General features: G+C 40.7%; 4 long non-coding RNA genes across 4 annotated transcripts; all 4 read left to right on the top strand.

Moving 5' to 3' along the window:
- Positions 1-25,757: 25,757 nt before the first annotated feature.
- Positions 25,758-28,402, top strand: LOC111875665. Its single transcript, XR_002844771.2, has 2 exons — positions 25,758-25,864; positions 28,070-28,402. It is a non-coding gene; the product is annotated as an uncharacterized LOC111875665 (long non-coding RNA).
- An 8,429-nt stretch (positions 28,403-36,831) lies between these two features.
- On the top strand, positions 36,832-40,611 carry LOC111875663. Its single transcript, XR_002844769.1, has 2 exons — positions 36,832-36,936; positions 40,183-40,611. It is a non-coding gene; the product is annotated as an uncharacterized LOC111875663 (long non-coding RNA).
- A 4,553-nt stretch (positions 40,612-45,164) lies between these two features.
- On the top strand, positions 45,165-48,285 carry LOC111875662. The gene is made up of 2 exons (XR_002844768.2): positions 45,165-46,057; positions 47,779-48,285. It is a non-coding gene; the product is annotated as an uncharacterized LOC111875662 (long non-coding RNA).
- An 11,180-nt stretch (positions 48,286-59,465) lies between these two features.
- On the top strand, positions 59,466-62,804 carry LOC111875664. Its single transcript, XR_002844770.2, has 2 exons — positions 59,466-59,573; positions 62,364-62,804. It is a non-coding gene; the product is annotated as an uncharacterized LOC111875664 (long non-coding RNA).
- Positions 62,805-68,247: the final 5,443 nt, after the last annotated feature.

Below are 68,247 nucleotides of genomic sequence, written 5' to 3'. Positions count from 1 at the left end.
AGATACGACAGACTGCCGTTTGCATCTGCTGGTATATTGCGTGGCTTACACTTCGACCCTGAAGAAGAAGGCGATATGTTGCGTTGAAATGCCAGTTGAGTGTCGTAGGTCTGCAAAGGTATTACAACCCAGAAAACGGCACTCTTCCTAGTCACCACGGTGAGACCCTCAAATCCACGAGAGAATTTTGCTGTAGAACAGGATGAACAGGATATACTTAATCTCTATGGAAGATTTTTGACAATATTGGGATACGTTCTTTTTCAAATATATGTCTGTTATAGACGTATTTTAAGGAGTTTAAGTAGGAGGCTTTTTCTAAATTCTTAAATCCTTATGCTCCAGTTTTGTTTGTATCTCTTCGCGATAAGAGGTACATTTGTCCCTGTGCTTAATTAATTAAGCAGTGTACCATGAAGACATTTCAAATTCTATCATCTCCTATCGCGAATATTTTTCATATCTTATTTTCACAGAGGTAGACAGGCTCCTTAGATAGGTGGTAATTCTATCGAAGAGCCCCTGTCGTCACGTGACCAAAGAGAAAAACCACAGGCATATATTCATGCCCCGATCAAGACTCGAACTTTCAACACCCGTGTGCAAACGGCCCAGAACCGAGCGGACATTAGGATGTGCTTACATTTATACTTATCATAGCAAACAGAAGGATAACACACATCCGGAACTAGATACAGACTGGAGGATGGTGCCCGAGCTCTCAGCGAGGTCCATATATCCTCTAAAATGTTTCACATTCAGAAATGCTCTGGGAGCAATAATGCCTAGTATCCAGTGGGTATAAGGGTCTATTTTTCCGAAGCTCAAGAGGACGGAGCGTGAAAGTTATAACACATTTTTATTGGGGTTAAAAATATGAACGAGTACATTTCTATCATATGCCTTCACGTCTGTGTTCTCTTAAGGAAAATACACGGACAAAGAAACTTGAAGCTAAAATTCAGCAAACTGCCTGAAAAGAATTTCCATTTTCTGAGACGTGACACTGCCGGTCACGGTAGCCGAGCGGTCTAAGGCATACACTGTCTTCGCTCGCTCGGAAGCCGGGATCGTGGGTTCGAATCCCACTCAGGGCATGGATGTTTGTGTGCGTTTTTCTGTGTCTGTCTACAGGTAGAGGCCTTGCGACGAGCTGATCACTCGCCCAAAGAGTCCTACCGTATGTGTAAGATCTAGAAAAACCGAAGTGAACGGAGTTCATGGAGGTAGGCCTAGGCCCACTGGGGCTGTAGTGCCAGGGGGGGGGGGAGACGTGACACTGCTTGTTTCAGCAGATCGGAACTCGTGTTTCAGAGGAACTTGCTGTTCCTCTTTTCTAACCTGAGGATGGAAACAGCTGGTACATCGGTATCAGTCTAACAGAGTGCATAGCATTGTCTCAGAAGAGAGTGATTAAAAATTTACCGCCACGAGAACCCAAGATCTTATATACGTAAATAAAACTTCGTGAATCTTCTCTCATTCCTAGCAACCTGATGTGTATATATGGCGTAGATAATTGAATTCCAACTTCTTTGCTTTTCTCATTATCACTCACATGTGCTTCGCTGGAAAACAGAAATCACAACACGCACTGTGCTGTGAACATACAGGAAACGTATTTCGGACAGATACGCGTTCGTGAGCCAGTGAGGAAGGCGCGTCAGGCGTGTTGAAAGAGACCGGTGACACGAGCTTCAGACTGGATGACCTTCCGAAGAAATAAACTCATCACCTAACCCGGTCACGTACCCGACTGGGAAGCACACGCATGTTTACCTGCTGAATGTCCACCTGAGCCTGAACACAACTAGGTTTTCAAGAGACATCCTACGGAGCACCGCCTTCTAGAATATCAGACCATAAGTGGCGGAGAGAGGACACAGCACTGTACGATCGGAATTCTGCAGGAAGTGATATGACAGCCACACGGTCGGCTGCCATACTGAATTGATATTTGTATTTCCGTAGGTTTCTCCAGTCACATGTAACACAAATCGTCCGTGTCTGCGAAAAATATAAAAGAGTATTTTGATGTAAGAGATAAAATATCATAAAATTCATTAATAATATTGCAAAACTTAAATTTGTGTAGGCCAGTTCTTCACCTAGCATTGTCAAAAGAACTCCGTGACCTGTAGTCCGCAAGCAAACTATACCGACCGAGCGACCGCCGCTTGTCGACGAAGTTAGTGCCAACTTTAGCGGATAGAGAATTTCGCGAGGTCAGCGCAACGGATCCCCCCGACCGTTAATCTCGATTTTCTAGACCGCAGCCGTTATTTTCTTGAAATAGCTCCTCGATTATCCTCACGAGGCTGAGTGGACCCCGTCCCAGGCCTACTACTTCTCAGAAAATCTAGTAGCGCTGGGAATCGAACCCTGACCTCTGGATCTGTAGTCAGGAACCCTAACCACTAGACTACAGAGGCGGTCCCTAACACTGTCAGGGCAATTAAGATAACGATGACCTGGCGTGGCATGTAGCATGCACGTGGGAACCACTCAGTGGTGTTACTGTGGTCTGAAACATGACACCTGCATTCTGACAAGTGGTTACCAATGGTATGCGCGAAAACTGATGCAGATTTTCCTCCGAGACTTTGGTAACCACCAGTCACAATAAGAACTGCTATAGCCCAGAAGAAAGCCATACGAATCTTCCTAGCCATTAAAACTTCATATTCCATTCATTTTTGTTTAATATCCTAACGAAATCAATGTTGGAATTACTAGTTAAGGCAAGGTGAAGTTGTCCCTATGCTTAGTTATTTAATCACCAAGCCATGAAGATATGTGGGAGTAGATGTGTATAGCTCCAACATTCTTGACCACGACACTAGATGAAGGTGAGTGGCCAGCTTCATGCCGCAGCTTTTTAACCCTAGAACCCATTGGATAGGAGGCTGGGTGGGCCTCAGAGCTGGTCTGGACGCCGTGGAGTAGAGGAACATTTCTTGTCCTTCCCGGGAATTAAACCCGGACCGCCCAACCTGTACCTCATCTCTACACCGACTGCGCTATCCCGGCTCCTAGTTGTGGCAAATGAGGGAATACATAAATTCGTGTAGTTCGATTTATTTCTACTAAACCAAGTACCATTGTTTTGCCTGACATGGATACTCTTGTATTATCGTTAGGCACGGGCAATATTCCCTGAGACACAGTTATGACTGGACAAAAAGTTGCACTTAAGATCCGGGCACTGAAATAAATCGAAAAACTCCCCGTCACCATTTAGTTTCTGTGAAGGCAAAGAAAGGCAAATTTATTTCAATCTACGGTCAGCACATGCGAGTTCTTCGGTGGGAAACATGGCATTGGGACAGGTTTCCTCCAAGTAGTACTTCGGTTTCCCCTGCCAATTCTCATTCCTTCAAATACTTCATTTTCTAATATCTATCATCCGGGGCTGATAAAATGGGCCTTTTACAACTTCAGTACCATGGTACTCAGGCTCACCCCCACCTTACGAAAAATAAAGAAGTTTATTCATGTGCTTAATTAGTTAAGCGCCACGTTATGAGTACACATGGGAAAGTGAAACCATAGCCGCACTCATATTTAAACTTAGCATTCGGTGAAGATGTATAGGAGGCTGGCTGAGCCCTAGAGCCGGTCTAAATGCTGTGGAAAGGACACAAATCTCTTAGCAGTGCCAGGAATCGAACTCGGAGTCCTCGGTCTTTCAGTCCACTGCCTAGTCACTGTGTTGGTTGAGCTAGCTCGGCGGTATAAAAATTGATGTGGGAGAGAGCGAATCTTAATATCACGCGAAACATGAGTTATTTCGGTCCCGAGTTTCGAATCAGGGACCTGCCGAATATGAAGTTCAGTAATGTTCAGTGACCTATCCAAGTCATAATGTCGGCAGTTGCTTGGAGATTGATCAAAATCACAAAAAGCTCAGAAAACCCGGCAATTTGATCGAGATTCGCATAGCGTACCCCGTGAATAGAAATTTTGAGTATGGGTCTACCTGACCCATAAAGAAACTGACAACATTTTCGTAACTAAATCTAACCGTCGGAAAGCTGTTGATGTCCAGGCCAAACGATAACAGAACACCAGAGTTAATCGGGAGAATAAACAGGCAAAATCTTAAGACGTAGGATCTACACCTGCATTTCCAAAGTCGACTTTCAAAACTGTCTAATTGCATTATAAATAATTAAATTAAACACACACAAGAAACTTGGGGGAATCACAGGCTCTGAGTATGTGTACTTGTTCTTGCGTCACAAATTATGGCGCGTAAGAGCGACTCAAGGACGCACGGAGGAGCAGTGTACTAATGTTTCGGCCGTGTAAACAACAGAACACACGACCTTCGCTGCGGAGGATCACGAATTACACGGAACCCTACAGTGGCCATTGCCCGAAGACTTTCATCTGAGTCACTCGACGTCTGTGCCGGATATGACTGTTAAGCACACCACTCGCCATCGGACTGTATTACTGCTGAGCAATGACTTCTTTCCTAAAACGAGGTATGGCACACGGCTCTGTATTAGAACGTCTACTTATTTACACGTATTTATAATTATTTAAAGGGTACCGATCACAGTGGCCGCGCGATCTAAGGCATGAACTGTCTTCTCCCGCTCGAACACTGGGATGGCGGGTTCGAATCCCACTCAAGACATGTATGTCTGAGTGCGTTTATGCTACGTTTGTTTCTGTGTGTAGGTAGCGGCCTTGCCACGGGCTGATCCTCCATCCATGAAGTCCTACCGACTGTGTATGAATTAAGAAACTGAAAAATCGGCCCAGGCCTAACAAAAGTCTGTAGAGCCATAGATTGATGGATGCAATTATGCGATGTTGTCATTAATCTACATGACATAGCGTCGATACATAGGCTGATTAGCGAAAAAGAATTTTGGAAATATAAGGAAAGAAGAAGTGTTGGCGTAATTCAGGATATGACTTTGTCATGTGTAGACTTCCTTACTTATTCTGGATATCTCCCTGTGGAATTTCGGGTTGGTTTTAATAGCATAGTCACCGAAATTTTATCTTTGTTAAAATCTGGGCTTGCTGCTCCCACACCTAATTTTCACCTTTTTACGAGCACAAACATCGCAGTCAAAAAATAATATAAATGCTTACAATATTGACTGTCCTTCGAAAGGATCTGCTCGCAACGATCGAAATATACCACTTAGTGTCATGTCCGTGAAATACGATGAAATAAAGGAACCAAGAAACAAAACAGAGGAATCGGGTTACTTGGATTTGAAATCATTCGAGTCAGACTGTCAGTTGTTAACGCGAAACGAAAATCAAGCAGTGAATGTAGGTAGGAGTTTTGTACTGAAGAAAGCTGCACTCTCAGATTCAAAGCGTAGTCATAGTTAATATTTACGTGTCAGGATTCAGCGGTCTCTATTCCTTGGGAAAGAGTTGTGGATATCGTGTATACCTAGATAAAGTGAAAGAGAGAATTCTCTACGTGTATGTGTAACAGAGTTTTCAATAACTGAGCTGATTTTGTGAAGTGCATGAAATGTTTATGGAAGATGTAATGATGCAATATGACTTTTGATGTTACTGGGGCTAGCACCTTACTTGAAACTATAGCAAAGACGTATTAACATCATTAAAGAAAGAAATTTTAAAACTGCTACTCGCAAAATTTAGTGTCTTAACTAGACAAATATTTCCAATTTACAAAAATATTGTTTCTTCAAGAAATTAACCTCCTCCCAAGTAGACGGCAGTAGAAAGAAAGGAAGACCAAAATTAAGGTGGCTGGATGATGCATGCAAGATCTTAAAATTTTTCAAGTGACAGCTAGGAGGAAGAAAGCACAAGAGATAGTTGGAAGGCTGTTATCAAGATGGCCAAGGCTATGGCTGTAGAGCCAGAGATAGATATTAGTATTTAAACAGTTTACTGTGTGTTGTGTTACAAACTTTTACTGATTTATAAAAAAATTATATACTATAGCAGACATTAAAATATTGAAAATTTGTCTGAGTCCTGAGCTCCAGGATCATAACCCTGAACGACCAATGAGGAGTTCTATCTTGTGAAAATAAAGCCGCGTAATCCGTTTGAAAATCAACCGAAGTTTCGGAGGAACGTATCGCCTCCACCTTCAAGGTCGAAGTGTAAGCAGAGCAAGAAATTAGCTTGAAAGCAGTTGGTAAGCAGAGCTTCAGCTGCCAATAAAATCCGAAATTTCGGCAAGCCGATAGCTCTACACTCAGTCTACTTTCATTCCGGTTTCTTACGTGGCTTATCCTTCGAGCATGAAGATAGGGGCACCTTGTTCCTTCGAAACGTCGGTCGACTTTCAACGAAATACACGGTATTATGACCCAGACGACAGAAATATTCATAATCACCGCTGTGAGAACCTCAGATCCTGAATGTTCGAGCTTACAATCACATCAACTTACGAATTTTCGACTTAGCGCCTCTTTTCGGGAAAGCATTAATTCGTAAGCTCGATGTAGATCTGTACTTCACACGAAAATTCAGGCTAATTTTATGTGTAACTCCCTAAATATTTTCCGTACAGAATAATGCTTGGAATATAACCTGCATGAAGAACCTGAATAAGCAATTTATTTCCGAAACACGTTTTCTGCAAGTCTTACTGCTTTCGACATACCCATATAAAAAGAGGCAAACTGTCCGGAATTACGTTACTTAATTAAAAGGCGCAGCCTGGAGACTAGTTTTCTCAAGGTTAATGTATGAGGGCAAGAGCCCAGACGTCTGAACAGCCCAAGGAAAGAAGATTTTAACAAATCAGGGTACTGCATAAGTGCGAGAGAACACGCAATGACCAGACCAAAACCATTTGGCTTGCTGCCTTTGTTAATTCTCGCAAGGACACTGGAAACAAAGTGTACCACTCTTTTCATGCATAATAATTCGGCATGTGATTCGCACAGGTTCTCTATCGACTTCATTTGTTTCCCATACATAGCCTTTAGTTTCAAGATCTTCCGCATGAGTAAAGGCTGCAGAAGAAGCCGGTGGGAAATGACGAGTAACGATTTCTCTCAGAACTTCTGGGCATAGAATTTCTTGTATTTCTGCTAGACGCACATACAGAATTCTAAATGCGGTCCTTCTGTATCAGTCTCTTTCACTGGTATTCCGATATTCCAAAGACTAAACGCAGCTCAGGTATATTATGCAGATCGGCCAATAACTAAGCGCCCTACAACGCCTACCGATCTCCCGAAGACAAGTTGCTGTTTCAATGTCATCAGAAAGTTCCAAGCAATGATCTCAGTCTCTTGTGTACCTCTGAACTTACCTACATAGCGGACGCTAGATGTCAGAATACGCATACATGGGATGCAGTACTGCATCTGGTAGTTTTCATAACTGGTCACCAGATGTCGCATATTTACAGTTGGTAATATAAGGACGGTCTAAGGCATGCACTGTCTTCGCTCGCTCGGAAGCCGGGATCTTGGGTTCGAATCTCACTCAGGGCATGGATGTTTGTGTGCGTTTTTCTGTTTGTGTACAGGTAGAGGCCTTGCGACGAGCTGATCACCTGCCCAAGGAGTCCTACCGTATGTCTAAGATCTAGAAAAACCGAAGTGAACGGAGAAGTTCATGGAGGTAGGCCTAGGCCCACTGGGGCTGTAGTACCAAGGGGAAAAAACTACAATATAATAATTGTATAATTCAACTTCCTCCCAATGTGAGATTTGAACTTTAAGCAGCGATCTGTAATAACGTTACGGCCTTCATGACACCGTATAGTGTACTAGATAAGTACCAACATTTCGGAAGAACCTGCTGTCTCCATCCTCAATTTAAATTACTGATTGCGGGGGCAGCCTGTTCCTATGAAATGCTGGCATTTATCTACCAAATTACATGACGTCACATCCAACATCACAATATGCTTATGCCGTGTAGTCCTTCTACGATATAAAATTGACTGAGGTTAGCAGATTTCTTATATTTAATTCGCGTGTAACAAATAAAAATGACTAACATTTCTTCCTCGAAAATGCACTAACGATTAAATATGGCGCACAAGCTCGCGAGCCACAGTTTGGCCACGTCTGATGTATAAAGATCCTTGCTTTTAAAGTATATTCGATACCCTATAAAATTGAATTGTTCTGTTACAGACATACATTACCATGTGTTTCGTTACTGAAATTCTTACTGTAATTTCTTGGTGGTTAGTATAGCAAATATGTTGCTTTCTCTAAACCACGCTCTGAGTTGCCATTTCACAATATCGTTTGCAACATAACTGTCAATTGAAAGTCAAAAATAACTGCAGCTTTCTCGGACAGTAAGAACAACGAACTGAATGACTGGGATTCAAGTCCCGGTAGGGGTGTTTCTTCTGTTAACTACCATGTCTGCCCTATAGGTCATACCTTCGGAGATTCTCAACCCTGGAATGTATGCAGCTGTATCCACACACCTCTTTATAAGCTTTCATGGCACAGAGTGCTTAGGTACAAGTCTAATTTGATGTTTATAGTACTTTTTTTATTTTCTTTTATTGCTAGTGAGGTGGGACTAAGTCCCTTGTACTGCGGCCACTTCTGGCCTATTGTACCAGCCCCAGATGATAGGTGAGGGTGATTGTGGAGCAATTGGTGGAATGAAGATTGGCAGGGGAAACCGAAGTACTCGGAGAAAACCTGCCCCAGCGACACTTTGTCCACCACAAATCCTATTTGACCAGACCCGGGATGGAACCCGGGCCGCCGCGAAGGGAACCTAGCGACTAACCGCTTGAGCTATGGCGCGGCCCGATGTTTATAGTTTTATGTCATGTAATGAAGCGTAATCGCATTGAATGCTAAGCGGGAGATGCCATTTGAGTATCAATCGGTTGTGGGTAATCACGAATTCAAACCAGCAACAAGGGCTAGGATATGAGTGGTGGGGACAGTGCCATTATGTAAAACCAACACGAAATATTACACAATTAAAATTAATGAGAAGTTGTGATGAAATATATCTGTATGATTGGGATACGCTGGCATAAAATCGACCTCTAAGTGGTCAATAAATCTATTCACCAGTCTACAAGTATAATCACTCCTACATGTGACAATAATATGCACCTTTCGGCATGGCCGAATTATAAATACATTATTCTTTGACATGGAGAACAAAGATTTGTATGGTTAATTTCTATGCTTTATGTAACGACACTATCTGTAGCTCAGATTACGCCGTATAGCTTCGAGCGATAGGTGAATAATGGATTTGATAGGATGTAGAAAGAAGCATCCACGATATAGATCGAGGTACTACAACATTTGCTCGGAGAGACTGAAGAAATCCACCATTAGTCGAAGCATCCGGTCTCGGGGCAATGTCGGAAACTGATACCTATAGAACAGGAAGCAGGAATGTTGCCCACTCAACGGGGACGTTCAGTAAAAATAAACTCTATATCCCTAGTCTGTCACCTACAGACCGATCATATTAGTTTATTGATCAGCAATTAGATCCTCTGGAAGGGACATGGTAAGGTTAATTATGCAAGTCGCAGCCGATACCCGGCAGGTTACCGGAAGTGGATAAGGCAGAACTTTGCTTGGAGGAACTGGTTTCAAAACAATGATGTCCTGACCACACCATAAACCTCTTCCAAAGGGATTCCAACATCCTGTAAATTTTATATGTCAGAGCTTGAAATACATGGTGAAATTTCGGGGAAGGGGAGCTCGGGAGTAGATTGCGAGTTTGAGCCCTCCTACGTAATTCAGACTTCCTGATCGCACTTAAAGCCAAACTTAATCGCACTAAAGCACCAACGCGTCCATTATAAATAATTTAAAAACATTTGTTATGTATCAGAAACTCGACTACTTGTTAACAAACAGATGTTTCATAAACATTATTAGGAAAATGACAATAAAAATCGACAGATATGGAATAGAACTAGAAACTATACCAAAAAAGTTATAACACGGCAGTAAAATCCGAGTTGAATTTAGGCAGAAAGCGGGTTCCTGAAATCCGGGGCCAAAGCGCGGCCGCTTGCCCTGCGCCGGAGTAGGCTTCATCAAGTTTAGTAGCCGTGACTAACTCCTTGTTCAAGGAATTCACAGCTGTTATAGAACGTGAAATGTAAATCACTGTACTCAAATAAAGATCCACCATTAATCCCTGTCTTCGGTCGATCCAGTTCACTTAAAATCTGCACATTTCAGTAGGTATTATTTCTTTGGAAAACATTCACTTTGAAGACCGAAAGAGAGACGAGACAGTAATATTGAGATATATCTTAGAGAATAAAATGTTGTGTTATAAGGTGGGTGGAAATGGCTGAAAATCGTGTCCAAATGCAGGCTTCAGTTTCAGTTGTGCTAAACCTTTGCGTTTTCGCTGCCAGAAAATTAACACTATACGAAATTATGCTAAAAATGACCAGAGGTGAAGTGACTCAGCCTCGTGTCCACGTCATACCCAGTATGTCCGGGTACAAGGACTAACAGTGACATTTCTTTTAGGTGCGGTCCGCTGCTATTACGCTAAACCTTTTTCATTTGGGTCTACCTGAAATTTCCTCTCTGCCGGGTCTAATTCTATGTAATGAAATGATTACCACCAAATGCTTTAGCATTCAACAAATGAATAGTTTGCCTATGGAATGCTTTTTTGTGATTCTCAGAATAAAGAGGAACGAATTTTCTGAACAGCATTAAATTGCTGATGCGTTTAATGGACAACAGCATGTGTCCGTTCATGCAGAAATATAATTTTTAAACATTATTTTTTAAACTTTGCCCTATAGAGGTCAAACTTACATTACAATCAAAGGACAGCATGCGCAGAACAACAGAGGGTTCAAATTGTTGATTTGTATTCTACCAAAATCAAAGCGTTGCTTTGAAAATTGTCGGAAAGAAAAAAGGTGGATTGTGTAAGAAACAAGGCTACTAGGGAACAATGTGGAACTCAGTGAACTGGAGACTGGGTGAACAAACGTAAGGAAAAATGGAACAACAATATTTCGAGAATGACAGGAAATATAATTGTTCGGGTCAACAGAGATAATCTCCCAAAAGGAAGACGGAGCCAAGGAAGACCTTGTAAGCGCTTCAATGATGCTCTTTCTCCTTGCATAAATAGGCGGCTAGCCTAATTACAAGAAGAATAAGAATAAAAATAAGCTCTAAAATAAAAAGTGTATAAAGCGGCGGTAACGACCTGTTCGTTAAATGCGAGACAGGTGCTGGGAAAATAACACAGTATATCAGGATAAGGAGGAAGCGGCTATGCATCATTTTTTAATCAGTAGCGATGACTCATGCTCTGAGAAGAGGCATAAGATTAACTACATACAGCCATCAAGTCACGGAGGATGAGGTGGACAGGGAATGTAGCACGGGTAGGAGAGACGAGGAATGCATATAGGATATTGGTGGGAAAGCCAGAAGGAAAGAGACCACTAGGAAGACCACGGTGTAGGGGGGTGGACAATATTAAAATGGATTTTAGAAAGATACGATGGATTGGATTGATCTGGTTCAGGATAGGGACCAGTGGAGGGCTTTAGCGAACATGGCAATGAGCCTTCGGGTTCCATAAAATGCAGGGAATAGACAGAATTTTAGAATATGGAAATAAATATTGGTAACATGCTGACGGAGTAGAATCCTATCCAGAGAATAATTTCAAATTTAAAACCAAAAAAGAGTGTACATGTTGGAAAGGCGAAGATGGGAAGAGTAAATGACATTTTAGCAACTAGAACACTGGCCGTCTGGTTTAACTCTTGGAGTTCATTCATTGATTGGCACATATGAGTGTATCCAGAACTGAAGTCAGGTACATTACCACTGAGATAAGTTTTCCACTTGGGAAGTATTATAACGAAGTGTGAAAGAAAAGGAGAGAAGAAAGGGAGCCCTGGACTCCTTGTCTTCTCCTGGGAGTGCTTAAAGGCACTGACAAGTAACTGACTTACGTCAAAGCATAACTTATGGGGGTAGAACAGCAGAATGATGAGGCGTGACAAATTTTTATAACTATGAAAGAATCGCTTATGTATTATATTATGCCGGAAACTGTTTGTAGGGCCTGAAGAAGGAGGAAGGAGGAGGAAGAGAAGAAGAAAATCCCTGGACCGAGCTTTGAACCCAGGAGTCTCCGAATATGAAGTATGAATGATACAGCTCGGTGAGAGAATCTCATTCAGCACAAAGAAATCTGACATTCTCTTTACCGTTTATGTCTAAAATAGCGAGATATTTGTCGTTATTTTCAAATTTCTGTTCATGAGATGGGTACATTTGTGAGATGAACAACAAATATTACCTACATTTATAATTCATTAAACGAACTCAGTGAAGAAGGACATCCCTTCATGAAAGTAGCTAGATCAGTTACTGAAGATGTTCTCTGTTTCCCAGATGACCTGAATATTCATTACCGAGTTAACAACAGCCCGTCAATGACGATTATACTGAACCAGACGAAGCCCTGACATCCTATTTACTTAAGATGCAAAATAATGTTAGAGCCCTACCTACGTCCAGTTCGTCAAAGGAGTGTCCAACTTTTTGGGGTTCGAACCTGACGTCTGTACGCTTTTCTTTGCGTTATTAACCCGGTTATATTGAAATAATATTTGTGTATCCAAGATATTCAGAAGGAAGCAGCCCTCTTTCTCGTCTGAAGATTATTTTATACGCTGTCCATTGGTAATGGGATATTTGATATACACGTTTCGGAAACTGGGCCCGTCTCCATCATCAGGTGAGAAAGGATTCTATTCAGTTGGCACTGTTAGCAAAAGAGGTCTTCATCATGTGCAGTACCCAAAGAGTTATATATTTCAAATATACCAGAAGCCATGAGGAATGTACAATGTAATAAACATACAAGGAATCTGCCATTGCCACAGAAATGTGGAAGATCAACGATTGTCCCTCAGAAACTTCGAATTCTCGTGAAAATTTCTCGGCTCCTTCAAACAATATTGAAAATAGCGCACGGTTTTACTATTTCCTCATAACATATTATTTTAATTCACAATTTAAGGACTCCACCCAGTCTCGGCCACGTAATGACTGATTCGCAAATTAAAACTAAAAGGTTACCTTACTGTGACTGGAACTAGACACGCCCTATCAAGCTTGGTGTTTGGTCCTGATTAGTTCAAGGTCAACAAGACTGGAAACAAGGCCAAGGTTATGCACATGTCTGATAGAAATTTTCAAATGCGTAATAATATTAACGCACGCCGCTTGCGAGTTAATACTGTGTATATATTATTGGTTAATATTCTGTCTCGTCATCAAAGCAGTTTCGTGAAGGACAGTGATGTGTAGGAAAAACCTGCAGATTCTTGGGCCGTATCAAAGGCTTATTGGATGCAACATATTCGGGTCCCGTATCAGAGAATCCGATAGCTAGTAGGTTTTCAACCCGTTTAGAGGTCTACTTCGATTATGATTCTGAAAATAAGAGATCTCTCATTTTCGAAACTCTCCAAAAAAGGCCACTGATTCTCGGGAAGCTGTAGCATGGTTATATTTCAAACAACAAACTCCGTAGTCTGTAGTACGCAAGCGAACTATGCCGACCGAGCGACCGCTGCTTGTCTGCGAAGTTAGTGCCAAATTTTGAGGATAGAGAGTGCCACATGGTCAGCGCAACGGATCCACACGGACGTTAATCTCGGTTTTCTATACCGGAGCCACTATTTCCTTGAAATAGCACCTCAGTTTTCCTCACGAGGCTGAGTGGACCCAATTCAAAACTTGTCAGAAAAACTGGTAGCGCCGGGAATAGAACCCGGGACCTCTGAATCTGTAGCCAGAAACTCTTGACAACTAGACCACAGAGGCGGTCGATGGTTCTATTATGTTGCGGAATTATCTTAAATATTTTACGCAGTGCATAAATGAATACGTCAAGGTGAGATCCTATCTGTCCGTCTGTATAACTCTACGTGTCATAGATAGATAGTAAAAAAAGGTAAAGCTATCCCTGTAACAGGCCGTGAAGGTCTATAGGGTTGTGAGACGTCGAGGCTCCTGCATTTTCTCTAGACAATGGGCTCATAGATGGCAATAAGGTTGTCAGCCTTATGCGCCTGCCGCCCTGCCCCCCTCCCAAGAAGATTACTAGTACTCGTTTCTGTTAGAGGCTGAGTCGACCTCAAGGCCATAGTGCGGCTGGAAGGATTAGTTCAATTGAAAAAATCAACATCATCGGGACTCGAACCGGCGACCTTCCAGCTTGTAGCATAGCGCTTCAACCTACTACGCTGCCGCGTGCTCCCCCACTCCCCAACTCTATGCGTCATTACTAGAAATATTCAATGAATTTGGACGACATTTTAATTCTGCGTTTAAATAAAGACCATGTCATAACGAATTATGAGGAGTGGAGGTGTAGCTCCACACACTCTTTATCTCGGCAGTGGCTGGCGGTGAGTTGTGAGTTGTGAGCTTTACTCTCAGTTTTGTTATACCGAGGGAAAATACTTACGGTGTTATTTAGATAGGAGGCTGAATAGACCCAGAGCTGAAATGGACGCGACTGTGAACATTTCCTGCATCTGTCGGGAATCAAATCCCAGCCCTCCAGTTCTTAACCTACTCACTATACTGACTGAGCTATCCTAACTCCATTTGGTATCATGATTATTCCACATGTCAAGTGAAAAAATGTTATACCATATCGGTTCAATACAAACACCAATTCAGAGGACCTCGAACTGGCTTCAACAAATTTAATTTTTCCTATGTTTTTTCAAGCAGAATCCGAAATGAAGTTATGGATGCCGTCACTACCGATTTCTCCGCCATTTTTACAGGTTCACCATTCACAAACATTCATTACATACTCATGTGTTGTTACAGGATCTTAAAACAACAGAATAACGAACTGCCTTAACACAGGCAACTCGTTATGACGAGTGTAAATGTAGTTTATGCTAATTACAAATGTGCCTATAGATGAAACCTGCATATAAACGATTTAACACGTCAGTATTAATGAAACGGAACAATTTTTCTGTCCGGTTCTTATTCGCATGGGAATAATAAACGCAAATTCTACCACAGGAAGGAGACAGAGTCCAGTCACAGAAATGCTGTATTTTATATAGAAACAGGACGATGGCTAATGTCCACAAACAAATATTTGCAATAGTAAGTGTGGTCCAACAGCATACAGATATTTGGTAAAAGAAAGGGTTGAGAATAAAAATCAAGGAAGCGGAAGAAACACACGAGGACAGAAAATGTCATGAGGCGCTTCATAAGGTTTCATCTTCGCCATATATATTTGCTGTGATTTAATGAGACAGGAGCAAGATGATATGGCATGTAGCGTGCATGGGATATGAAAATGGATAAGTATTTTAGCGGAAAATCCCAAGGGAAGAGACTATTTGGAAAACATAAGCAAATATTGCCTCTGTGGTCTAGTGGTCAGAGTTCCTGGCTACAGATCCAGAGGTCCCGGGTTCAATTCCCCGCGCTACCAGACTTTCTGAGAAGTAGTGGGTCTGGAACGATGTCCACTCAGGTTCATGAGGAAAACTGATGAGCTATTTCAAGGAAATAGCGGCTCCGGTCTAGAAAACCGAAATTAACGGCCGTGGAGGGTTATTGCGCTGACCACGCAACACCCTCTATCCGCTAAAGTTGGCACTAACTTCGACGACAAGCGGCGGTCGCTCGGTTGGTATAGTTCGCTTGCGGAATAAAGCCACGAAGTTTAGCTTAGTATATTAAAAAAAATAGCTTAGAGAAATGCTATGTGAGAAGAATTCTTCCGAATTGTTCCAGGGTACCACTCTATGGCGGTTTTGTGTGAGCACAAGAGGAGAAATTCTTGACCTGTTGAGCAACCTGGTTCGACCCTTCACCATGAACTACAACCAGCATGACTCGCGGAAGCAGGGTGCTCTCCGGAACATTAATTTAGCGCACTCAGCCTAACTACCCAAAGTGAATGTATAATGGCGCCTCGGGCAGAATGACGTCATAAAACGCAAATGACATCATCATGATCACAGGGATTGATTTCGGGTGTGTTCAGAGCCATATTAAGATTCAGGGGCGGAAATTCCGGGTGCGTAATAAATTATATAACGATGACCACCATATGTGTTATTCTAAACGAACTAAATAATATGTCTGCAACAGCGGCAGAAAGCAGAAAGCAAGACTCTTCAACCTCGAAGTTGGAGGCAGCCAATTCTTCCGAAACGTAAGAAAATTTACTACTGGGCTATATGTCGCCACAACCAAGAAGACGGAAATTTTCATTTTCCTAATATTTATCGCTGTGACGCCGTATGTGATAACTTCACGAATTAAATGGTTAGCAAGCAACGAAGTAATGAACGTGGATCACTTTTGCACTATAAAAGAAATGACGATCCCCAACAAATAGACCAAGGACGGAGCGAAAGGGCGGAGAAATGGAAAACGTTGTACGGAAGGACTTTACGTAGGCAGGAGATTCGTGATAAGATAAACGTTGATATAAAATTTCGGCGATACAAGCCATATACAGGTATATGTAACAAAAATTAGGATGGTTTTACTTGGTTCTTCCACCACGTGAATTGTAATGCAAATTGACTGCGACAAACCTGCAAGCAGCGGCCTTCATCATGTATTGGCATGTCGAGCGGTTTTGTCTCACAGCCAATGGGATTTCCCCGTGTACAGTTCAAATTCTTTTTAATAATGCGCAAATAACCAGCACCCTACACTGAAAGCAATACAGATCATTTTGGCTGCTGATGTTTACAAACACTGATTTGCGGGGTTGGGATTTATCTTAAGCAGTGCATGGTACGTAGCTCCCCTGTTGTTATGCAAAAAGAACGTTCATTCTCTTTGTCGCAAACGCCACCAATTTTACTACTTCCGGTTCAGTTTATCTTTTACCTACGCAATCTATTTCTATAATAACTGTTTTAGTAGCCGCCTATCTATCTATCTATCTATCTATCTATCTATCTATCTATCTATCTATCTATCTATCTATCTATCTATGGCTGTGCAGCCGTTGTGAACCTTGGCCGCTTTTGCAGTTTCTTAATCCATACACAGTGTGTAGGATTCCCTGGACGGGGGATCAGGTCGTCGCAAGGCCGCTACCCACACCCAGAACAATACAAACGCAGAATAACCGGACACAGGCCTCCATACCTTGAGTGGGATTCGAACCAACAATCCTAGTGTTCGAGCGGACGAAGACCGTTCATGGCCTAGACCTCACGGCCATTGCGATCAGCAATAGCTGCCTATACCTAGGACTAAGTTTTTGGTGTTTCTCAATCAAAATTACGTATTTGCTTCATGTTAGGTCAGGTATGACAATTATATATCCAGCACTATCCTTCGTTCTTGACAAAGCTGCACTGAAAGACTATGGGAGAAGTACAGATTATGAGGGAGAGTCAGCAAATAGGTCACAAGTAGGTAGAAAATGTGAAATATGTGATATTAGAACCTGGATAAAACATTTATTTCTCGACCTATCCTCCACAAACATTCATACAATTGCACCATCGCTTTACCAGTGCGCCGAAACCCTCAGCACAGAAACTTTTTGACCGTTGTCTCAGTCACTTCCGAACATCCGTTTCAACCCCTCGTCATCAGCGAAACATTTGCCACCATGGTGTCAGTTTCTTGACGCAGCTGTCAAACGCTTTGCGCGACAAACACTTCCCACCGTAGATAGAGACCATTTTTGTATGAATACTCTTTGCGTTTTTGAACACACAAAAAAAAACGCACAAGAGTACACTGCTCTTCAGCAATACACGCCTCAAGCACGATCGCCATTTCTGACTACTGAAACCAACCTCTGAACATGCGCATGTGCGTCTGCTGCCTGGACTGTCATTAAGCTGAACTGTGCTGATACCTAGTGATACACATAGAAAACATATTATGTAAATTACAACTGTTTTACTTTCATTTCTGACTTATTTCCTGACTCTTCCTCGTATGTACTTTTTCGTTATTTTATTTTCTCAAGTAATCTGTTACTCTTACAGGTTTAACTATTCTCATTAACACGTACTTTCGTTATTTAGCCCTGAACTTTTCAAAATTAAAACAATATGAATTAGCACCTGTCCCGAACATGTTGTGAAGATGAATTCTCATCTCTATTAACTCAAAATTAACACTATCGGTATTGTGATTATGTGAACTCCTGAGCTGGAAACAACACCAGCTTTACTTACGAATGATTTAAGACTTTTACATTTTTGTGTCGAAATAGAACTCTAAAACATGTATAACTTTCTTAAGGTACTATGCGTCCTCTTCAGGAGAAATAATGAGTACGAGCGTCTGACACCTAACGACTAATGATCATGTTTCGTTTAAATCCGATATAAATTCTCTATCATTCTCTCGGCAGTGCAAGGTTCTTCTCTTCTCCACAGCGTCCAGACCGGCTCTGGGACACACCCAGCTTCCTCTCCTATGGGTATCGGGGTTCCTTCTCCTGGGAATAAAGCGTAAAGTTGACCACTCATTTCCATCTAGCGTGGAGGTCAAGAATGACGGAGCTGTACCTCCAATCTCTCATAGACCTTCATGGTATAGTGCTTAACCAATTATGTACAGGGACAACTTTCTTATAACTTATCAAGTAAGAAATAGCAATACGATGATGTGACGTGCCTTCCTTTTTTTGTAATTCGTAGAATAACTTAAATTTAGTGGAAACGGCATCATGCTGCAGGTATAATAGAAGATTATTACTTTGCTTCACCATGAAATTAATAAAATGCTTACACTTGTCTGTAGCTGCCATGTTAAATCGTTTATTGTTTCAAGAATAAAGAACATCCGTTTGCTTTCGATACATAAACCGAGCTAGTATTAACAAAAAGTATATCCTTCCTCCAAGCTTTTTACGTCTGTTTGATTAGAGGACACCATCATTTCAATTTAATAATTTAAATTATAAAAGCAAAAAAGGTAAAGCTATTCTGTAACAGGCTGTGGAGGCCTATATGGTTCTGAGACATCCAGGCTCCCACATTTTCTAGGCAATCGGCTTACAGATGGTAATGAGTTTATCAGCCTTAGGCACTGGGCGCCCTTTACCCCCAGGAAGATTTGTGATACTCATTTCAGTTACAGGCTAAGTCAACCCCAGGGCCATAGTGCGGCTGAAAGGATTAGGCCAATTGAAAAATCCAGTGACCTCATCGGAAATCGAGATCGCGACCTTCCGGCTTGTAGAATAGTGCCTCAACCAACTATGTTACCGCGTGAAGAGTTCCCTCTTCCAGGATATTTTTTTTTTCCTTGGCACTACAGCCCCAGTGGGCCTAGACCTACCTCCATGAACTTCACCGTCCACTTCGGTTTCTCTAAATCTTCCACATTCGGTAGGACTTCTTGGGCGGGTGATCAGCTCGTCACAAAGCCTCTACCCGTACACAAACACAGAAAAACGCACACAAACATCCATGCCTGAGTGGGATTCGAACCCACGATCCCGGCTGCCGAGCGAGCGAAGACAGTTCATGCCTTAGACCGCTCGGCTACCGTGACCGGCCTTCCAGGATATACCACCATGTAATTAATAGAAAATCAACCGATTCTATAGCGTTATAAACCAAAAGACAGAAATCATCACAACTACCACTGTGGGAACCTGAAATGTTATAAGTAGATATCCACCAAAATATTAATTCAATAGAAGAAAAATTAGTATAAATAGGAATATTACGATGGTCTTCTCAGAAACCCGAAATTAACGGCGATGGGGATTCGTTGCGCTGACCACGCGACACCCTCTATCCGCAAAAAGTTGGCACTAACTTCGCCGACAAGCGGCGGTCGCTCAGTCGGTATATTTCGCTTGCGGACTAAAATCACTGAGTTTTTAAAGATGGGCTTCTCAGATGTGATACCATATAGTTTAGTAACTAGGTACACACGTTTCTGAGGGTAAACCTCCCCCTTTGTTTGCGAGTGGAGTTTCGAACTGGGGCTCTCCCGTATACAAAGCAGTAATGACTGCCACATATCAACGGCGTTTGATCCCTATTCACTTTCATTAGAGGCGGTCATGACACTTCAACATGTTTGAAATTGCTAGCATTGTGAAGTTTTTTTTTCCCAATTCCTTTCTCACGAAGGCCATCACAAAAAATCCTCAGATAATCGCGTTCAAGAGATGGACAATACAGAGGAGCTGGACTGCACGAAGCACGAGTTAGGGGCGCTGCGGATAACTTGCATGGGCAGAGTTACAGAGATGCCCTACTAGTGATTTCCAGTATCAAGGTCTCGGAAACTGGGTACATCTAAAGCGCTTGGGGAAAAATGATTAGCAAGACTTCCTCTGGAAAAAAAAAAGACTAGCAAACCTACTGACTAATTCAAGGTTAACGGTTTTACATAAGAAACTTCACCTTATACAATGGCCACGATGCCGAGCGGGGGGAGGAATCCGTCCGTAGTCAGCCTATAGAGGTTCAAGACCACACCCATGGACTTGAAAAGTGAAACCAAGGCCATTATGTTCTGCACTGCATTACAGTGGTCAGTGCAAAACTGATCTACATTCACATCCTGGAAAGGAGTTCAGAACCGAGAAGTTCTTTTATTGTCTTATGACCCTTAGGACTTTCAACTCATAAGAGAAGGGATCCGTTTTACATTTAAAACTGAAATGCTCTTCTTAGATAGGAGTGCAATTTTTGTTAGGAAGGGTACACATCACGAAACAATTCCGTCTCGTACGCTCACTTTTGCTTAACTAACGTCGAAAGCCGTAAGGTTTAAGGTATAAGTCTATACGATATAAGATACACATTTAATTTTCACTGTTGACTGTTAGCATAGCAACGAACATCAGCAGAATTTCATTGGTTCGTGGAAGTGGAATATCAATTTTGATGTTTGTAGTACAAATATCGCAATTTGGGATTATATCGCGAATTAAAATGGCTTTGGTATGTAATTATCAATTTACAATTCCGCTAGCCTCTTCGGAGATGTAATAGCAATAACTATCGAAAACAAAAGGTGTTTCGCAAGGCACTTGGTTATTTCGTGTGGTATCTGAATTTGTTTATTTGTTACGCTGGACCAGCTTCCAATATTTGGATTAAGCTATGAATACGGTAGATGCAGAAATTATTCATATATCAGTAAATCTATTAAAAAGATAAAATTATTCTTGTAACAGGCCGTGAAGGTCCTAGGTTGTGAGAGGTTCAGGTTCCCGCATCTTCTAGACAATCGGTTCACAGAAGGCGGTAAGGTTGTCAGCCTTAGGCGCCGGCCGCCTTTTATCCCACAGGAATATTCCTATACTCATTTATGTTAGAAGCTGAGTCGACCCCAAGGTCATAGTGCGGCTCGAAGGATTAGGTCAATTGAAAAAAGAAATTCCACCTCATCGGGACTCGAATCCACGACCTTCCGCCTTGTAGCAAAATGCCTCAACCAACTACGCTGCCACCTGCCCCATCAGTAAATCTATTAGTCGAATAAATATCTGATAACCTACACACATTTTGTTCAATCGTCTGTTTTTTTCTGAAGAAAAAACCACGAAAGAAAAATGTATCCCCTCTCAAAGCATCAAGCCAAATTATGCTATACAAAAATCTGACTGACAGCTTCCTTGTCTATACTGTAAATATGTAACATTTTAAATATTTTGTGAACAAGGCTGTAGAGTGCGTAGGATATTAACGAGGACACAAACACAATTTTATACAGTTCATCTCAGTATAAGGAGCAAAACGTTGCGACAAGGAGCTTAAATTGAGTCGTGACAGCATTTTAAGGGGTGTTTTCGGGAAGTTTCTCCGATGCTGGAGGATGAGCCGTACACCCGTGATATTTCATACGAGTTAAGGAAAGGGAAGGGAGAGTTCCTCTTCATGAGAGCTCCCTTGACGTCGCTCAGGGTCTTCTGTCTCTCTCGGATGTGAAGATGGACCAAAAAATCCAGACCAAAAAGCAGTAAGATAGGAAACGTTGCACAGAGGAACTCTAAGTGACGGAAATTATTGGGTAGAATAGGCGGTTCCGAGCCGGTCACGGTAGCTGAGCGGTCTAAGGCATGTTACTGTCTTCGCTCGCTTGAAAACCCGGGGTCTTGGGTTCGAATCCCACTCAGGGCATGGATGTTTAGTTTGTGTGTGTGCGTTTTTCTGTGTTTGTGTCCAGGTAGAGGCCTTGCGACGAGCTGATCACCCGCCCAAGGAGTCCTACCGTATGTGTAAGATCTAGAAAAACAGAAGTGAAGGGAGAAGTTCATGGAGGTAGGCCTAGGCCCACTGGGGCTGTAGTGCCAAGGGAAAAAAAAACAGGCGGTTCGGAACAAACGGTAATGGAAATAGCCAACTGTAAGTTTTTTTTGTTACTTCCATGTACAAAGAGACGATAAACAGAAGTGATGATAAATTTTCTGGCATTCCGAAATTTGAGAGACGTTAACAAGAAGCAATCAAGTTCAAGGAAGCGACGTCTGTGAGAGCGCAGGCGCAGCTGAAGATCTTGGGCCCATCTTACATGGTACCTCACCCCTCAATCCACACGACGCCAACTTAAATACACAAGAGCCGCTCACAATTCCGGTATAAGAAATTTAAACTGGAAAAATTCAAAAGCTACAATTATATCGCAATACAAAGCGGTTTGATTAATATTATTGGGTACATTGTTTTATTGCAGGGAGAGACGGCAGGTATGTAGATATTGCTATTACAAATTTGTACAGCTATACTGACCTAATCTTTCCAGCCGCTCTATGGCCCTGGGGTCGACTCAGCCTCTAACAGAAATGAGTACCAGGAATCTTCCTGAAGGGAAAGGAAGACCGGTGTGTAAGGCTGACAACCTCACAGCCATCTGTGAGTCGATTGTCTAGAAAACGTGGGAGCCTTGACGTCTCACAACACTATGGGTCTCAACGGCCTGTCACAGGGAAGCTTTATTTTTATCATCATCATCATCATCATCATCATCATCAGTAATCTGTCAAGACGACAGGTCCACAGTCTCTTCCAAAACAGTTCCTCCACTTGATGCGATCTAGAGTTTCTCCTTCAAATGAAAATATCCTCTTCTGTCCCCAAGGTCATCCAGCATCTTCTTACGTCTTCTTCCTCATCTTCTTGTCACTTCTATCCGCACCTCTATCTTTCCTTCAATAACTTCTTTTAGAAGGCAGGTTCTGCGTAAAACATTTGGTCATTTATTTTTATATGAAATAGAAAAAAAAGTCTCACCATTAACAATATATGCAATAAAATTTGTCTTTTTCCTGAAGGCAAAATGGATAGGGGCTCAACAGACACGACACAGGCATTCTTACTGCGCCACTCTGTCTCAGTTTCTCACAGCAGGCCCGGCTAAACATGGAACGCAGCTGCTTATGTCATGTTAAAGCAATTCTAACATTATGTAAATATACTTCGTCGTGAGATTCGAGGTTCTCGGGAAAGCGATGATAAAGAGTTATTATATTCAGGAAAGTGGCGCCATGTAGTCTGGTAGAAGCCCACTGGCTATTCGGAAGAACGTAATACCTCCATCTTCAGGGTCGAAGACTAAGCCTCTAAGACTCTACTTGCTGTTCACTTGCTTCTATTATTTGGAGATTTTGTAGATCACTGACTTCTGAGATGTGCCGACGTGTAGTTTGGTAGACGGTTACCAACGTTTGGAGCAACGAGCTGCTTCTAAATGAAGACAGCCTCAATTGTTAGATATTGCATTTATCTGTCACAGATCAGGGCATTCTAAAATATTACCGCCATCTTTGAGCCGATTGTCTAGATAATGTGGTACCCTCAACGTCTCACAACCCTATGGGCCTCCACGGCCTGTTATAGGGATAGCTTTACTTTACTTCACTTTCTTGTGTAACGATCTGGGCCTTCCTGATTTGAAAAGAAGGCCTAAAATGATAGAAATAGTGTGAATTCAGGTAATATCGCAGGGTATTTAAAACCATTCTTCCAATCTAACAGAATGACACAGGATCTTTCTTAAAAATGTAATAGTTTTGTGCCCTGGTCAGGAAATCTCTCGCGTTTATGGAACCGGAAGTACATTACTGTTCTTACACGATCCCGTCATAAGCTCACATTTAGGGTCAATATTACCTAGTTTTTATCTTCACAACTTACTTGTTTAAGTCCGTCTTAATATTATTCTCTCATCTACGACTATGTATCCAAAGTGGTATCGTCCTTTCTGAATTTTTGGTTCAATTTTATAAATGCATTTCTAATTTCCCTTTCATATCCTATTATCTGCCGGTCACGGTAGCCGAGCGGTCTAAGGCATGCACTGTCTTCGCTCGCTCGGAAGCCGGGATCATGGGTTCGGATCTGTTTCCTGTGAGGTACGAACTGAATTCTTATATATTATTCTTATACACTGCCGGTCACGGTAGCCGAGCGGTTTAAGGCATGCACTGTCTTCGCTCGCTCGGAAACCGAGATCATGAGTTCGAATCCCACTCAGGGCATGGATGTTTGTGTGCGTTTTTCTGTGTTTGTCTACAGGTAGAGGCCTTGCGACGAGCTGATCACTCGCCCAAGGAGTCCTACCGAATGTGTAAGATCTAGTAAACCGAAGTGAAACGGAGAGTTTCATGGAGGTAGGCCTAGGCCCAAACTGGGGCTGTAGTGCCAAGGGGGAAAAAAAAATATATCTATCCAATCCGTCACATCTTTCTTGATTTAACCACCCGAAAAAATATTACGTAAAATAAAAATTATGAAGCTCCTGGTCGTGTAATTTTCGCTATAATCCTAGTACTTCCATCTTATTAGGTCCAAATATTCCCTCAGTATGGAAAGTATTCATTGCATTGATAAAGAGATTGCCTATTTTATCTCAATATTTGCACTTATATCCATTTCTACTAATGTTCTGCTAATACTGCTGGCCCAGTAAGGATATTTACTCTATAGTTAGAGCAACAAATAAGACATTATTTATCTTAAATATTTCCTTACAACTTATATATAACCATAAAATCTGCAAAGACTGCCACTTAAAGACATAAGCCCAAGCAACATAAAATGAAACTAACTCAACATAAATACTGTCACGTGATAGAGTGTGACTACAGAAGGGTTTGAATTGATAATCGGATTTACTGAGCATTTATAACACGTAAACTACCACAGTCTCACTGAGTTACACACTCCAAAGATCAATGTAACCACAGCATACGTAAAGTGTTCTCAGTTTTCCTTATCCGTTGCTCGGTGGCGGCTTCCAATGGCAGACGTTTCCCTTTCTCTGGGTTCCGGAACTCTCCTCGGCCTCGGCTACCAGCTTCTAACTACAATAGCTCACAGCGACTGAACTGCAGCAATCCTCAAACTTTTTGCTGATTGACTCACACAACTCAACTAACTCTCTCTGTCCTGCTTATAACATCACGTCACGGACCGCATATAAAACAACGTTCCTCATTGTTGTTCAACTGTTGCCGTGGAAACACGCTTGTTTGCGAAGCCGTTAGTTAGTAACAGTTGTATATTTGCTTATCTTGCTGTCGTTGCCCAGCAACGGGTTTATATGCCACAAAATGTCCAGATTTAACTCGCTGTTTATAGACAATCCCAAACATATAAGATTGAAACGTAAATAAAACATTATATTGTCCTGAAAATATATTTAAAAAAACGTGACAGATATTACACTCTTGCTCTGAAAGGGGCCTTGGGCATGGACATAGATGTAGGAGATCAGGTGAACTAACCTGTCCACATCCTCTTTGCAAAGGGCACTAACATCCCTGTCTATGTTTAACTATAAATACTGGGCCCGAACAATACAGTTCAAACAATAACACTTGCGCACTAGAACCTGCAACATCAGTCAACACACACTTCAAAATGAAGTTCTTCGTAAGTATTTGAACAAATTCATGAGACTTCCGGCTTGCATGGCGATGAGTGTTTACTGCTGAGTGCAATATATTATTTTGAGTCATTAATCCAGGAAATAAGTAATAAACTGACCAATATTTATTCATATGAGAATTATAATGAAAATTACCTACGAAAAATTTAAATGGGCGGTTAGAAACTGGGTTTTTGTGTTAAACACCGGATACCTCATACTCGGTTTGTGGGGGACGAAACTGCAATGGATCCGGATTTTTTCTGAGTTTCTCCTATTATTTTCTGCAAATTGTGTATCCATCATTGCTCCAGACTCGTCTATCACCAAACCCTGAGCGATAGGCCTCACCAGGTGTCATATCATCACAGCTCGGTCTTTAAGTTGGGAACTCTTACTCTGACCCGGTACTTGACTGGTTAGAGGCTAAGAACTTTTTATCTTACTGTATCAACATAACAATTCTGTCATGTATTAATTCTAAAAAATATCAATATGTTATAAAATTAAATCAGAAAGCTAACCGTGACTAAGGGTAAAACAAATTTAAACCATATTTCGCTATAATTCTCAACAAAAAAGGTAAAGTTGTCCTTATGCTTAACTAATTAAGCACTACGTCATGAAGGATTATGGGGGAGTGGATGTGTAGAGCCACATTTTCTCGACTTCGGTACCAGTTGGAGGTGAGTAGATAGCTTCAAGCCCTGGCCGACTTACTCCCGGGGAAAGAACTCCAGGTACTCACTGGATAAAAGACTGAGTGGGTCCCAGATTCGGTCTGGACGATGTGGACTCGAACTCCGACGCCTACATCGCTCAGGACCTAGCCAGTCGCTATACCGACTACGCTATTCTATTAAAAACTGTCAAACTCTATAAAACTATCGGAAGATTTCAAATAATTTCTCCTGCATCACACCAACTATGACTGAATTGTTCCACCGATACATAATGCCCATTAACAATTATCGTAACCACACTTATTCATGACCATCAAGGAGTAAATCTGATTCAGATAACGCATGATTCTCCCATCTCTGTCTATCACGTTCTGAAATAGTCTACCCCTTGTCTTATATCGACAGAACAGTACTTGAATTGAAATTTCAGGCGTTACTCTAAATGCTCCAACACTTATTTCGACACCTCACACTTATTATTTTATTAACATACGTTATTCTCACTTATTCTCTAACATCTTCATTATATTTGTAAACTATCATTTTGTATCTGGAGACCACTGTGTGGAAAAAAACATTTCTGCTTACACCACTCTCCATCATTCCTGCGTTAACATCCAACATACGGATCCATCAGATATACTGATACCGTTTTTACTAAACATCATTAATAATATCTGAAAACGCAGACTGATAACAAGACAACTACACAGGCAGTGTGAAGAACCTACAGTCAGAGGGGCATACTTAACGAAACTGATAACAATACATCAACATCCTTGAGAACTACACAATAACACGCATAAGACTCAGTCCAAGGGGAATGCTGCGCAAAAAATACTCGTACAATATATGAGACCTCAAACAAATATCGTTCAAAAGACTGGACGAAGACCACAAGGATAACATGGGATATTAATTAATTTGAATGAAGATAAATTAGTTTTAATCAAGAAATATCGCGTTCACATGAGATGTGATACTTTGACAACAATTTTATCGAGATAAAAGACACCTGATGATGGTTGCATATGGCCGAAACATGTTGTGTGGAAGAAGGTTGATTAATAATAAGTTGTACTGGAGAAGGAAAATATTATATGAAATAAATTACATTAAGGTAACAGAATGCTTAAATACAATATTATAAATATAACTAAACTTCGCGTTTTTATTTCCTTATTCTTTTAAACGCCAACGTCTAGTTATAATAGATGAATGTTCTTTTTTATTGCTAGTGGGGGTGGGACTAAGTCCCTTGTACTGCGGCCACGCCTGGCCTATTGTACCAGCCCCAGATGATAGGTGAGGGTGATTGTGGAGCAATTGGTGGAATGAAAATTGGCAGGGGAAACCCAGCGCCACTTTGTCCACCACAAATCCCACTTGACCACACCCGGGAAGGAACCCGGGCCGTCGTGGTGGGAAGCCAGCGACTAACCGCTTGAGCTATGGCGCGGTCTGACAATACGAGTAGATGAAAATATACTGCTACAAGCCAGCTTTATTGTGCTTCTTCTTTTCCAGGGTATTGCTCTGATTGTCCTCTTCGCCATCGTGGCTTGCTATGCCGCTGAGGCTCCCAAGGAAGCCCTGAAGGGCTCCGAGGCTGTTTACTTGGCATCCCCCTACGCCTACGCCGCCCCCGCTGCTGTTTACCCCTATGGATACTACTACCGCTAAATTAGTTCCCTGCCCGACAGCATTTACTATGACAACCTCACGGGCTACAGACAACAGCTTCAATCTTTGTGGAACTTCGACTGCAAATCTGACTACATGCAAGTCTCTTTGACTTACATTCTTTCTATGATGTTTTGGCACATGTACACTCTCAAGTATACTATTAAAATATGAAAATATAAAAAGGTTTATTCTAATTTCCTTCACGTTTCCATCTACTTGCTACTTTTTCGTCTGTGGACTAGGTTTGGATCCAAATTCAAACTCTTTTTATCTAGTGTAAACTATAAGAGATCTGAGAATTTATATCTCAGTCTTCCAGTTTATGACATCGTGTGGTCTGGTAGGATCCGAAGGGATATACTGCCTCTATTTTATGTCCGAAAGTGAACGTAATATTGTTACGTGTTGGGGTGTGACTCCAGTCCACCCATTTCTGACACCAGTTGTCACGTTGACACTCATACACACGACTCGGAACTAAAAACAATTACAGCTCCAGAGCTGATCTCCACAATTCACAAATCATCATTAACACCCACTAAGTCTGTTGTCTTTACCAGCCAATCCCTGAGAGTTTCTAACAGTGGAAGTTCTTCAGCTTCACGCGCTCAGGTTCTCTCTTCACAGCCTTCCTTGCAGAACTGAAAACTCCACCAACTCTGCCCTTACTTATAACATCTCGACACGGACCACATAGAAAACACAGCTCTTCTACTGTTACGTCTAAGTGTTGCATTATTAACAATCTGCTGCCTAGCAACGGGAACGTGTTTACCGAGCTGTTGCCAATAAACGGTCGCTGTTTACAGAGTCACTGCTTAGCAATGGGTCTGTGCGCCCCCGTAGGTTATTCTGAAAGACTGGTAACCATACAGCACATTTCCTGTGGTTCATTTACTGACGCTGTCAGCATACTGACTACACAGCATCAAATGGTAGGATTATTGATGAATGATAAATTGGGAAGGATCTGGCAGGACGAGGCGTTGGAGTGATTGAGATACTGCTTTGCTGTATAACCGGAAGGACCGATGAAATACAAACTGAACCTCAGCCTTAATAACCGGTATCCTGGCCCAGTTTTGAACCAGGCACCTCCTAGTATAAGTCTAAAGGCTTAGAATTACTCCAACTTGTTCAATTATTTAATTCTGTGTGTCATTTCGACTAATATATTTCCAATGTGTCAAATCTGTTGAATATAAATAGGAAATCTGGAATCGTCATGATGTCTAATTTATAACAAGAACTAGGTTTCACATGGGACTTGGCATTTGCTTGTTTATTTAAGGATGCTGTCAGTAGTTCAGACTACAGACCATACAATGCTGAATAGCAAGATTAGTGAGTAGCGAATCGGAAAGAATGTCGAACTAAGCGTCCGTTGCTAATTTAACGTAAAATTCCTGAATTTCCCTGCATCGGCTACGGAAAACGAAGAAAAAAGTCAGTCAGGATAGTCACTGCCCGGGCCGGTATGGGGCGCGAGTACCAGACGCGTTACCACTTGCTCGGTATACACAGATACAGAAGACTGGAACGTCGGTATTACGAAACGTGAATATGGACTCTCATTCAGACAGTGTCTGACAGACCTTACGTGTCTGTATCCTCCGCTCGTCAGATATTCAAGTCGACAAGTCTCTGGTAGCCATGACGAAGCATAGGATTGCAGAAAGAATTTCCTGTCGTCCCAGTACTAGAAGTTTAGACTACTGATTATGTTACTTCAGCACAAGGTCGGCACAATTTGTTACAAAAAGTACGAGTAAATTCACTTCGCTGAATTTCTGTCTCATTTATTGTTCCCTCTTACACATAGATTTAAACCGTTCAGCAAGAACATACATTTGCCTCAGCTGATGTACTCACAGATTCTAAAGGGTTCTGACGATGGTGGATGATATACAGAATTACTGGGTTTTTAACTTTTTGCATCGTCCGGAATTCTAGGTAATAGAGGACACTACGTTTCGGAATCTGGATCTGTTTCTGTCTTCAGGTGAGAAAGGAAGACACATACTCAGTTGGACCCCTTAGAAAGAGCTGAGTAGGTGTCTTCCTTTCTCACCTGAAGACGGAAACAGATCCAGTTTCCGAAACGTCGTGTCCTCTATTACCTAGAGTGTCCTCTATTACATACAATTCCGGACGATGAAAAAAGTCCAAAAAAAAAACCAGCATATCTGTGATGTACTATGTTATAATAACAGACTAAGTCGAAATCTGATAATGAAGCTGCCTGCTGAAATTCATGTCTTATGTTTCTTAACAAATAATAACAATAATAATATTTTTATGTCCTTATGAAAAGATCAATTTATCATGGATATTTTTGCCTACATCTTTATGTGTGGGACACAGGAACTAAGCAAAATATGTACTGACCTACTAACCGTTTCCTTTCCTGCACCCCCGAAGCGTTTTACATTTTAAATGACGAAAACGTAACGTCAAAAAATGGTGGTACATAGCGTACTGCAAGAGACAACTGCCCTACAGGAAGAATATCTGGAACACCTCAAATGAAATGGAGAGAGAACAGACCCATGACTTGAAAAGATGAGAATAAAAAAAGAAAGGCATAAAATAGCTTCTTTAGAGGAAAAGGAATAAGAAAAACTACATTTTAAAAGATCTCAACCATAAATTCCTATTTTATATTGGTAGGAAGAATTATCTACCCTCAATGGGTAATTAATTTCATTATATCTCCCATCGTAACACTCACAAAGCGTACCCCTTGTATAAGGGGTTTAGAGAACGTATCGTACTGGTACGGACCCGATGTCGTAAAGAATTGTTCAGTTTGATGAAATTCTCAAAGTTCTTAAAATCTGAATTTCAGCAACGAAAGTACATTTCGACTTGATATCATCACATCCCCAAAATACACATTTCAGTTGAAATATAATAAACGCTTTCGGTAACAGAAATGAGAGGACAGACAGACTCCATCTTTGTGCCAAGAGTCACGAAAATGTAGGAACCTTCCTGATGTCACATTAATAAACTTAATTACTGAAATCAGGGACACGTTCCGCGTTGTAGTAGCGCTGCCGACGAACCAAAATAAGCTGCGGTAAGTTGTAGTCTTCTGAGAATAGACTAAGTCCATGTCTCAAATTTCCGGAAAATTAAAATGTTAACAGCACATTATTTCCCAAGTACCGGTTTCGAAGCCTCGTTTCCTTTATTTCTATACGTAATCACCTCCACACCCAAGACTTGTTATATTTGCTTCATCATAATGTTAATTCCAGTAGTTTATATTCATGGTAGAAATCAATAAATATTCCAAAGAAAAACTGGTCTTGCTGGTAACTACAAGGACGCTCTTAAAATATAAATTTAACCTTATTATTTAAAGAGTTTCTCATAAAAATTGGCCAATAACAAATACACTGATTATTCTAGTAGATTTGTCTTTATAACACGCCTTGTTATTCGCAATAATAATTTATTAAACTGATTTATTATTTCATATGGGAAGTTAAGTTTATAGTTCACGATAATCCTGCGCGTCAGGCAGAAGTTAACTCCTTCCGGTTTTATGAAGAATGAAAAAGGACCACAACGAAAGAAATGTTATATTTTCTTTTGCATTTTACTTTTTATTTCTTCCTCGCCTATTTCGCTAAATTTCATTCCCTGAGTATAAAACAGGCTTATGAGATCTCTATGCAGTCTGTGTCTCCATCTTCAACTTTTGAACCAGAAAACGATTTTCAGGAAAGTTGGTATAATTACTGTGCCCTCACAGGTCATCACCACGTCATAGTTTTCAATCTCTTACAACTACTAACAAAAGTATGGACGTGAGAAAGTTTGAGATGTGAAAGAAATTAGCACCATATAATTCTGATCTGGTTCTTAAATGATGTAGTCCTATGATAACAGATCTTCGAAAATGCGCAAATTACGTCACGGTGACATTTCTGTAGGATGTAAAATAATAGCATGGTGGCCAGATCATGTATGAAATATTGTTTGTAAGTCAACGTTACAAACACTGCGACTGTGTGAGTCTAAGATATTAAATCCTACAAAAGAAAGGCAGGGATATCTAGTATGTGGGTAATATGTTCATCACAAAGATAAAATAAAATAAAATAGTCATGACAGATCCTCAGAACTAGGAATCTAGGCAAGACGAAAGTAGGCTTTACAGGTTCTGCTCGGAATGCCTTGTTCTTTATATCTCTCTTTTATAGTTCCCTGTTCCAATGTTTAATTCATTTATCAGCTCTTTTTTTTTTCATCCTATATCCCTCTTCCCTTTCGATGTTTTATCTCTGTATCATTCATTTTGCTTTATTCCTTTCTCTTTTATTTTCCTCTCTACTTTTTCTCATTTTTGTTTGCTTTCCTTCCTGTAACATTCTTAAATTTCTTTATTTCATCTTCCTTACTTCCATTCGTACGGGAAGTTCTACACAAGAATACTATTATCTTCCGAGAATATGGCTCCGTGTAGTCCGGTAGAATTTGACAGACGTTTCGGAGGAACATACTGCCTCCTCAGGGTCAAAGTATAAGTCACGCTTCTTGCTACTTACTTGCTTGACTTGCTCTTCGGCCCTGAATATGAAGGTGCATGCGCCTCCAAAACGTCGTTAAGCTTCTACCGGACTACACCACGCTCTACACTTCATATTCAGCGCTGAGGGAACCTGAAATCCAGCATGCTCAGAGTTTAACCTTGTAGAATATTCATATCTTCTGTCCACGGTCACAGTTCGTCATGAACGCATTTAAAGCAAAATAATAAACCATTATGAAATGACAGTCTTTCGTTACAGGGTTGGGCCCATTAGTCAGCAACATCCCACCGATAACAAGATCTAATTAGAACAATTTCAACTGTAGTTGTCTTATTACGCTATTCAGCAATAGTAATGGAGCTATTTAAATATATTACGTGTTGTAGGGTCGATCCGACACTGGTAATAATTCTTGTGCTTTGTGACAAGGTTAACCACTTGTTATTCATGACAGGAGAATACTTCCGTGCTTCGACAACCGACGCAAGTTCACGGCTGGCGATACATCCCTTCTCTCTCTGTATTTCCTAGAATTACACATCCAATAAGCACACAGCGAAGTGCCTAAGGCATCTGCCTTCATTCCTTTGTACTCCAGCGTCTTCTCCATGTACTCGTATATGTATGATAAACGTTGAAGTTGTCCCTGTGCTTATCTAATTACGCACCGCGCCATGAAGACGTATGGGGGAGCGGATGTATAGATCCACATTTTCTTGACCTCGGCACTAGTTGGAGGTGAGTGGTCAGCTTCACGCCCCTACCGCTTTACCCCCGGTACCCATTGGATTGGAGGTTGGATGGACCCCAGAGCTGCTCTGGATGACATGGAGAAGAGAAAATTCTGATCCTACCAGAACTCGAACTCCGACACCTCGGTCGTCCAGCCCGCAGCCAGTCGTTTTACCGACTGCGCTACCCCGGCTCACCTGCGTTTGTATGGATGGCTTAAAATTTGGGCTCACAAACACAGGGTTCTGGAATATGACATATTAATACGATTCAATCGTATAAACCTTTAAGAGGACGATACCTTGTTAGGTATACCGGCTTTGGGGGGGGGGTATATTTCTACGCAAATTAATTCAAAATCGTATTTTAAAACACGATGACAAAACAGGAAATGAGGTACCATTTACTCTTCGTAATATGCACCTAACTCCAAACAGCAGAACCTTCTCAATAAGCTAGCATGAAAATCCATGCCTTTTGTGGAATCCAAAATTTACTATATGTTCACAACAGGCGAAAGCGGAAATGCTGAAGCGCAGTGGAACAATATAAAAGAATGCCTGTTATATACTATCAGTGATTTGGTTGGTAAACTTGAGACGATAGCAAGAAAACCATGGGTTACACAGGAGATGATGAGTAAAATGGAGGAGCGAAGGAAATGGAAGAATGTCAACAATGAAGAAGCAGGAGGAAATACAGGAGCCTGAGGAATGAATTGAAAAGAGCCACGGACAGGGCCAAAAAGGAATATCTTGAGAAGATATGTAATGAGATTATAGAATTTCAAAGAACAGGACGTTATGATTTGATGTACATGAAGACAAAAGAACTAGGATGGAAAGAGAATCATGGGATTCAAAATGTTGGCATCGAAGACTCCCAGGGGAATAGAATAGTAGATCAGAGAAAAGTGCTGAAAATTTGGGAAAATTATATTACAGAACTATATGATCGACCTAATCGGCCAGAAACCTTAGAAGTTGAACCGGAAGAAGAAGTAGATACAGAAGCGAAAGGACCATATATTTTACAAAGTGAGGTGGAAAAAGCTATCAAGGAAATGAGGAAGGGAAAGGCTACAGGAGATGATGATGTACCTGGAGATGTGCTCAAGTTACTGGGAGAAGGTGGTTTGAAAACACTGACAAAACTAATGAACACCATATATGAAAGTGGAGAGTGGCCCAAGGACTTTACAGAAGTTACAATGATTGCCTTAAAGAAAAAGACAAAAGCTACAAAATGCAGCGACCATCGCACAATAAGTCTTATTGCACATACAGCAAAGATAATAGCAAAGATACTTAAAAGAAGAATTGAAAGGAAAATAGAGGATGTACTTGGAGAAGATCAGTTTGGATTTAGAAGAGGAAAAGGAACCAGGGATGCAATTGGGATGATGAGAATTATAGCGGAACGAACTTTGGAGATAGATGAAGAACTGTGTGTTTGCTTCATAGACTGGCAGAAGGCATTTGACCGGGTAAACTGGACCAAATTAATGCAGATCCTGAAAGAAACAGGTATCGATTGGCATGAAAGAAGATTGATTAGCAAATTGTACATGGATCAGAAAGTTAGAGTACGACTGGACAGGGGGGAGACAGGAAGTGTGCAGATTGGAAGAGGAGTTCGACAAGGATGCTGTTTATCACCAATTCTGTTCAACTTGTACAGCGAATGCCTTACCAAGGAAGCTCTGGATGGGCTCGGTGACTTCAAAGTAGGAGGGCAAATTATTCAAACTGTGAAATATGCAGATGACCTTGTGTTAATGGCTAAGGAAGAAACTGTGCTACAGGGCATGATTGATAGACTAATTGAAATTGGAAGGTGCTATGGCATGGAAATGAATGTGGAGAAAACAAAAGTAATGAAAATTTCGAGACAACCAACCCCAGTCACAATAAAGATAGACCAAAAACAAGTGGAGAATGTGAAATGTTTTAAATATTTGGGTAGCTTGTTAACAGATGATGGAAGGTGTACTTGTGAAATTAAATCCAGGATTGCCATGGCAAAAGCTGCATTTAGCAAGAAGAAGAATCTTTTTACCAGCAAATTGGACTTAAATTTGAGGAAGAAACTAGTGAAATGCTACATTTGGAGCATAGCTCTGTATGGGGCTGAAACATGGACACTTAGGGCAGTAGATCAGAAACATCTGGAAAGTTTCGAAATGTGGTGTTGGAGAAGAATGGAGAAGATCAGTTGGACCGATTATGTGAGAAATGAAGAAGTGTTAATTAGAGTCAGTGAGCAGAGGAATATCCTACATGAAATAAGAAAACGGAAGGCTAATTGGATTGGTCATGTTTTACGCAGAAACTGCCTTCTAAAAGAAGCTATCGAAGGAAAGATAGATGGGCGGATAGAAGTGACAAGAAGACGAGGAAGAAGACGTAAGAAGATGCTGGATGACCTTGGGGACAGAAGAGGATACTGTCATTTGAAGGAGAAAGCTCTAGATCGCATTAAGTGGAGGAATTGTTTTGAAAGAGACTGTGGACCTGTCGTCTTGACAGATTAATGATGATGATGATGATGATGATGATGTTCACAACAGCATTCAGAAGACAAAAAAAAAGCACATAAATATTTCGATACTTAAGTCCAATGTGTGCGACGTGGGGGCACGCGGTAGTGTAGTTGGTTAAGGCACTATGCTACAAGNGTCGCGGGTCCGAGTACAGATTAGGTGGATTTTTTTTTTCCCAATTTACCTAATCCTTCTGGCCGTACTATGGCCCTGGGGTCGACTCAGCCTCTAACAGAAATGAGTACCAGGAATATTCTTGGGGGTAAAGGGCGGCCGGCGCGTAAGGCTGACAATCTCACCGCCATCTTTGAGCCGATTGTCTAGATAATGTGAGACCCTCAACGTCTCACAACCCTATAGGCTTTCACGGCCTGGTACAGGGATAGCTTTACTTTACTTACTGCATGTTACATACCTAAAATTCATTCTAGTTGCCTACCGATATCTTCGTCTTTATCTAAAATCTGTCTATAAACCTATAAAATGCAATTTAAATGCAAACCGCGTGGCCTGCTGGAACTGTCATCTTAAGAGCCAGCGTCAATAAAAAGAGAGAAGGAATGAGAGGTAGAGACAGAGATAATTTCCCCAATCACTTATTGCAATGCAAAAACGAAAGCTTCGCCTGGAAAAACAGTGTTAAAAATGTATTCACAGTGAAGGACAACGTTGTTAAGTAAATCGTGCACGGAAATGTAAGATTACGTATATCGACAGGAACATTTGCAATGAAATGTCTGTGTTCGTAGTAGCCGGGGTGGGGGGAGGTGGTGTTGGCGAATGCCGGTATAAATGTGAGGATGATTCCTCTTGTCAGCTACTGATCATCGGCAGAGTTCTGGAATCCACCGAGCTATCAACCAGCAACTGCCATCACTATGAAGTTCGTTGTAAGTACAAGAATGTTTACTAACTGTACAGGCACAAACACGGGGTAGGCACAGAATTTGCTTTAACTCTGTACAATTTTATCACAGGTACAAATACGGACATGCGTATAACGAGAATTTAGCCTTATGCCAGTAGCGAATAAATAAATAACATCTACAATTTTGTGACGATTGTATATTAATACAATTAATGACATTTTTGGACATTATCCATCCTCCTATTTTTAAATAAACAACAGGACACTGGATAATGTCCATAAAGTCAACAATTGTAAAGAAGAGATAAGCAGAACATGTAGCATGCATATGTAGAGGGAAAGAAATATATTTTAAATTTTCGTTTTAAACCATAAAGAAAGAAACTCCTTGACAATTCTGTCTACATGGAAGCAACCTACCTACCGATAAATAATGTTTGAAGAGAGAACTGGACTTGACTATTTCAGGATAGGGACCAATAGCGAGCTTTTGTTAAAATGGCCATAAACCTATGGTTTCCATATAACAAGACTACTTCTTGACAGAAGCATAAAAATAAGATGTTTGATAAAAAATATTTCTGAGTTTGGTTTAATTCCGACAGATTCCCTAAATAGCGATAACCGATTCGTTTTCGTTATGGCGAATAAGCCTGTTTCATGCGAAGCAGAACCAGAATTTCAAGTATCAGCGAGTTAAGGTGAATTCTCAAAGACAACACTTTGATTTTATTTCACTACACTTATCATCCGTATCATCATCATCGTGTCAAATTGGTTTTTGGGAAGAGAAGAAACGGGCTTGTAAGGGGGGAAATTTCCGAGACAAAAATTATCTTGGAAAGGGTTTTCCTACTATGTTTATTTATGTAATGCTTATTTAGGGACGATTTCAGTATCCCAGGCTACACGGCGTCAGTATGAAGGCTCTGAAGTTCTCACAGCTGTCGCTGCGAAGAGTATCTTGTGGGACATAACGCCGTGTAGTCCGTTGGAAGTCAACCGGCTGCACTGTGTTGTATCCTAGGAGACAGAACTATTTATACAGCGTCGAATTTTAGTGTGGTTGGTGAAAAATGACGTGAAAAATTCTGCAAAATAAGCGGTAGAAATCTAATTCCAGGCACTATCCCTGCTTCTGGCCGCGCCATAGCTCAAGAGGTTAGTCGCTGGCTTCCCACCGCGGCGGCCCGGGTTCGATCCTGGGTCTGGTCAAGTGGGATTTGTGGTGGACAAAGTGGCGCTGGAGCAGGTTTTCTCCGAGTACTTCGGTTTCCCCTGCCAAACTTCACTTTACCAATTACTCCACAATCAACCTCACCTATCATCTGGGGCTGGTACAATAGGACAGAAGTGGCCGCAGTAAAAGGGACTTAGTCCCACCCCACTAGCAATAAAAATATTCCTGCTTTAAATTGTAAGGGCTGAGGAAATCCATGAAAATCTTGCTACTAGACCTTGGTTTCCGGACTGAAATTTCAACACGGGAAATGTCAAGCACAAAGCCGGTGTACTGCCTATTACATGGCGACGTTATGTAGGCTCAGCTAATAACTGAATGATACCTGAATTATTTAACAATGCTCTTCCAGCTACACATGATATTAAGTGTAGAATGATATGACAATTATATGTATAATTAATAACTGAAGTTACGAAAAAAGCAAGCATTGCCCGCTGTCTGATACTACTTCAGCATTTATTAGGAGTGACTGAAGAAACCCCTTCCATAATTCAGGCCTAAACAGAACCGCCGAACGTCTAGATGGAGTGGTTGCTCCTGAACTTCGTATTAGGAAGATTCTGGGCTAAAATTCAGTTGTGTTTCAGCCCCAAGAAAAATGTGATGCAGTATCTCTGATTAAGTCACAACTGCTTTTCCCACATTCTCCCCAAATTAGTTGCTCACTAAATATCGCACACAGTCTCAGTTACTGACACTGCCTTTAAATAAAAAAGGTAAAGCTATCCCCGTAACAGGCCGTGAAGGCCCATAGGGTTGTGAGAGGTCGAGGACCCCACATTTTCTATCGGCTCACAGATAGCGGTGAGGTTGTCAGCCTTATGCGCCGGCCGCCCTTTATCCCCAGGAAGATTCCTGGTACTAATTTCTGTTAGAGGCTGCGTCGACCTCAGAGCCATAGTGCGGCTGGAAGTATTAGATCAATTGAAAAACCCAAGACCTCATCAGAAATCGAACCCGTGACCTTCCAGGTTGTAGCATAGTGCCTCAAGCAACTACGCTACAGGCATATAAATAAATAAATCTAAAGCCGAAATCGAAGCAGAACTGCTATCTATGTGAGAGTTCTGCTCAGTCGAGCTAGCGATTTTTCATTTTGAAAGGAAGGGGCTCGTGAAATCACTACCTTACGCGAACAGCATGCAGATAGAGCCATTAGAATAAGGGCTAGTATGCCGCTACAAGTTCCTTCTCAGAGTATCATGGGTTCGTTTCTGTGATCTTCCCCCGACATACTTAATACTTGATTCAACGGTCATCAAGGAACCTTGGACTCTTCATTCCTACCTGCTGCATTTTGCATCCATCTTATCACATTCGTCAGTCGTAGATCATTCTCTTCATCTTCCAGTCATTTCAATCAGATTTTTCCCACTTTTTCCTTGCCTTCTACCTTACTTTCTTAGTTCCACAGCCATCTGCTTTGACCCATTCCAGTTACATGCTCCAGTCGCCCAAAATTTCTCCTTTAATAAGTCTGTCCCCCAGTGTTTATATACGTATAAAAGAGTAAAAAGTAAATAAAGTTATCCCTGTAACAGGCGGTGAAGGTCCTTGGGGTTGTGAGATGTTGAGGTTCCCACATTTTCTAGACAATCGGCTCATAGATGGCGGCAAGGCTGTCAGCCTTACGCGCCGGCCGCCCTTTACCCCCAAGAATATTCCTGGTACTCACTTCTGTTAGAGGCTGAGTGGACCCCAGGGCCATAGTGCTGCTGAAAGGATTAGGTTAATTGAAAAAATCCAATGATCTCATCGGGACTTGAACCTGGGACCTTCCGGCTTGTAGCATAGTATAATTAATTAAGCAATTCAGTGGTACGCCATGAAGACGTGTGGGGGAGTGGAGGTATAATTCTAGCTTTCTTGACTTCGGCACTAGATGCTAGTGAGCGGGCAGCTTCACGTCCCAACATCTTTACTCCAAGGAAAAAACACCCGGATAGGAGGCTGGGTGGGCCCCAGAGTCGGTCATCATTATTTATATATAAACACAGGTACTGATTTTTGAATGTTTCTTTGCAGGTAGCATTTGCTCTGCTGGCCATTCTCGTTGCCATGGCAACCGGAGCGGCATTCCCTGGCCCCCGCCCCTTTCCCGCGAATGGTGTCCATAAGGAAAGCCTAGCTGGTTCCGAAACTGTGTACTACCCCTACGCCTACTACCCAGCTTACTATCCCATCGCATACCTGGGATGAAGGCACTAAATCACTGTCAAGAAGTAACATTATGAAGACTTTCTGCTAGATTATGGACAACATTCGTCTTTGTTCTCGTCTGGAACAGCCCAGCATCAACTTGATCTTCTGTGGCTGGCATAAGCCAAACAAAATACTGTGTTCAGTACATAATAATGCAAACTTTTTATGCATTTATTGACAAGTTTTATTATTTCAAAATGTACGCAACTTGAAACATTTATTTTGCAATAAAAATAACATAACACTAACTAACTTAGCTACTCAAGAATTTAGAAACACTTTATGGAAACAGAAGGTTTATTACTGTGATTATAAGAGCCCTTCATTGGACCCCGTCCTGATCCAGATAACGCCGTGTAGACCGACGTTTAGGAGGAACACGTCGCCTCCATTTTTAGGTTCAAAGAATAAGTCAAGTCCAAGAATCCCGGGTGAAGGAGGTGGCAAAGCAGGCTTTCAACGGAATACAAGGAGTTACATGCCAGAAGATTTAACTTTTCATAAACACCACCGCAAAAACCTCAAATCCCACATGCCCTACGTATGTGTCTACGCTCGTGTTACAAAACCACATATGATAATACCCGATGTGATCGTGTGTGGGCAGGACATCTTGTGGCCGGCAGATCCGTCACGCCTCTACAGGACAGCAACAAGACAGGGGAGTATAGCAGTCACGGTCACGGATCACGTTCGGATGCAGGTGGAGCTCGGGTTAGGGCCGAGGCCGGAACCACAATCCCGCCTTACTTCATGGGTTTTCAGCTTGTGGGTGGCGAACCTCAGGCAGTCGCTGCTTACTCTATGAGGGGTTGCCGAGTTCTCAAAGTTTATTAAAAGATATCTATATCACAGCATAGTTTTGGCAAGCCACTAAGTCTGTAAGATATAATGTAGGTGCCCAGGGAAATTTTGCTGCAGTGATCGAAATATTTCGCGAAATTTTTCGTGATTATATAGGAATATTTCATAGCGTACTCTAGTTTACAGAGGACTAAAACTATTTAAGTTCCTGCTGCCACCGTACTCATGGAGCTGAGCCCTTCTTGAGAAGCTGTCAATTGTGCAGCTACTCAGAACGTCCCAGGATTTTACGGAACCCGAAACTGACTCATCCAACCAAAAATTTGTAGACGTCAGTAAAATAAGTGTAAAGTTGCCCCTGCACTATGCCATGAAGGCATATGGGGGAGTGGATGCATAAATCCACGTATTCTTGACTTCGACACTAATTGGAGGTGAGTGGTCAGTTTCATGCCCCTGACTCTTTACCCCAGGGGAAAGAGCCCTCGTTACCTATTGGATGGGTTGCCTTGTGGACCCCAGAACCAGTCTGGACCATGTGGAGAGAGGAAAATTTGTGTCCTTACTGGGACTCGAACTCTGATCACTCGGCTGCCCAGCCCGTAGCCAGTCGCTATACCGACGGTGCTATTCCGGCTCCCAGGATAAAACCGTAGGGCCTAACCTAAATTACTGCTTTAAGGGATACAGAAGGGAACGAGATACAGGCATGAAAGGGGTACTCTGAACAAAGAAAGAAAGAAAATGAAGGGTACAGATTCAAATGAATTGCTTCCTCTTTGAATTGCAAGTGGCTTTACTACTACTGTGTTAGAAACTTTTAATGAAATTACAAGGAGAATTTTATAATTCCAAATAATTTTCCTAATGGTTTACATTCGCAGCAACAACGAATGGGGGCACTTTAATTGAAGGTTCACGCGTTTAACTAAACTAATATGATATATAATTATAATAATATATATTGCAATATCGTATCTTATTAATTTTGCAAAATTTGTATTCGCGGGGATAATAAATTTCATATGCAAGAGTCCATGCAATTTTATGTACAATTTGTACCAGCTTCTCTTTATCCGGCGTAAAACGGCCAGGAGTGAAGCTGACTACTCAACTTCATCTAGTGCCGAGGTTATGAATGCATGGAGGTGTATCTCCACTACCCTATAGGTTCTGACGGACTTAAGCTTAATTAAGCACAGGGATTCGTTTTCATGATGTGGCAGTTAATTAAGCAGAGATAACTTTACTTTTATCACTATTATGACACACCACTTGCTTACTTATTTACAATGAAAATATAAACAGTTGAAAATTAGTCCATTTCTACGCACTTTTATTAATAAAACGGATCTTAACAAAAAAAAATAATGAGGGTCTGGAGTGAACTCATCTGTTTTAGCATATGGTCCAGTTGTGGACTCGAGTGAATCCTTGTGCACAATAAACCGTACTACCTTTTGGCGTATGACGCCGCATAGCCTGGTGAATGTTACTGACTTTGAGGAGGAACATACTGCTTGGCTTATTCTTCGTCCCTGAAAGCGGAAGCAGTATATTCCTTCGAAACGTAGATAAACTTCCACCAGACTACACGGCCCAGAAAACTGTACTTTTCATGGACTTCACAGTAAGAACCTGAAATCTCACTGTATTGGATTTGAGGTTCTGACAAAGGTGACTATGAAGAGTTCTATCTGCTGGGATACAACTCCGTGTATTCCAATAAAAATCAGCCAACATTCGGAGAATGAATCGCTTCTATTTATGGGATAGAAGAGTAAGGCAAGTGAGATACGTTCCTCCAAAACGTCGGTAGACTTCCACCGGACTAAACGGTGTTATACCCTAGTAGACAGAACTCCTCAATTATCACTATTTCCATAACTCTCTCATGTGAAATGTAACATATACTTTGTCATAATCTGATTAAGCCTATCCAACGACTAATCTTTCTGAACCATGAAAAGCTCTTCATCGAATGAGAGTGCTTCTGAGACACCTTAACTTCGTGTTCCCGGATATGGATGAGCTGTTATTCTCCAGTGCCAAATACCAACAACAGGCAACACGTGCCACTAGGTAACATCATAAAACTTGTTGCCGCACACTGCCACCATTTTGTAACCAGAATCCATTATAATCATGCAAATTGCGTTGGAACAAGTTCTCTGTCCATATTATGCACAATAAATCTGTGCCCCATTGGAGCCTCCAGAAATTTTATCACTTCAAGACCTCCTGTGATTCATACTCTGCGATTTTTCCGTCTTTTGCTCAGAATCCAAAAGTGACCTAAGTGGGTAATAACAAATTCCAACGTAGATGGGAAGGAATAAAACAAAACAAACGTCTTGACTTTAGTCCGCAAGCGAACTATACCTACCGAGCGACCGCCGCTTTTCGGCGAAGTTAGTGCCAGCTTTAACAGATAGAGGGTGTCGCGTGGTCAGCGCAACGAATCCCCACAGTCATTAATTTCGGTTTCTAGACCGGAGCCGCTACTTCTCCATTCAAGTTGCTCCACAATTATCTTCACGAGGCTCAGTGGACCACGTTCCAGACCCACTACTTCTCAGAAAATATGGTAGCGCCGGGAACCGAACCCGGTACCTCTGGATCTGTAGCCAGGAACTATGACCACAGAGGGGGTCTGATAGGAGGAAATACTGAATTTATTATCGTAGGATAATAAATTACAGTTAATCGACCTTTATAATTGTCTTATAATAACCGTCAAATACGATTTATAATCTTGATGCTCTAAAATCTTGATTTATACACCCCTGCACGTTTCCTCCGATCTTACAAGTATATTCACATATTGAAACCTGGGATCCAGTATCTCCTGATTATATTTTCAAAAGTTTCTACAAACACTACAGCCTTAATCAGAACCACGTGTTATGAAAACAGCCGATGTGGGCTGTTCACTTTTCAATTTTATCAAATTGTCTCTCTTGTTCTTCTGTCCTGTCTATCCTTCGTAGAGCTTCATCCAGTCTTCCTGCTGCCTATTATCTCTCATCATCATTGCAATTATTTAGCACTCTTCAGTTGTTACTGTATTTCTCGTATTTGTCTTTTCATTCAAGCAGGAACACGGATGCACGAGATGTGACTCCGTGTCTTCTGGAAGATTGGTATTGACGTTTCGGAAGAACCTACTAGGTCCATCTTTAGGGTCGACCATACCATGAAGATAATAAGCTGCCACCTACTTACCTCATTACACACGTCCTAGATACAGTATTTTAAAAAGTCGCGACCACTAGAACCTCAGATCTTACGTAGCAGCGAAATGCTCCGAATGATGGATATGTAGGAAACCCGTATAATCTGTTTCTATGTGATTACATAGATAACTAGGGGTTACGCTGGTGGAACTGCGTATATAATATCACATAAAATGCTATTCATTTATAATAATCAACAATAATGACAACTATCTTCGTAGTGGTATCTAGTAATTAAATTAAGACGGACGGGCTGCAGCAGGATCGTCATGCAAATATCTCGTGATATTTAGTTCGAAATCTTCAAAGGCAGAGACCAGTTGGGTGACCTAAACCTAGGCGTGGGTCTGTTGTGAACACGACTAAATTTTCTCAATGGAGGGTTGCTTTACGATTTCCGATATCATTCTAATGAACATTCGAGTTCCATAGAAACAGTTCTGTGGGGAAATGAGCAATTTCTGAATATTAAAGCAGGTGGAATATAATTTAAAAAGGCAAACCTATCCCTATAACACGCCATGGAGATCCATATGATTGTGAGACGTCGAGGCTCCCACATTTTCTAAATAATCGGCTCACAGATATCGGTGAGGTTGCCAGTCTTAAGGGCTGGCCGCCCTTTACTCCCCAGGAAGATTCCTGGTACTCATTTCTATTAGAAACTGAGTCGATCCCAGGGCAACAGTGCGGCTGGAAAGATTAGGTCAATTTAAAAATCCAATGACCACATCGGGAATCGAACCCGCCACCTTCAGGCTTGTATCTCAGTGCCTCAACCCACTACGCTACCGCGTGTCCTCCAGAATATAATTATCACTGAGTTTTAAAGCATATTTTTCTAATATTTCCCAACTTCGCAAGAAATATTAATGCAGTATTATTATTTGTGTGGTTGTAACTGAAAATGAAAAAGTATTTAAACATCTACACTTGCGATGGTCAGGAAGTACACTATTGGCATCTCTTTACAGTCTTCAAATTTGCAATTGGCGCTGCACAAAGCGGCACAATCTTAAATTAAATTGCGTTTTCAAAAGAACATTCGGTTTTCTAGATATGGGATGCCATGTATTCCTACAGAACACTGCGACCTTTCTCCTTAGGCATTACGTCACTTCAAACGTGATGTAATAAATACAAAACGAGAAAATGATACCTAGACGCAATGAATACACGGAACGACTTCCATCACGAGATGGTCGTTTGAGAGACCACACCCAGGATTCCAGCTGCTTCAATTTAAATCAAATTAAGAAAATATAATTATTTAGAGGAGATTCTGATGCCCGCCCATACGAACACAACCCCCTTAAATGCCTCAACTGAGAGAGATTGAGCCCCACCTACTAAAACCGACAATAGAAGCATCTTATTCACACCTTTCTTCACCTGGTTTGCCAAGCCATCTTACAAAGGATACCACACACAAATTTAGAAAAGGAAAAACACACATACTTGCTTTTCAAGGTCAAGGGCAATCTGAGAATTGATTTATTTTTTGTTGTTATATCGACACCACCTTCGTTCTACTTAACCCACTATAGTATAAATATGGGACAGTGGTGAGTCTGGGCACAGTACAAGCAATCCTGCAGAATACTCAGAGGCTTGAAGCTCAACCAAACAAATCTTCAATCAACATGAACAAGCTGCTCGTAAGTAAAAGGGGTGACATTGGCCTCTATACCACCATTTTATTGTAAATCATTTAATTATTTTATCCTGAAAAGAACCGCTTGCGACACCTAATTATAAACGGGAGCTTAACACTGAAATTCCTCTTGAATAAATAGAGTGTGATATTGTAGACTATTGCTGTAGTTCAGGACAGGGTTCAGTGGGTGGTTTTACAGAAAGAGCGGAAAGTTTCTTACTATGCGAACGGGTGTCAGCTTCTCAATACGGATTCTACCCCATGAGTATGAGGGGCGAGCCATAAAAATGGCCCTAGCACTACGATATTCAATGGTCTATTATTTTTTATTATTGCTAGTGGGGTGGGACTAAGTCCCTTGTACTGCGGCCACTTCTGGCCTATTGTACCAGCCCCAGATGACAGGTGAGGGTGACTGTGGAGCAATTGGTGGAATGAAGATTGGCAGGGGAAACCCAGCGCCACTTCGTCCACCACAAATCCAACTTGACCAGACCAGGGATCGAACCCGGGCCGCCGCAGTGGGAAGCTAGCGACTAACCGCTTGAACTATGGCGCGGCCTACGCTACATCCTTACTCGAACACTTATGAATTACGTGTTTAATCGAAACAGAAAATTTCATGGTTGACAAGTCTACTGTTAGGAAGCTCATGGAAACCATAAAAAATTATGACCCAACGATGTATTGCGGAAAGGACCACATGGCATTAATGCATTAATCGATTTCTTAAAATAGAAGATAATATATAAAAATTGTTTAATAAAATGGTGAAACTTGACAAAGAACTACGGAGTTACATAAAGAGGCAGAGTAGTCTTAATCCGCATGACAATAAAGACATATGAGAAAGTCTTAGCTATTACAGGATTGGGATATAAGTAAATGCGTTTTCAGAGTTACTAAATTCTCTTAATTCATATGAAGAATCCGAGGCTTTGAATATCACCTCATTATTTCGCAATACGTACTCTTCTTCGTGTAGCAATGACGAGACAACAAATTCGTATAAGGTTTAGAGGAAAACTTCAAGTAGAGAGACCACTTAGAAAACCTAGGCATGGATGGTGATAGTAGTAAAATTAATCTAATAAAACATATTGGAAAGACGTGCAATTGACTGCTATTGTTCAGAATCGGGTCCAGTGACAAGTTCTTGTTATTTTTGATAATGTAACGGGAAGAAACATTTATCAGGTGAATAATTAAAGTCTTTGACAGCACATAACCAAGGATGATGAGGTGGGTAGGGCATGTAGCACGAATGGGGGAGAAAAGGAATGCATATAGGATATTTGTTGGAAAGCCAGAAAGAAAGAGACCACTGGGAAGACCAAGGCGTAGTTGGGTGGACAATATTAAAATGGATCTTAGAGAGATAGGATGGGACGGTATGGATTGGATTGATCTGGCTCTTGATAGGGACCAGTCCAGGGCTGTGAACACGGTAATGAACCTTCGAGTTCCATAAAATACCGCGAAATTCGTAAGTAGCTGCATTTTTGGCTTCTCCTCAAGAAGGGCTCAGCTCTATGAGTAAGTAAAATCTAATAAAACATATTGGAAAGATATGAAATTGACTGCTATGGCTCAGAGTCGGGTCCAGCGACAAGTTCTTGTTATCAGAGTGACGAAATTTTGGAAAACGTATCGAGAAGAAACTTTTTTATCAGGTGAATATTTAAAGCGTCTGACAGTACATAAACTCGCTGTTTCTTACAGGTGTTCTTCTTCGTCGCCGCTATCGCGCTGGTCGCCACGGTGTCTGCCGGTCCCATGCCAGCACCTTTCCCTCTGCCCGCTAAGGACCTCAAGGGCTCAGAGGCTGTGTATTACTCGGCATATTCTGCCTACCCTTACGCCGCTGTCCCATACGGCTATGCGTATTACGGATAAATCAACCGAAACAAAAGACAGACACTGGCATTGGACAACGGACCACCCCAACGGACTACGCGAAATGGATATGACACGTCTGCGCTTAACTCTCTTCTTCTAATTACATGTAAATGATACTTCCCTTATTGTATTATGTGCCATTTCATCTTACATCCCGCCAAAAAAAAATCTTATTGAAGCCATACACGATTCCAAAGTGGTGAAAGTAAAGATGGTTGAAGTTGCGTCTACATTTCCCAAATTCAACACTGCAACATGGAAATATATTGAAAGATAATTTTCTGTGGTCAGTGAGAAGTTACAAAACTAAATAAAATATAGATATATCTAGTTATGTGTATTTCATTCTATACCCTTACGAAAGTATCTACGGGAAATGTGAAGTTTTCGTGGCTATGAAGATTAATGCATTCTGGAATATGAAAACATGTAATCTGTTAGAATGTTCCCAACTTTTCTAGAAATGTGCTGCCTCACCTTCAGAGTATAAGAGGTAGAGACAGCACGTTCCTCCGAAAGGTTCGTAACCATCTACCAGAACACAGGGTGTCACATTCCAGAAGACAACAACCTGCAAAAATAACTATGTTTCCGCAACACCGACTTCAACCTCACACCAAACATGGCGTTTCGCCTTCACAATAATCTATTCCACTGAATACATCGCCGATTTTTTAACTGTAAAGTTGCAAATCTGGAACATAGCTGGACCACAGATTCGCAACTTGAACAATGAAACGAAGATACACGACATCTAGACCGACTTCCACATATACGGCCCGCCAAGTTTGTAAGTCCTCATGACAGTATGTGTCCTCACATAATATCAAGTCTGCTTTACGTCGGATCCCAAATGTTACACCGAATATGTGGAGTCTTGTTGCAGTTACGATTTATTTAACGTCACTGGCAGTAGCTCAGAATATATAGCGTCGAGTGATAGACAATCAGTGAATAATAAACTATCAAAGCTAAGAGAGAACGCTGGCTTAGCCTATTTTAAAATTCTACGCCATTATTAGTCTGCAATGACCGGTTACTGGAATCCATGAAACGCAATACTCTAATATTAAAAGAATGGTTTGGGGGGACAAGCGGTAGCGTAGTTGGTTGGGGCACTAAGCCACAAGCCTGAAGATCGGAGGTTCGATTCCTGAAGAGGTCAATGGATTTTTCAATTGACCTAATCTTTCCAGCCGCACTATGCCCCTGGGGTTGTCTGTCTCTAACAGAGATGAGTGCCGGAAATCTTCCTGGGTGGGGGTAATGGGCGCCCGGCGCGTAAGGCTGACAACCTCACCACCATCTGTGAGCCGATTGTCTAGATGAATGTGGGAGCCTCGACGTCTCGGAACACTATGGGCCTCCAGTGCCTGTTACAGGGATAGCTTCACCTTTTAAAACAATGGATTAATAATATATTCTATCATTTAAGCTAGAGACAGTAACGATCACACAAAATTTGGTGGTATTCAGAACTCCACGAAACCTTCCCAGTCACAAGAAGTCTCTCTGCCTACTTTCGGCAACTATTCAAGGGGGAAGGAATTGTGACGCATGTATTATATCGCCTCTAAATTTAAACGGCAATTCCAATAGTACTGAGGGCCCACATAGGGAATGACTTGTTTAAACGTGTTGAATTTAAGGAATGTTGACATGCAAGTTAACCTGTTGTCATAGAGATGAAGTTCTCCTTCTTGTTACAGTCAGCTGCTTGGAACAATTCCAACTAGCCACTTATGAAAATCAAATTTGAATATTCCTACACAAGGATAACCAGCTTGTCTTATTGTTCCAGCATTACTGTCGGATGCAAGGAACCCGCTACTGAGAACGCAGGGCGGGTCTTTCCTTGTCTATCAATACAGTAGTTGTAGATAGATAAGAATATTTCGGCTCTCAGTAACAAGAGTTCTACTGTCTGATTAAGGTTATCGCCAAAATAGGCATAATTCTTAGCGTTATACAGCATGCCCCAAAAGCTCTTCTTTGTGGAACTGGCTGAAAAAGAATTATGTCACACCTGACTAAGATTATTTTATTTCTTTATGCAAGATTTGAGTTTCTCACAACAATTAATATTATTTTACGGTCTTCTGGATGTCACTCCATATAGTTTGGTTGAGAGGTACCAACGTTTCGAAGGAACCTGCTGCTTACATTTTCGGGGTATAAAAACTGAGGGGGCAGGTTACTGAGAAGTGTCAGTACCTATCTACCAAGTCAGACTGTGTCACATCCCAGAACACCGCAATCTAAATGTATAGTGGGGCGTCTGATTGATTTGCTTTCTTATTTACATATTTATACATGATTTATTTAATATTAATATCAGTAACTCATACTGTATAGCAATAGTGTCCAACGCGGCGGCCGCGGGCGCCATGGCGCCCGTGGTATATTTTTCTGTCGCTCTCCGTAACCACATATAATTGAGCCGATTTTTAATATTAATTCAAATTGTAAGACAAGAGACATTTTTGAACGTCTGAGTACTGTTAAATATTTTCGAAAAATTTTATTATTATTATTATTGTTTATTATTATTATTATTATTATTAGTAGTAGTAGTAGTAGAAGTACTAGTAGTAGTAGTGTGTGGTGGCGCCCGCACCTCCATAGGCATCAGTGAATTGTGCCCCAGTACATAAGAACGTTGGACAGCACTGCGTGTATAGTGTCGAATCATAGGATAATTTAATAAGTTGTAAAGTACGTGGAAGGCAACGGTAGGGCCTAATTTAAGCTACTATTCAGGTATGTCTGGAAGGACTGAATTAAATAACGGACCAAGATTAAACTCGCAGCCTCCAGACTTGGAAGCAGGAATAGATCCATCGGTCCGAAACTTTCGGCGAAGGTTAGATTCTTAACTCTTGTGCATATATGGCATGTTCCTAAAGTCCCTTGTTATTATGATCAAGTGGAGCTGAGAAGTTACGGATGAATAAACGCTTAAAACATAAGACAACAACACAGTTTATTTCTGAACTCAAATCACTGAATCGTTCAAATCACATCTCCTACACCAATAAATAATAAGTTATATATTAAAAATAGCGTTCCTCTAAAGCGCCAGTAAATTTATATTACACTGCACGGCTTAACATTCTATCATTCTTCAATGATATTCGTAATTTTGTTTGGAAAATTCTTTCAACGTTAGAACTATAAAAATAGCAGTCAATTTCCACTTTACATAAAACGTTAATCGGTCTCTGTAGCATAAAATTCTGGTTCTATTCATCATTTTTATAATCACTCTTCACAAATGTCATCAGATTTGTCTAGACGTGCACGACTAAAAAAACAGCATACTACTGAAATTGGGTTATTCAACTACATTGTTTAATTTCCATATAGTACACAACGTAGAATGAGTTGGAAAATGATCATCAATTGCGAATCGGTAAAAGATTTGGTAGGAGCTGGAGGGACGACGATAACAATTCAAAACCTGATTCAGGAGGAAAATAAGTGGAGACTGAACTCGGGTAATGCTTACTACCATTCTGTCCAGACCCTTTTGTCTTCTCGTCTGCTGTCTAGAAACGTAAAAATTAGAATATACAAAACTATAATTTTGCCTGTGGTTCTGTATGGGTGTCAAACTTGGTTTCTGATATTAAGAGAGGAACACAGACTGAGGGTGTTTGAGAACAGGGTTCTGAGGAGAATATTTGGACTGAAGAGAGATGAAGTCACAGGAGTTTGGAAAAAAACTAAATAATGAGGAGCTTCATAACTTGTATTCTTCTCCAAGTATAATTAGAATGATCAAGTCAAGGAGGGTGAGATGGGCAGGGCACGTAGCACGAATGGGGGAGAAGCTGAATGCATATAGGATATTGGTGGAAAAGCCAGAAGGAGAGAGACCACTGGGAAGACCAAGGCGTAGGTGGGTGGACAATATTAAAATAGATCTTAGAGAGGATGGGACGGGATGGATTCGATTGATCTGGCTCAGGAGAGGGACCAGTGGAGAGCTCTTGTGAGCACGGCAATGAACCTTCGGGTTCCATAAAATGCGGGGAAATTCTTGAGTAGCTGCAGATTTTGCTTCTTCTCAAGAAGGGCTCAGCTCCATAAATAAGTAAGGAGTGAGAGGGTACATATTTTAACGCACTATCCTAATATTCTCCTACAGAGACTAGGGAAAATGAGAGAGAATGCCTGATAATCAAATGAGATTTGAACCGGATACATCCAGAATATAAGTCTAAATCATTACGGCAATACAGATCGGTGGGTAGATGCCATGTGGCACTAAGGTAGTGTTTATTTGCTGGACATATAAGTACAAAAGACATAAAACTGCCCCAAGACCTATGGATAGTTAAGAATCTGACAGTTGCAGTATTTCCTTTGTTTTTATCCACATCCTGTTGTCACAGAGGTGACTCGCACCACGACGGAGCTGCGTAGTTGACCTACTGTGTCTACTTCTTTCCTGGCCAGGAGGCCAAATCGTTGCAGCACGTGAAACGCCTGAATGCATTGACATTGGGTACCAACGCAAACACGTGGAAGCTGCGAATAACAACGACACATCTCCATCGCTCCTCTAAGGTGGCTTCTCCTTCATTTGCGAAAGGAGACAATATAAGGGCAACAACTTACTTAAAGTTAATACTATTTAGAGACACTTTATCAAAAGCTTGGGTCTAAATCGAATAATATGATGATTTTAAATTATTATTTGGGAAAAAACTACTGTTTCTTGGATCGTTTTATGATGCATTATGAATTGCACAGATGCACAGAGTCGAAGGGACCAATAACAAGAATGTTCTGACGATTAATTTTTAAAATCAACGCCAATATTACTTCTTCCGTTGTTTAAAATAATTTATTAACTGCATGTGTTGCAGTCTAATGACGGGATTCATATGAGTATGAATGATGAAGTGGGGAGACTGTGGGAGGGAATAATTGTTCTTCGTTTTTGGAAGTACTATTTCAGCATGCGGGCCGTGCCATAGCTCAGGCAGTTAGTCGCCGGCTTCCCACCGCGGCGGCCAGGGTTCGAGCCCGGATCAGGTCATGTGGGATTTGTGGTGGGCAAAGTGACACTGGACGCCGGTCACAAGAGCCGAACGGTCTAAGGCAGCGTTTCTAAAATTTTTGAAGTGGGGACCACTTTTATAAGTCAGAACAGTTCTGCGGACCGCCCTACTCTTGTTTCCTTCGAAAATAAATTTATCATTTTTAAGCATATTTTATTACTAGTATACTTATATTTTTAAATATAATTAATTAATTAATTAATATCCATTTAATTCAATTAATTTTATATTAGTGTTAAGTAATTAAGTTAATAGAAGAAGATTCATATTAGTTTATTAATAATTCAAGGCTATTAGAAATTGGATAATCTTTAACTTATTAACTAAAAAAATAAATAAATATTGGTATTCACATTAATGAGATGGGTGAGCCTGCCGACTCTTGCACATTTGTTCTACATTTGGATGTAGCTGGCAAGCTTAAGTCGGAGATCGTCACATGCATCGAGTCGAGTTTTTATTTGAGTTAGTGATGAAAACACTTTCTCACACAGATACGTAGATCCCTGTTTTGTTGCTGAGAGCAGAGTGGGTAGTCGGTAGGCGGGTAGGGTAATAAATTTCATAAAATGTCAGTACTGGAAGAAAAAGTGAAATGTGTAATTTCCGAACTCTGAGATTTCCAGCTATAGTGTGATAGGCAATTCATTTGAATTTTATTTTTTCTTCTGTCTTTTTTGAAGGACCACTTGTGGTCCGCGGATCATAGTTTGGTAAACGATGGTCTAATGCATGCACTGTCTTCGCTCGCTCGGAAGCCGGGATCGTGGGTTCGAATCCCACTCAGGGCATAGATGTTTGTGTGCGTTTTTCTGTGTTTGTGTACAGGTAGAGGCCTTGCGACGAGCTGATCACTCGCCCAAGGAGTCCTACCGAATGTGTAAGATCTAGAAAAACCGAAGTGAACGGAGAAGTTCATGGAGGTAGGCCTAGGCCCACTGGGGCTGTAGTGCCAAGGAAAAAAAAGTGACACTGGAGCAGGTTTTCTCCGAGTACTTCGATTTCCAATGCCAATTGGCATTCCACCAATTGCTCCACAATCATCATCACTATCATTTGGGTCTGGTACAACAGACCAAACGGTGGCCGACGTACCAAGTGGACTCAGTCTCAAACCGTGACAAAAAAAGAAAAGAATATTTCTTGAGGAACTGAATACAAGCGTCCGAACCAAAGTTCTGAAGAGTGACTTTTCAGTTTCAATGACGGAGTGTCACTCACTGCAACGCGATATTGAATTCTGGCGTCGAATAGGACACGGAAGTACTTATGGAGTGTCAGCAAGGGAGACATTGACGAAGAAGTCGGGCATGACCTTCTCTGGACATTATTCCGAAGTTTCGTGGCGCAGATTCGTATAACAAAGAAGTCCCTGATTCGACTTCAGTGATTAAGCAGGATCTGATAGAAACAATAGGATCCCATGGATAATGAACAAAGAAGGATGTAGAAGGAAGGGGCCGTGTATTTCAAGTTACCGTTCTGGCTGGCTCTATAATTTTGCCTGTGGTTCTGTATAGGTGCGAAGCTTGATCTCTGACATTAAAGGAGGAACACAGACTGAGGGTGTTTGAGAACAGGGTGTTGAGGAGAATATTTGGACCGAAGAGAGATGAAGTGACAGGAGGCTGGTGAAAACTGCATAATGAGGAGCTTCATAACTTAAACTCTTCGCCAAGTATAATCAGAATGACCAATTCAAGGAGGATGAGATGGACAGGGCATGTAGCACGAATGGTGGAGAAGCCTAATGCATAGGGGATATTGGTTGGAATGGCAATAGGGAAGAGACTGTTAGGAAAATCAAGATGTCGGTGGGTGGATAATAATAAAATAGATCTTAGAGAGCTAGGATGGGATGGTATGGACTAGATTGATCTTGCTCAGGATACGAACCAGTGGAGGGCCCTTGTGAACTCGGTAATGAAACTTCGGTTTCCATGATATGCTGGGAAGTTATTGAAGAGCTGCACATACATGCATTCCTGTTATTCCCCATTCGTGCTAAATTCTCCGCCCATCTGAATCTCCTTGACTTAACCAATGTAATTATACTTGGAGAAAGAATATCAGTGGCACTAAATTGTTCTAACGCCAGAACACAACACTGAGAAAGAACGGTCTCTCTGCTGCCTTATAAAATGGTAGTTTTCCTTGTTATAACTTCTGTAAGACCTCTAAAGAGCTGGACTATTGACCTTATATTCCTATTATAGTGCCCCACCCTATTACATTCTGGTTCTTATAAAAAGACATTAACCTTGGGGGTATGGGTGGGAGGACTTAACAAGGCAATGTATGTCCGAAACTCGTATCCGAATTAAGCCGGCGTTACTACGTCCACATGAGAACAGCCTTTTAGTACTGGGATATTAATGAATAACCGATTCAACAACGAGTTCCTAGCTTTAAAATGAATTTTATAACCGGGTTTAATTATATGAAATCTGCTTAAAATGTTCTCGATAAAGAGCTATTAATTTTTCTCCTCTCGTGAAAAGGCCACCACAAATGTCCAGATCCAGAGTTAGTTATAACACAGCACTAAGTTGTATACAACAGGAAATGTTGGGCGATGAATCAGTCAAACGTTTTGACACCTTCCATCAAATCCTAATTACTGTTTAAGCGCTGTGGTCTTAGCCAGTTCTTCAAGTAGGTAAACAGCCTGTAGTCGCTGCGAGCGAGATCAGGGCTGTAAGTAGGGTCGTTAAACAATTTCCAGTTGAAATATTCCAGTAGTGCTCGAGTGCGAGCTGCTGTATGTGGATGAGCATTGTCATGGAGGAGCACTACACAGTATGTCAGCATTCCGCTGTTTTTAATGTTTCGTAATACACTTCTGACGTTATTGTGGTCCACTGTTGGATAAATTCCATCATCAGCACTCCACTTCTGTCCCAGAAATCAGATACCATCAGCTTTCTGGCAGGCACACAACGTAGCTTTAACCTTTTTACCTTTTAGTTTAACTTTAGTGAATATGTGTGCATCCACAGCTTTGACTGATCTTTGGTTTCAACATTAAAAAATGAAACCCTGGTTCCATCAGCTGTTATTCGCCCATCTTCGAACATTCTACATCACTGTCTTTACGGGTGTTTCATTCACTATATTCTGACGGTAAACCGTAGCGCATAATTCAAGCTAGATTTCCGCATCACTCAAGTTTTTAGCGTGAAGAAATTGGATAACAGCGCGAATTTCGTAGCTAGCGGGATTATCCATCTCAGTACACATCATATATCACTATGTAGAGACAAGAACAAACACTAGGTGACCAGTTATGTGATAGTTTACAAGGTAATAAGTCATTCCTACAATAGTTGCCTAAAATAAACGGAGGTTACTTTTCAAATAACCCTCAAATTTCCACAATAATCTTCGTGCTGAAAATGTTTTTCTGCTGTTGTGGTACGACGGAATACAGGCTGCCACGTCTGAAATTTTGTTTATTATCTCGCAATGTAAAAAGTTCTCATCTCTTGACTTAGCTCCACGCCTTGAACTGAGTCTCACGAAGAGCTACAAAGAGGAGAAAAATAATTAGCGCGCATATAGTTAATAAGTCATGACAGAAACCATTCAAACTGAATTACCGTATTTACGCATGTATAGGCCGCGTGCTTGTATAGGCCGCAGCACAATTTTCAGAGAGAAATTATAGAAAAAATAATTTTCTTGGAATATTATTTCAGGAGTATTACACCCTGTATTACTAATTATGAATGTTTTTTTTAAATGAAGTGTGATTTCGAATATTTCGAATATAAGTCGTACCCCAGTTTTCCTCTTGAATTTTTGGCAAAAAATGTGCGGCCTATATATGCGTAAATACGGTATGTGGTTTATATATGTTTCTCAAGCTGTGGCACCCTTGCCATTTGTGGTTCTTGATTGTCGACTGGGTAGAATGTGAGGTAACCAAAATATTGATTCAGTGACATAAAATTCAGCTACACAACTTTCCCGACAAATGACAAATTTATCATTAATTTTGCATTACGATTGCATTACAACTAACAGAAACAAACTGTATGTAGTTTTACATAATTGTAGCGATATAAAATATATTACCAATTCTTAGAATTCCATAAATAATTAATCTTCCATTAATAATTATGTAATGCCAGAACGTGTATAACTGTTAAAGTACACGTCTTAAAAAATGAAAAATATTGTCTTTAAAATTGTGGGAATACGGCTTGTAAAAAGGAAAACACCGGTGGTATGTAAAATGCAAAAGGTTGAGAATCACTAGTATAGGTATCTCAAAATATCTTAGCATAACCGCAACAGAGGTGCTGGTTCAGGATACATACCTTAAAAGAATATACGCTGATACTAAAATTACAAATTACTTAATCAAAATCAACTTTAGCAGCTTCGAGGGCTACGTGATCGGATATCACACATATCGCAGATTTCCAAACTTGACGCTAGATTATCCTCGTCTCTTCCGCCATGATATATCCTCAACCAAATACGGGGTAGGTTATAATCACTGAACATATTTTCCACTAATGTACTGCAATATTGTAAGAATATAATGAAAACCAAGAAAGGCAAACTTCTTTATTTATTGATCTTATGTATATAAAATCAATACATACTAGGCCCTACATGTGGCTACTCCACCATACAATTGCAAAAACTCAATAAATATTTGTTATAAAGTCTGGAAGTTAACTAATTTTATCCTTATATGACATGAACTCCGTCCTAAGGGTAATTTATTGTAGTTCTTTCGCCTTCCTTTCTTCTACACTACATGTTTCGGCCGTAAATGGCCATTATCCGGTGTATAGTCTCACGTAGCTGCTACACTGCACGTAGTTTAAAATTTAAAAAACACTACTCTTTTCAATTTTTCACTTCTCCTTTGCTAACAGGTTTCGATATATCAGAAACTTCCCCGCTGATATCAGTCAGATATGTACAAAATCTTTGTTAACCTACACACGTCAATTTGATTTTCATAAACTGGCACTTTTAAAATCTTCAATTCCAATTTTAAAAATTTCTTAAAATGTTTTTTCTTTCGAATTTTAAAATTTAAAATTCACATGGTTACCCGCCTTATGTCTATAGTGCTGCAGCGGCTACTTCTTTTTTTCAGCACTGTTCAGGTATCATTCTGTGTAGGCTCCCTGTGTGCGTGCCACTGCTTATCTTTAATACGTGTGATTTTAAAAGATTTTAAAAATGCCAGTTTATGAAAATCAAATTGACGTATGTAGGTTAACAAAGATTTTGTACATATCTGACTGATATCAGCGGGGAAGATTCTGATATATCGAAACCTGTTAGCAACGGCGAAATGAACAATTGAGAAGACTAGTGTTTTTTAAATTTTAAACTACGTGCAGTGTAGCAGCTACGTGAGAATATACACCTGATGATGGCCGTTTGCAGCCGAAACATGTAGTGCAGAAGAAAGGAAGGCGAAAGAACTACAATAAATTGTTGCCCTTAGGACGGAGGATGCTTAAAAAAATAATATTATTTTATCCCTCCTTGTATTTCACGCTGTATTACTTACAAAAAAAAATACACCGACCATTCAGTTTTACAATAGCTACAATTTTAAATATATTTTTACACCTTTTTTGCAATTTATAAAATAAACAAAATTATCATAAAACATAACCGAACGTATCGCACCACATAACCGCAAAAATATATATTCACGGCTGCAGTTCACGACAAAAGATGATGCCACAACTTATTTTGTAATCCCCTTTGTTCTTGGCGTTTTCATTTTCTCAGCACTCTTGTGAACCGGCCTTAATATATCGTCCATCGTGAAAACATTTCTTTTTCGAGTACCGCCCGAAAGGTTCCAGTGTAGCAGCGATGGTACATGTGACGAAATTCGAACATTCCTGTTGTAGATAACATCTAAAACAGACTTTACTACTGGACGTTTTTGCACTTATTGGCGACAAATTCTTTATTTCTGCCTTCGGGCGCCTGTAGGCAAAGAAGAGGAAAGGAGTTCCATCAGAGCAAAATTTAACTGCTATAGTAGATGCGGAGGTAGAACCGCCTTGAACTTTACCGACTGGTCCTTGAGAACATGCTCCGTACTGTGTGTATTCAAAGGTACTACAGATCTGTAATATTTTTACTGCGTGTTTTTCAGATGCGGAATATAATTAGAGCTCAGACTGGCATCCTTATACCGCCGCATGAATCTCCACCGTGCTCAAGGATACAATGATTCAATTAGGAAGTACAGCAGTAAAAACGTCGGGAACTATTAACACAGTAGGGTAAAGGAAGGACCACACCCCAAGGTGGGAGCTTCTTCCCACAACCAATAGGGCCTAAGTGACCGAGGTGGGGAGTCAAGCCACGCAAATGGAATGTTTATAAACGCAAAGGCAAATTATTCCAGAAGTTGTCAAGGTTAACCCCACCCAGGATTTTCGGGGTAGTATAAATATCAGCGTGAGCCCTTGTTTGAGTATCAGAAGCTTCTTAGCAGTTTCTCAGCAGTTACAGACTCGCACACCAAGTCTCCACGCAGCCAACATGAAGGCCTTTGTAAGTATACAAAACTTCTATCTTCAAAACACGAATAATTTCACATCAAATAATATGAAGTTGGCGCCTTTACAATTGTATATTTTCTTAGATAACAAATAATGTCGATTGCCAACATGAGCTTACAACTTTCTAGGTTTCCTATAGTTTAATTTGTTTCTGCTATGAAAATCCTAACAGTTACATACTCGAAATTGCACACTCTCTAAGCATTGTATCCATGTGACTGCTAATCAGTTACTTATCAGAATAGAAAATTGTTGTAAAATTTATGTATTTTATTCATAACTCTTCATAACACAGTACTTATACTAAGTATGCAGAATCTGTGATAAAGACACAGCCCTCATTATGCTCAAAAAGCTGTTTAATTTACATATTACATGTGAATATGGCAGTAAAATGTTTCATTTTTCTAAGTTAGAAGAAAAATTGTGTGAGCCCTGAAAAGATATAAATCCTTATCAGATACAGAGTAGATATCTAGCTAAAAACTGTCCAGACGTGCCTCATTTGTATATATACTTCCAGTGTGCGCAACTCCCACCCCCCTTCCAGCCACAAAGTTCATATGGCAAAGACTACTCTGCGACCTAGGGAAAGTTGGGTAGAAAATCAAATTTTTTATTTTATTACTGGAAAAGGCCATTTCACTCAACACGTAAATTTTTCAAACGTCTTCTACCTCGTGAAGAAAACGGCAAAGGCGTAGTATTCTAGCCTTTCGCATTTAAATACAACCTTATGTCTATGCTAAGTCATAGGAGTTTGAGGGAGAATAAACTAATATCTCGGCATTCTGGGTTATGGCAATGTTTCGTTAGGTTATTTACATACAAAATATTTTCTATTATAAACCTTAATCCCTGAATTATCTGGAGGATAAAATACGAGAGACAACAATATTATCCATTCTGAAAAAAAACTTTCTTCACTTGTGTTAGTTCTTAAAGCAGTTCATTCATATTTTTTCTATAGGCAGTCCAGAATTAATACAATCTCTCATCGATATATTATTTCCACTTTCACAGTTACAATTACAACTGCACATGACACACTTTCTCTCATACATAAAGTACTAGTAGTATATGTACATCATATACGACTAACGGCAAATGTGTAATGTACTACTTGACTGCAATTCTCAACGCTATATTACACCTCAATGTATCTGTGGCACAGAAGATATACATTTCATATACAGATGAAAATATATTGCGATATAATATCTTGGTAGCGTAAAAAATGGGTTAAAAGACCGGTCCATAATGATCGTAATAAGAAGTAAGAAATTTCAATTATTATCTCAAATGACGAAATGTCGTATCAGGATTCGCAAATAAAATAACCCATGAAATCAGACTAGAAAATATGCACAAAGGTTCAGAGATGCGAAAAGCAAGGCAAAACGAACTAGAAGCATGAAAATATGTACTTTCTTCTACCTTTACAGCAAGCAGCCGGGATGCAGTCGAAACCTGAAAACAAGAAAGTTGTTTCATTAATTACATTATCTTCCAAAGCATGTTGCCCCTGTCATTTGAAACGAAAGGGTCTGCCATATAATTCTTCCCCATTAACAAGCAAGGTACAGTGTTATTTTAGGAAGCTGATCGGCTACGTTAAATCCCATACTAGATTCAAAAGATGTTATTTTCTGTTTTTCCGATTAGTTTTCATTCGGTCGAGGCGAAAACTTAAGTACAGAGGAAAATTATCTTTATTACAGTGCCTTGGCGGCGAAAATTTGCAAAATCGCGACGATTGCTTATGCCATATCCCCACCCCCGCTCCGTGAGCAGATAACAAATCTATAAGAGCTGAATTTTCACTAAATTTTACACTTAGAAGTTTCAGTAAATTTTGTCAATAAATTCCTGTTTTGGTTGAAATTGAGTAAAGTGATGAATACCTTACGTGAAACGACATCACCAGTCAAAATTTCAAGTCCATACAATACAGCTGAAACACATTTTGTTCCTTCTCACAAACATATACTGCTACAGCATTTTGTACCCACGATGAGGGTAAATCTCCAGTGGCATATGTTCATACCGATTTTCAAGAATCTTTCCGAAGTTATTCTTGAGTCTCGATTTAACCTAGTTTATTTATCAATTTAATCATATAAAGGATCGAATGGATATATAATTGTGTACGGTGAACTGGGAAGGACGTATTATAAAATCAATATTCAGGATAGACTGAAAAAAAAACAGCAAGAAGTACCTGTAGGTAAAGTCGACTGCTGGATCGAGAATAAAAATCGAGATCTCTCGAATACAAGCAACAGTACTAATCACGTTCGATAAGTGAATTAATGTGCAGAATATTTATGTTTGTAGTTGAATCGTGGAAAAGACATAATGTTCCAAAAAGGAATTTTGTTCCTTCTGAGCCCTACTGACTGCCTCTGTGGTCTAGTGGTCAGAGTTCCTGGCTACAGATCCAGAGGTCCGGGTTCAATTCCCGGCGCTATCAGATTTTCTGAGAAGTAGTAGGTCTGGAACGGGGTGCGCTCAGCCTCGTGAAGATAATTATTTCAAGGAAATGGCGGCTCCGGTCTAGAAAATCGAAATTATCGTCCGTTGGGATTCGTTACGCTGATCACGTGACACCCTCTATCTGCTAAAGTTGGCACTAACTTCGCCGACAAGCGGCGATCGCTCGGTCGGTATAGTTTGCTTGCGGACTAAAACCACTGAGTTTGAGTTTTTGTGAGCCCTATTGAGGGACAATTGAAAGGAGAACAACGAACGATTAATAGAGTCTGCCGTTCAACTGTTTCAGTTCGCCCTTTTCCTCGCTTTGTTCGTCGTCGTGGCCGTCTCCGCTGTTGAACCAGAGGCCAAGAAGGATCTGAAGGGTGCCGAGCAGTTCTACTACGCTGCACCATACGGCGCCCTGGGATACTCCGCCTATCCCTATGCTGCTTACCCAGCTGCTTACTACTACCGCTGAGTGCCATAGTCCGCTGTAGTACCAAGACATCCGGATGACGACACTGCCCATCTAATTGTTGAATTGACGGACTCATTAACTGCTGTCCGTTTCTTCAACAATTAGAAGCGATAACTTCAATGTGTCAAGTTCAACAACACCTTAAATGATGGGACGATGTTGTACATGATACGACAAAATTTAAGCAACAATTCTATTTCAATTTCTCTTTCTCTGGCTATGTTTCCTTGTGGCATTTATATTACTAAGCAGTTTCGTAAGTAAATGTTTTAAAAAAGGATACAATATGTCTTTTCAATCTCTTCCTTTATACCCAGACACTATTCCTATCATCGTAACGGCCCAATCAAAGACTACTGTCCAAAACAAATTAAATCTATTGACACTCAAGAGACCGTCTCTGTGGTCCAGTGGTTAGAGTTCTGGCTACAGATACAGAGGTCTCGGTTCGATTCCCGGCTCTACAAAATTTTCTGAGAAGTAGTAGGTCTGGAACGGGGTGCACTCAGCCTCGTGAAGATAATTCTTTTAAGGAAATAGCGGCTCCGGTGTAGAAAATCGAAATTAACGTCCGTGGGGATTCGTTGAGCTGACCACGCAACACCCTCTATCCGCTAAAGTTGGCACTAACTTCGTCGACTAGCGGCGGCCGCTCGGTCGGTATAGTTCGCTTGCAGACTAAAGCCATGGGGTTTTCGTTTGTTTGTTTGTTTGGTACTCACTTAAGAAGTGTTTATTCTGTGTGTCCAAGCATACAATCTTGGACATTGCGAACTACTTAACCCAAACTCAAGCAATCCCTTTCTCACCACACATGCTTCAGATCTCTGCTTCACAGTGTAATCCACCATGGAATTTCGGATTCAGCGTTATCTTCATTACAATTGCATACATTATTCGTATAGAGTAGGTGCAAGAGCTCAAGATGGAGGCAACATGTTCTCCACCTTCACCACCAACCCACTCTTCCCTGTTACTTTCTTTTCTCCTGATATATTCATTTTCAGGTCTCGTAAATCATCCTCTGCATCCTCCAACACTCTTAATCTGGGCCTTCCCACTTTTTCCCTATATTCTGGCCTATTTTCAAATTTAACAGTTTTAAATTTCTTTTGTAACTATGGTCTCAGTTCTATCCCGGAACTCATCAAATAATGGTGTTAAACGACTTCTTAACAAATTTATCGAAGTCTTCACGCTGTCCAGTACGTCTATTGTGTCTTTCAGAGGGGTTATCGTAAAGATCTGGCATGGTCACTGGTCAAGGACAAGGATGATCTCTAAATAGAGGGTTGCATTATAATAAATAGCCTACAATGCAATCCGTTCCCCAAAAAATGTGATTTTCTATAGAGGTCGTCTTTGAATAGGGGCCAGTGTAAGAAATCTGAAAACCACTGCAATATGGCCACGGTAATGATTAAGGATTATGATAATATCATATCACAAGTTACAAATAAATGCTACAATATTCCATTTCCTTTCCTAAAACTACAGACCTGTAGCTGGTTATAAAAACGTATGACTCAACCCATAACAAATAACATTATAGCTCTGTGATTGAGGATGGTAGTGTGATGTTGAAGGGGATGACTCTCAGAAACTTATCATTTCGTAAGAACGTAACTAAATAACCTTCTGTAACTCATGTTTTTCATAACTTGTAAACTATGCAAACCACGAAAAATCCTACTACTTGACAAATACCAGTATAACACAGTACCTTCAGATGAAGAAGAGGCCAAATTAAAGTATACAGCACGAAAGAAGAATACTGATTTAGTCATATGTAACACGTATCAGAATTGAATTTGTGCCTATTAACAGCACAGCCTGGTGAAAGTTGCACATTCCTCAATATTGTCATAAGATAGTGACTAGACCAACCTCTTTACTAGCATCAATTGAAGTTTGTGTGTTTCTCTTTACGCTATCTATATTATCACAAAGTATATGTTGCTGTCCCGTCACAAAAATGCAGGGCACAATCAGGACATAAAGGTAGGTAACACATGTTTTGAAAATGTGGCACAGTTCATATATTTGGAACGACTATCCCAAATCAAAACCTGGTTCAACAGAAAATTAAGAGGAGATTGAACTCGGGTATTACTTGCTACCATTCAGGCCAGACCCTTTTGTCTTCTCGTCTGCTTTCTAAAAAAAAAAAAATTAGACTATACAAAACTATAATTTTGCCTGTGGTTCTGTATCGGTGTGAAACTTGATGTCTGACATTAAAGGAGGAACATAGACTGAGGGTGTTTGAGAACAGGGTACCGAGGAGAATATTTGGACCAAAGAGAGATGAAGTGACAGGATGGTGGAGAAAACTGCATAATGAGGAGCATCATAAGCATAATTAGAATAATCAAGTCAAGGGGGATGAGATTGGCAGGGCATGTAGAACGAATGGGGAGAAGGGGAATGCATATAGTATATTGGTGGGAAAACCAGAAGGAAAGAGACCATTGGGAAGACCAAGACGTAGGTAGGTGGACAATATTAAAATGGATCTTAGAGAGATGGGATGGGATGGTATGGATTGGATTGATCTGGCTGAGAATAAGGACCAGTGGAGGGCTTTTGTGTACACGGTAATGAACCTTCGGGTTCCATGAAATGTTGGGAAGGTCTTGAGTAGCTACATAAGTGGCGGCTCATCAAGAAGGGCTCAGCTCCATGAGTGAGTGAGAGAGTGATAGTGACTCGACAGCCGATGGATGTCTTTCCTGCTCCCGCTAATTCATCATATAGTAACTCGTCATGTATAAAACCGAGTTACCTTACATGTTGGATAGGTCAAGCGTACTTATAACCTTCAGTCCGGTTTGTGCTAGCCGTGAAAGTAAATCTGACCAAACACACATCAAGTATGTCTCCCAACAACGGACTAGAGTTCCCAGGTCCACGTAACATTCGTTGCGGTTCACTGGTTTCACACGGAGCTGAGTTTCACGAGTGATGTTAGTACAACATTGCGGAGAAATATCACCGAACATGAATTTAAACACGGCTCAGACCGACGGCATATACTGTACGACAGGAATTCTAAAACTCTGTGATGACATGACTCCCTAACAGAAGCATAAAAATGCGCAGTACAATATTTCTGCTGGTCAGCGAAATGTGTGGACTCTTATCAGGCTGTAAAGTGAGACCAGAAACCTAAATAGCTTTACAGCCTCTCCATACCTAAAATAAAATTTGTGCCTGTGCTTAACTAGTTAAGCATTACACCATGAAGACGTATGGGGGAGTGGATGTATACTCGTAAACCCACGCTTTCTTGACCTCGTCATTAGTTGGAGGGGAGTGGTGAGCTTCACGTTCCAGGCGCTTTATCTCCTGTACCCATTGGATAGGAGGCTTGGTGGGCCCCAGAGCCAGTTTAGACAACATAGATCTAAAGTAATCTACAAAATGTTTCTGCATATTCATGAAACAACTGGCGAGATGTTTCGCCAGCTACTGCTAAATTTTCCAGAAGCAGATATATTGAATCTTGATGACTTACTGGCTTACCAAAATTGAGCTTGAATACAAACACACTTAAAACAATTCTTGAGAACTTGGCGACCACTCTAGACAGCACGCAACGATTTTATAACATGAGACTAAGAATGCGTTTGCTTAATTTTAGGTTCATTTGCTGTTACCAGACGTAACATAAACCAATATAACTTACTGAGTCCCTCCAATCTCTCACTGAATTGGGATACTAATTTTAACAGAGACCATTATAATTCAACTAAAGCCACGGTCAACTTATTGTAAAGATATGCAGGAGGCATAAAAGTCGACAGGAGTGGGGGTGAGAAGCCAGGTCCCTTGGACTTCAGAAAAATTCAAACTGAAAAAGAAATTTGGACCTACCACATATTACTACCAATAATTAAAAGAAGCTCGCCCTTCTACTGATAATGATATAAATGCCTCCTACTTCCATTCATCTGCTTGTCATGCTGTCATCTAACTAATTCTCCACAGGAGTTTTGGAACAACAGGGCCTTTGAACTGAATCACATAATCGTTTAATACTTAATTAATATTATAACATGGAGCTGCTTCACTTGTTGACTAATTATAGGACAAATATTTAAATTTTATGTACAATGTTGTAAAATATTCTTGAGCAAGTTTGAATTGCATCAAAAAATATTTTAGTAACTAATTAATTTCATGTAGCTCAGCCCTTCTTGAGAAGCCGTCAGTTGTGCATCTACTCAAGATCTTCCCAACATTTTACGGAAACAGAAAGTTCATTACCGTGTTCACAAGAGTCTTCCTCTGGTCCCTTTAGGCTATTTCAGTACTTAATTATTATAACATGGTGCTACTTTACCTGTTTACTAATTTATAATAAGTTTTATAATTTTATATACAATCTTGTAAAATAACCTTGAGAGTTTTACCTATGTATTTTTGGAATAGATATGCTTGGTTCTGTATGGGTGTGAAACTTGGTCTCGGATATTAAGGGAGGAACACAGACTGGGGGTGTTTGAGAACAGAGTGTTGAGGAGAATATTTGGACCCAAGAGAGATGAAGAGAAGGGAGGGTAGAGAAAACTGCATAATGAGGACCTTCATAACTTGTACTCTTCTCCAAAAATAATTAGAATGATCAAGTCAAGGAGGGTGCGATGGGCAGGGCATGTAGCACGAATAAGGGGGAAAGAGGAGAAGAAGAATGAACATAAGATATTGGTGGAAAAGCCACAAAGAAAGACACTACTAGGAAGACCAAGACGTGTGTGGCTGAATGATATTAAAATGCATCTTAGAGGAAGAGGATTGGATGGTATTGATTGGATTGATCTGGATCAGGATATGAATCAGTGAGGGCTCTTGTGAACACGGTAATGAACCTTTGGGTTCCATAAAACGCTGGGAAGTTCTTGAGTAGCTGCACAATTGGCGGCTCATCAAAAAGGACTTATCTCCATGAATTAGTGAGTGAGTGACTATGCCTGAGGATGACTGGTGAGTGTCAAAACATGTACAGTCAATAATATAGTTAAAATAAATAATAAATAGCATCTGATATATTGTAATTTGACTGTACTCTAGTAAGTTCTTAAATGTACAGAAATTACAAAACAATCATTCTTTTATCACATAGACCCACAGCAGTACAGCGATTATTAAAAATATTCTTAAACGGCTAGAATTTAAGATTCTGTCTTGCCCCCGCACCTGTGAAAATTCCTTGGGAGGCCCATGGCAGTAAACATTAATTTGTGCTTTCTATCAAGTACAGAACGCAAGCCCCTATTTCAGTGGGAAATATTTATCATTTCACATTTAAAAGTGCAAGAAGTCAGGGCTGTCATTTTCATGACTGCAACACTATCAGGCTCTTTATATGTAGATTCCACATGTTGCAAGATGCTTTGGGTTTGTGAGACCTATACCACTGTCCAGTAACAGCATATATAAACGCTTTCAAGTTTTGAACTTACGTTTGTGGAAACAGCATAATGTTCCAGAATTGTCAAATAACAACACAAAACAATTAAAACACAGCACTATATAACAACACCGGTAAAAACGCACTTTAATGAACACTATCCGGAAATAACGTGCACTACCACATAACTGCGATAACTGCTGATATTCGAGATTTAGAAGAGCTGCCAACATTCACTTACTGTGAGGTTGGCGCGATGTGTTCAATCTCGATTTGTCATGCGTCGATATAAGAGGAGGA

Source organism: Cryptotermes secundus, unplaced genomic scaffold (assembly GCF_002891405.2).
Source record: "Cryptotermes secundus unplaced genomic scaffold, Csec_1.0 scaffold342, whole genome shotgun sequence".
Lineage (NCBI taxonomy): Eukaryota > Metazoa > Arthropoda > Insecta > Blattodea > Kalotermitidae > Cryptotermes > Cryptotermes secundus.
Note: the sequence above shows the minus strand (reverse complement) of the source record. Positions and strands in the feature narration are given on the sequence as shown.